At 36.3% G+C, this 72089-nt stretch overlaps 2 protein-coding genes across 3 annotated transcripts in view; both read right to left on the bottom strand.

Annotated features, from left to right (window-relative positions):
• LOC115228295 (alpha-crystallin A chain) overlaps positions 1–10119 on the bottom strand; it is a 31838-nt gene extending 21719 nt beyond the window's left edge. The window contains exon 1 of one of the 2 annotated variants that reach the window (XM_036498903.1): positions 9649–10119. In XM_036498903.1, coding sequence (XP_036354796.1) covers positions 9649–9870 — 222 coding nt within the window. In that variant the 5' untranslated portion in view covers positions 9871–10119. Of the gene's footprint in view, positions 1–2059; positions 2661–9648 lie in introns of those variants that run through there. The other variant, XM_029798911.2, reaches the window with a different exon arrangement.
• Positions 10120–18115: 7996 nt separating this feature from the next.
• On the bottom strand, positions 18116–51451 carry LOC118761179. The gene is made up of 6 exons (XM_036498904.1): positions 51360–51451; positions 48327–48362; positions 47511–47768; positions 35783–36013; positions 19117–19212; positions 18116–18446 (listed from the first exon to the last, which is right to left on the bottom strand). Exons 1-6 carry the CDS (start codon positions 51388–51390, stop codon positions 18256–18258), a joined length of 843 nt encoding a protein of 280 aa, XP_036354797.1. The 5' UTR covers positions 51391–51451; the 3' UTR covers positions 18116–18255.
• Between the last annotated feature and the right edge of the window lie 20638 nt (positions 51452–72089).

Below are 72089 nucleotides of genomic sequence, written 5' to 3'. Positions count from 1 at the left end.
CATGAAGAAAAAAATGCTTTCTAATTGATGTATCAATACCGGCTGATGACAACATGTCTCTAAAAGAAATGAAGAAACTCTCAAAATACAAAGACCTGGAAATAGAGGTAACCAGAATGTGGAATCTAAAACAGAACAATTCCTATCATAGTAGGTGCATTAGGCATGATAAAAAATATCAGACAATACATAACAAACACCAGGACTTACAATCACATATAACATACAAAAAATTGCACTACTAGGTACTGCACCATCCTACGCAGAACACTTTCCATACAATAACCATCAGAGCATCACAACAAATCAAAGCACATACCCAAGGCACACAGAGCTGCGCTCGGTAGTGAAGTGAAAGCACGCTATAAAAATAAAACTACTGAATAATAATAATAATAATAATAATAATAATAATAATAATAATAATAATAATAATGATAATAATAATAATCCTTTCTACTGAAGGCAGAAAACCATGAAATTTTCTGGGAGGAGACTAGTCCATTATATCGACTCCAGTGTTTCAATGGTACTTAATTTATCGACCCCGAAAGGATGAAAGGCAAAGTTGACCTCGGCGGAATTTGAATTCAGAACTTAGCGACGGACGAAATACCGCTGAGCTTTTTTCCTGACGTTCTAACGATTCTGCCAGCTCGACGCCTTAATAATAATAATATAATAATAATAATAATAATAATATAATAATATGATGATGATGATGATGATGATGATGATATATAATAATAATAAAATACTAAGATGATGATGATGATGATGATGATGATGATGATGATGATGATGATGATGATGATGATGATGATAGATGATGAGATGATGATGATGATGATGATGATGATGAATAATAATAATAATAATAATAATAATAATATAATAATGCCCTGATGCAGTACCAGGCAGTAGCTCTCATGGCTTCTGATCTTAACTGATTGGAAGTGTTATCATGTACTTGTTTTGTCTTGGTATAAAAGATAGGCTACAGCAAATATTCTGCTCAATACCACAGATTTGCTTGTCAGTTGTTTGACCTTAACCAGTTGAGCATGTCCCTTAGTGGCTGAAGATATGTGCATCTCTGATCACGAGCAGAAGTAGTGGGGGAGCATCATAGCCATGTGTTGAGAGGGATTCTTTGGGGTTTGAATAGTTCACCTCTGGAAACATGGGTGGTTCTTTCAACATCCTTAAACAAGCCTTATTCAGGGACCGTTTGAGCGGGATGGGCTACTCGACCTGAAGAAAATTCTAACTGGGCCCCACCTGTAAGGTCATGTGCTGTTTATCTTGATATGAGATCACCATGTCGCGCACATATGGTTGTGATGCATGTGCCTGGTGTACCTTTATCAGACGGGTAGTCATGATGGTTATATTGGGCTTCGTATATTTTACCCCAGTGTCACTTTGATGGCATGAACTGCTCTCTCACTCAATAATATAATAATAATAATAATAATAATATGATGATGATGATGATGATGAGATGATGATAATAAAATAATAATAATAATAATAATAATAATAATAATAATAATATGACGATGATGATGATGATAATAATAATAATAATAATAATAATAATAATAATATAATAATAATAGTATAGCACAAGGTTTCAAGGATTAGCTATAATCAGGTATATCAATCCTTGGACCATTTTGTCGATCAAATTTGGTGGAATTTAAACTCAGAATTTAAATTATTTACGTTATTTACATTATTTACATTTGACGGATATTTTTCCTCATCTTGTTTGCTGTTAACAGAACGTTTCAGCTGATATACTCTCCTGCCTTCATCAGGTGTCTTGGGGAAATATCGAACCTGGGTTCTCATTTTTAAGGTATTTTTCGATGTTATTATTATTATTATTATTATTATTATTATTATTATTATTATTATTATTATTATTATTATTATTATTCCTAAAATAGAGAAACATGTGATTAAGTTATATGACATTAGAACTTATAAACACGGAACATGGAAAAGAGAAATGTTAGAGTAAGAAAATTTGGGCGTTAAAATCTTGTCTTACTTCTGAAAATCCTGTAGACACAGCTGAATGTTGTTGGGCCACAGGCATAGAATGGTGGAATCCACTGTGCATATTCGATCGACGCCAGTTTTGCCAATGACTGAAGAAATCATCCATCATTGGAGATATTCCGAAATTTTGGTCAGAGAGTCGAGAAAATGGCGGCATATCAGTCCATGGGTCCTCCCAAATGCTCCACGAAGGCATTCTGTTATACAGCGGTGTCAGGGATCGTGAGTAGGGATAATGAGGACTTGCCATTCTTGTGATTTCGGATTTTCACTGTAACCAAACAAATATACTGCCAATAACTTGTAGAAAATTCTTCTCTCAGCGATGCCAATTCTGTGGCGGCTGCTTTAGTTGTTGTCTTAATATAAAGTGTGTTCTGTGACTCAAACAGAACTACAGGTGGCTCTCTTTGTAGAAGTTTCGGTTAGAAGCAATATTCCAATTTATAATAGCAGCAGTTAACAGAAACAAGGGAGAGAGAGAGAGAGAGAGAGAAGGGGAGAGAGAGAGAAGTAGGGAGAGAAAGAGGCAGACTGAATGTGTGTGAGTATAGGGCATGCGTCACTCAGTGCCTCCTCCCCGCTCCTTCCCCTCTCCATTCCTAACCTATACCTATTCCACTCTTAAAAACTTCTTCCTTCACTTGCATCATTCCCATTCCATCATCTTCGAGTTAACCTTTGTATATTTATTTTTAAAAAACGGGGTCAGCAAATGTTTCTATCTATTTACCTGTCTATTTATCTATCTACCTATCTACGAGTCAATCAACATGCCTGTCTGCCTACCTGGTTGTTTGTCAGTCTGTCTGTCTGTCAGTCTGTCTGTCTGTCTGTCTGTCTGTCTGTCTGTCTGTCTGTCTGTCTGTTTCTCTGCTTAACTAGCTAGTCAACACTAACTAGTGCTATAACTATGCATATAGATTCACTTGATAGAAATGCGCATGCGTGGTCGTATGTTACTGTGCATGTGTGTGTGTGTGTGTGTGTGTGTATAATATATATATAAACATACATGCAAGTTTATATTATTATACATACATACATACATACATACATACATACATACTACATACATACATACATACACACACACACACACACACACACACACACCACAACACACACACACACACACACACATATATATAAGATAAGAAAATGGAGAAATACATCTAAATCAAATATCAATTACCAGATAATACTCAATCACATACTTTATTAAACCACCACATAAGAGACTGCATTTACAACCCCTATCTCGATTGTATATATATATATGTATATATATATATATATATATATATATATATATATATATATAATATATATATATATAATATATTATATACATATATATTACATATATATATATATATATATAATATATATATATATATATATATATATATAACTTGCGTGTATGTTTATATATATACATATAGGCGCAGGAGTGGCTGTGTGGTAAGAAGCTTGCTTACCAACCACATGGTTCCGAGTTCAGTCCCACTGCGTGGCACCTGGGACATGTGTCTTCTACTATAGTCTCGGGCAGAATGAAGCTTTGTGAGTGGATTTGGGAGACGGAAACTGAAAGAAGCCCGTCGTATATATATATATACACACATATATATTATATGTTACTCTTTTTCTCTTTTACCCTTTTACTTGTTTCAGTCATTTGACTGCGGCCATGCTGGACCGCCGCCTTTAGTCGAGCAAATCGACCCAGAACTTATTCTTTATAAGCCTAGCACTTATTCTATCGGACTCTTTTGCCGAACCGCTAAGTTGCGGGGACGTAAACACCAGCATCGGTTGTCAAGCAATGTTGGGGGGACAAACACAGACACGCAAACATACATACATACATTCATACATACATACATACATACATACATACATACATACATACATACATACATACATACATATATATTTATATATGTGTGTATATATATATATATGACAGGCTTCTTTCAGTTTCCGACTACCAAATCCACTCACAAGGCTTTGGTCGGCTCGAGGCTATAGTAGAAGACACTTGCCCAAGGTACCACGCAGTTGGACTGAACTCGGAACCATGTGATTCGTAAGCAAGCTACTTACCACACAGCCACTCCTGCTATTTACTATTTATTAATTAATTGAACCCGACGCATTCATTTCCAAGTAATATATATATATATATATATAGATATATTGAGAGAGAGAGAGAGAGAGAGAGAGAGAGAGGGCGAGAGTGAGAGAGGGAGAGATAATTTTTTACATGTCCATATATTTTAAAACATTTTATTGGGGCTATTTGAACTGTTTTGTTTAATGTCCGGATTGCTCTTATTTTGATTTGCATCCTCCATCGATTATCGCTCCTTCCAGTCGTGACTAACTCAACCGGAAAGTCCTTTCTTTCCCGCCGCCTCTGATACGTCACGTGTCATTGATATAATGTTACTTTAAATCAATGTGTGAAAGAAACTTAATCTAGGAGTATTGTGCGGGTATTAGTGTGTGTGTGTGTATGTGCAAGTGTGTATGTGAGTGTGTCTATGTGTAGGTGTATATGCGTAGGTGTATTTGCGAGCGTATGTGTGTATGTGTATGTATGTGTGTGTATGAGTGTGTGAGCGTGTGTATGTGTGTGTATGTGTATGTGGATGTATGCGTGAGCGTGTGTGTGTATGTGTGAGCGTATGTGTGAGCGTGTCTATGTGTGTGTGTATGTGTGTAGGTGTATTTGTGAGCGTATGTGTGTGTGAGTGTGTATGGTATGTGTGAATGTGTGTGGATGTATGTGTGAGCGTGTGTATGCGTTTGATCATGTGTATATGTGTGTGTGTATACACATGCACATATGCTTACGTACACCCACCCACACGCACGCATATATATATATATATATATATATATATAACATGCATTTACGTAAAGTATGTTGTATTTGTCTGAACTATTTGTGACTTGGTGTGAATGTACGTATAACTGGGTAGATTGCGTGTACAATGTGTGTGCATGAGAGAGAGAAAGAGAGAGAGAGGGGAGTGAGAGAGTGAGTGTGTGTGCATGAGAGAGAGAAAGAGAGAGAGAGGGGAGTGAGAGAGAGAGTGTGTGTGCATGAGAGAGAGAAAGAGAGAGAGAGGGGAGTGAGAGAGAGAGTGTGTGTGCATGAGAGAGAGAAAGAGAGAGAGAGGGGAGTGAGAGAGTGAGTGTGTGTGTGAGAGAGAGAGAAGAGAGAGAGAGAGGGGAGTGAGAGAGTGAGTGTGTGTGTGAGAGGAGAAAGAGAGAGAGAGAGAGGGGAGTGAGAGAGTGAGTGTGTGTGTGAGAGAGAGAAAGAGAGAGAGAGAGGGGAGTGAGAGAGTGAGTGTGTGTGTGAGAGAGAGAAAGAGAGAGAGAGAGGAGTGAGAGAGTGAGTGTGTGTGTGAGAGAGAGAAAGAGAGAGAGAGAGGGGAGTGAGAGAGTGAGTGTGTGTGTGAGAGAGAGAAAGAGAGAGAGAGAGGGGAGTGAGAGAGTGAGTGTGTGTGTGAGAGAGAGAAAGAGAGAGAGAGAGGAGTGAGAGGTGAGTGTGTGTGGAGAGAGAGAAAGAGAGAGAGAGGGGAGTGAGAGAGTGAGTGTGTGTGTGTGAGAGAGAAAGAGAGAGAGAGAGGAGTGAGAGAGTGAGTGTGTGTGTGAGAGAGAGAAAGAGAGAGAGAGAGGGGAGTGAGAGAGTGAGTGTGTGTGTGAGAGAGAGAAAGAGAGAGAGAGGGGAGTGAGAGAGTGAGTGTGTGTGTGAGAGAGAGAAAGAGAGAGAGAGGGGAGTGAGAGAGAGTGTGTATGTGCATGAGAGAGAGAAAGAGAGAAAGAGGGGAGTGAGAGAGAGAAAGAGAGAGAGAGAGAGAGGGGAGTGAGAGAGGGTGTGTGTGTGAGAGAGAGAGAGAAAGAGAGAGAGAGAGTGTGTGTGTGTGAGAGAGAGAGAAAGAGAGAGAGAGGGGAGTGAGAGAGAGTGTGTGTGTGAGAGAGAGAAAGAGAGAAAGAGGGGAGTGAGAGAGAGTGTGTGTGTGAGAGAGAGAGAGAAAGAGAGAGAGAGTGTGTGTGTGTGTGAGAGAGAGAGAAAGAGAGAGAGAGAGGGGAGTGAGAGAGAGTGTGTGTGTGAGAGAGAGAAAGAGAGAGAGGGGAGTGAGAGAGAGTGTGTGTGTGAGAGAGAGAGAAAGAGAGAGAGAGAGGGGAGTGAGAGAGAGTGTGTGTGTGTGTGAGAGAGAGGGGAGTGAGAGAGAGTGTGTGAGTGTGTGAGAGAGAGAGAACTTACGCGTGTGAGAGCCTGTATGAATCATGCATGTTCTAGAATCACCTCTCAGCCTACCTAGAAAGGTATACGAAGAAGTTTTGCCCACGTAATCAAGACTTGGCTTGATGCCAAAGACATCCTGTCTTAAATATTTCCTTGTGAATGATAAACTAATGTTGAGATTTTGATAGAATCTCAGCACGGCGGAAATAGCGGAAATGAGTGAGAGTAAACTAAGTGAAAAATATCTGAGTCGTTGGAGAATATTTACAAAATATCAGGCAATTTATTCGAAAGAATAAAGACTCGCAAAAATAAAAATGGTACCTACCAAGTGACTACAGACTATTTTATCTGGTAGATCCACTGATCTACTACAAGATAGCATAAAAGACTTATGGGCCTATTAGACGCAATCCAATGTCAGGAAAGGAAAAAAAAAAATGTTTAGTGCATTAAAGCACATGAGAGGCTCAATTGCTCGGTTAGGAGCCGGGGTAATGTTTAGAGATTAAAAAAAAATTGCGTCTTATTTGCTAATAAGACGCAATAACTGAACAGATGAAGAACACTAGCGTAGCTAGAGTGTGTACCACCAGGGGCGGCCCTTCCGTTTGTCGCCCCCCCCCCAAAAAAAACACATATTACCTACAGCAGACCCAAAAGTGCCGCCCGGGGCGGACCGCACCTACCGCCCCAACCCTAGCTACGCTAATGATTCAGAAGCCAATTTTTGGTAAATATTTGAGCTGTGTAGTACCATCTTAAGGGATAGGCTTTCTATGTAGTTGCCCGGGATCCTCACAGCCTTAGGAACCCAGTTCTGATCTATGTATGTTGTTGTGGCTTTTGCTCTCAATAATTAAATACTATGAAGTTCAGTTCGCTGATTTGTTCGCGGGCCTCTGTGCTTCTAAGGCGGCCCTTGATGTCCTCATTACTGCCTCTTTTCTGTTTATACCATAATATTTAATTCTTCGAATAGTCTTGTTCTATGGTATTTAAGAAAAAAACACAACCCTTCCTCTATATTTCACTTGAAACCTGAACATAATTCTCTGTCACACGAAACTTAACCAAAGCTCTTAGATTGGCCTTTTATTCTTTGAATTCTTTCTCCTTAAATTTGCTGCCGGACTCGGTTCGGCAACAAATCTATATTCAAGTAATTCACCCAAACCCAGTTTCTTTCTTTGTTTGTTTGTTTGTTTGTTTGTTTGTTTGTTTGTTTGTTTGTTACTTTCTTTCTTTCTTTGTTTCCTTCTTTCTTTCTTTCTTTCTTTCTTTCTTTCTTTCTTTCTTTCTTTCTTTCTTTCTTCTTTCTTCTTCTTTCTTCTTTGTTAACTTTTGTTCTTTCTTCTTTCTTCTTTTCTTTCTTTCCTTTCTTTGTTTCTTGTTTCTTTGTTTGTTTTCTTCTGTTTTCTTTTCCTTCTTCTTTCGTTCTTTTCTTTCTTCTTTCTTTCTCTTTCTCTCCTCCTCCCTCCTTCTCCCTCTTTCCTTCCCCCCCTTCCTTCCTCCCTCCCTCCCTCCTATCCTTTCCTTCCTTCCTTCCTTCTTCTCTTCCTCCTCCTTCCTTCTTTCCTCTTGTTCCTTTCTTCTTTCTTTCTTCTTCTTTTCTTTCTTTCTTTCTTTCTTTCTTTTTCTTTCTTTCTTTTCCTTCTTTCTTCGTTCCCTCCTTCTTTTCTTTTTCCTTCCCTTCTTTTCTTCCTCTTTCTTCTTCTTCCTCTCCTTTCTTTCCTTTCCTTCTTCTTTCTTTTTTCATTCTTTCTTTCTCTTTCTTTATTTTTCCTTTCCTTTTTTCTTCTTTTATTCTTTCTTTCTTTCTTTTTCCTTCTTGTCTTCTTTGTTTCCCTCTTTTTCCTTCTTTCTTTCTTTCTTTCTTTCTTTCTTTCTTTCTCAATATCTGTTTATCCACTCAACATTCATTCACCTCCAGGTTTCAAGGTTTTATCTAACGCAGGTGCATATGTGTGTGTGTGTGTGTGTGTGTGAGAGAGAGAGAGAGAGAGAGAGAGAGAGAAATAGAGAAAGACAGATAGAAACAGAGAAAGAAGGAGAGTGTGTGAGAGTGAAGAGCGAGAAAGAATGAAGTACCCGTTAAGTACTTGGTTCAATACAATCAAACGTTTCCTTCCTCAGATTTGATTTTTCGTAACAATATCAGAAATCAATTATACCACGCAATCTTGTAATGTCTATATTGTGTGGAGGGAGTTGTAAGCCCGCGGCCGATAACTTCAGATGTTCTCAGATTAATCTTACAAGACCATTTTCGCTTTTATATGCTTTCAGTCGTTGACTATTAAAGAAATCTGCCACGGATAGAGTATACGATGCGAAGTGACAGAATTGTAAGAGCACCGGACGACATTGCAGAGTTCTGTGTTCATAGCCGCAGGCGTGGCTGTGTGGTTAAGACGCTCGCTTCGCAACCACGTGGCTTCAGGTTCAGTCCCACTGCCCGGTACCTTGGGCAAATATCCTCTACTATAGTCCCGGGGTCGATCAATGCCTTGTGAAGTGAATGGATTTGGTTGACGGGAACTATGTGGGTTAGCCCGTCGTGTATGTGTATGTTGTTGTGTGCGTCTTTGTGATGTATTCATTTCACTCACGCCACTTGACAACCGATGTTGGTTTGATTACGTCCCTGTAACTTAGCGGGGACGTAATCAAACGATAGCATAAGTACCAGGGTCCGATTTATCCAACAAAACCTTTCAATGCGATGTCTCAGCAAGTAAAAGATAAACGATAAAGGAGGTTAAAGACATTCAGTACTTGTTCTGGATTTCGATGCTCTGAGTTCGAACACGCCTGAGATCAACTTTAATATCCTCCTTCTATGGTAGGTACCAGCCAAGAACAGTGGACAAGTGGTTTCGTTTAAGCATTGGACAGGATACCTTGCGGTATTTAGTCCTCTCTTTACTTTCTAAGCTCAAATCCCACCGTGGCGTACATGATTGGTAGACTCAATCCCTCGCTCATGTGACCACCAACACCTAGTTCTGGAATATCTTTAGTGGAGTCCACTGTGAAAGTATTCAAATTGGGTCTCCGGTTTGAAGATATCTTCCTCTCTCCATACCATTGGTTTCAGAGGTCCTATAAATGGTTACAACCATCACCATCCCCCACATTTTTTTGATTAAGCGATATAAAAAGAGTCATCGTGGGAATACCATTGCTGAAATCTTAAAATGGCAGAACAGCATACGATAGATGTCAAAAAGTCACACAAATCAACCAAACCAATCTTTAAAATTACTTTAGAATCGAAGGCATATAAAGCCAATGAATAGTCGAAGACTTACCTCTGAAAATCCATTCTGTTCTGATTGATTATTTGATCTGCGCAAACTCCAAGAGTTTCTGCCGAATCCAAAAAGGTCATCAATAGGAACCACGCCAAAGTGTTGGTTGAACAACCTATTGAACGGTGGAAAGTCTGACCAAGGATTATTCCACATGTTGTAAAAAGGATAGCTGTTGCTGTAGAAGGGCTTGAATATCGGTATATTTCTTTGGGTAGACATGTTTCTTTCTATCTTATCTTTCTGGCTTTATAGCTTTCTTTTGTTTATTTTCCCTTTCTTTAGTTCTTTCTCGCGTGCGTTCCTCTTCTACCTCTCTTTACATTCCTTGATTTCGCCAAGCTCTTACTTTTGAATCAGATTAATTAATCCTAATCCTTAAATTAAAATATTATCTTGAGAATCTTAAGCTAATTATTGAGTAAACGATTACTGATTGGATGGAGAAAGTTGTGCATGAAGTGTTGCTCGGCTCCCAGGCTGTTTCCTATTTATACAGGAATGGACAAAAATGCGTCAGTGCGTATCTACAAGTGTGTGATTGCACCCGAATTCACACACACACGGACGAACATACATATGCATATATATGTGTGTGTGTGCGTGTGTATATGCACATATATATGTATATATGTTAATGTATATATATATATATACACACACACATACATACTTAGATACATACATAGATACATAAAAACATACATACATACGTATTATATATATATATATATAATACACACACACACACACATATATATATATATGTATATATACGCATACACACATAGATGCATATATAAAGACATATATATTTACATATTGTAATTTATTTATACATATGTATCTATGAATTAGAGTATCTCTCTCTCTCTCTCTCTCTCTCTCTATATATATATATATATATTATATATATATATATGTGTGTGTGTGTACGTGTGTGCGTTTACACATACACACATATACATTCACTGGCAGCCACATACATGTACACATGCATAAGCTCCTTTCTTTCTTTCTCTCTCTCTCTTTCTTTCTCTATCCCTTTCTATCTCTTCCTTTGCCTTTCTCTCATAAACACACTCCAACCTCCTGCTTTTGTTTTAGACGTGAAACATCTACCTTACATCTACATCTACATATGCGCACAAATTCTCATACACAGATGTGTGCAATCGCATTTACATAAGCGTGCACGCATACACACACACACACGCACGCACACACACACACACACACACACACACACACACACACCACACACACACACATAATTGAAGCGCCGTTGTGTTGAGTAAATTGAACTTGGTTTCGGAATCCTGCAGCCCGCCGCTACCTTTAATTTCTACCTAGCGTCGCTGTCCCAGACACCAAACATCTATTTTACACTGAACCTAGCCGGGTCATCAAAGTTTAATGACGTACAGCACAGTTAATTAGCTAGCACATATAGGGTGATGCTTGATGCCAACGGACATGAATCACAAGTCTGCTTAAAAGCAACTCATCACCAAAGAATTGGCTGACCTGACCTGATATGGCCTGAGAAGATCAGAGTAAGAAAGCAGACTAAACGAAACTGGCACTCCGTCGGTTACGACGGCGAGTGATCCATTTCCTCCGTTCAACGGGGCGGCCTGCTCGTGAAATTAACGTTCAAGTGGCTGAGTACTCCACAGGCATGTCTACCCTTACCGCAGTGCTCTGGGAGATTTAGAGTGACACAGAATGTAACAAGGCTGGCCCTTTTGAATTACAGGTACAACTTTCATTTTTGCCAGCTGAGTGAATTGGAGCAACGTGAAAATGAATTTACTTGCTCGTGGACACAAAGCGCCGCCGGATACCGAGCTCACGACTTTACAATCTAGAGCCGAATACTCTTGCCACACGCCTTCCCTACAGAGAGTAACCAGAACAAAGTAGAGTATAATCGCAGGGAGATGGTGGTGAGAAATACCAGAACAATCGTAGCAGACAGACATAATTTTAATGTAACATTTATTCCTTTCTACTCTAGGCACAAGGCCCAAAATATTTGGGGAAGGGGTCAGTCGATTAGATCGAGCCCAGTACGCAACTGGTATTCAATTTATCGACCCCAAAAGGATGACAGGCAAAGTCGATCTCGGCGGAATTTGAACTCAGAGCGTAAGACAGACGAAATACCTATTTCTTTATTACCCACAAAGGGCTAAACATAGAGGGGACAAACAAGGACAAACATAGGTATTAAGCCGATTACATCGACCTCAGTGCGTAACTGGTACTTAATTTATCGACCCCGGAAGAATGAAGGGCAAAGTCGACCTCAGCGGAATTTGAACTCATAACGTAACGGCAGACGAAATACGGCTACGCATTTCGCCCGGCCTGCTAACGTTTCTGCCAGCTCGCCGCCTTTAATGTTACATTTGTTACAACAAAACATTAATCACCTAACATGGCCACCCTTTTGGCCTATTACTGCTTTCACATGAGAACGAAATGTTTTCGCAGCTGCTGCAACCTCTGCCCTTTTGATTTTACGTGTCTCACGCACGATGCAGGTTTTCAAACTGCTGACATTCGAGAGTGGTAAAGCATTGGTCCTTGTTTGAAGTACGTCCAATAGAAAGTAATCTAGAAGTTTGAGCTCAGGGCTATTACTGGACCAGATGTTGGCTCTCACAAAAAAGGCACCTTCTCACCACGGAAGGCCTGTCTTTTCATCCATGGCATGGTGTAGAATTCTGGATAAGCACCACGTTATCAAGCCCAAACTTCTGCTCCATCCAAGGTAACAGAGAGTTCTTCAGGATGTCCAGATACTCCTTTGTGCCGATCTTCAAACCAGACTCAATGAAGTGTGGGTCCATGACACTTTCATCACTCACCACGGTCCCAAATACCACCATAGAGCCAGGGTTCTTAGTCTCAAACACAGGGAGGACGCCAGAAAGGTTGTATGCAATCACTCAGCGTCCACAGTGAACTTCATTTCGTCCACAAACACAAGAGTTTTTTCCTGCACATAAAAACATACATACATACGACAGCTTTGGGCATCTCTCGGCTCTGATTGCTTTGGCCTTGGCTGTTAGGTGGAAGATAGTTATGTCAAGGTTCCTGCTCACAACCCTGGACACCGTGGAAAGGGACACATTGCGATTCTTTGAAAGAGTTGTCATGGATGTGGATAGGTTAGCTTCAATCGAGCGTTTGAGGCCAGCGAGGAACTTTCGTTTGCGCTTGGAATCACTTCGAGTTTTGTGTTCATTTCTATTAATCTTTACCACTTCTTAAAATTCTCTATACACACAATAAACTGTTGCCTTTGGAAGTTTCGTCAACTTAACAATTCTATTGACAGTGTGCCCGGCGCATGCCAAAACAATAATGGAGGAATGATTCTGTTGTTCCATGACTTTCTTTTATTGAATCAGTTCGCTATTTACCTTTTCAAGTAAGCAAGTTTTTGTTAAATAATGAAACATTAAACCCACTAAGTCAACTGCTTAAAATTGGTCTCAATTTATTTGCAATACTGCAATATGAATATACATGTATGTATGTATGTATGTATGTATGTATGTATGTATGTATGTATGTATGTATGTATGTATGTATGTATGTATGTCTGTGTATGTATGTATTTATATCAATATGTATATATATATATATATATATATATATATATATATATTATATATATATATATCAATATATAAATAGATGAGTGTATTTTTACCTTGTTAACAATTAACACGGAAAAATAAATAAATAGGTACCAGGGCAGCAAAAATCTCACGAGTAAAGGTGTTGTAACTACTTGTTTATAAAGGTAGAAACTTTGTGTTTACGTTGAATATTTTGAATAATATGAATAAAAAAATTAACGCAGGTGTTATCAAATATTTTTACTCTCGACACATGTTTCGAAAATTCCACTGATACTATTCAAAAGAATAAATGGTATAAACAATGCAATCCTCTCCTCAGGAAAGTGAAAAAAACGAAACTCGTCAATAAGACATTTTAGCAAAAAATGATGGATTTGTATAGCGATAGACAGAACGCTATTAATATTGTTTAAAAAACGTTATATGATATAACGTCATAAGTAGCTAACAGAAAGAGTAGGGATATTAATAGTGAATGTTAAATATAAGGAAATTAAAGTTTAAATTATATATATGATAGAGACTACTTATATGCACTAAATGTATGTTTTTGTCAATGCTTACATCTGTATGCTCGCTCTATAACCGTGTTTACTAGAGTATTTTTAGAAAAAATAATGAAAAATAGCTCAGAATTGCAGAGAAGACAGAATTTCTTGCCTTTGTCATATGGTATCGAAATTGAGAGGATCAACCATTCTAAATGAAATTGTTCATTGTGGTCTTTTAAATCCCAAATCAGTTTGCTGAGACCGGTACTATTCCGTTTATTTCTATCCCTAAATGTTGAGTAATGGATAGAAATTCTTTTAGATAACTCTAACGATGTGCTTCCAATGTAAAATCGTACTTTATTACGAGTACTAAATATACACTGGTATATAGAATTTTTAATCTTAGAGTTACTTGACATAAACTTAATTCTATTGGAATTGACTTCAGATACAATAACCTTGTTATTAATATTTCTAGAGGGTTGGATGGTATTAGCTAAATTAATGTTAGTATTAGTAAATGTATTAATATTTAACAGTTTGTTATTATGAGAAGAGATAATTTGCAAGAGATGTTTTGTGTTTGTAAAACCTATCCTAACCTTATGTGAATTGATTATAGAGTAATATCTAGAATTGTTTGGAAAATTCCTAGCAATAGCTTGACGAAACAGCAGTGGGAGATTAGATTTAATTTGTCTCCCGTAAGGAATTATTAACCAAATATTTTTACTAGTATTCATAGCGTAATTACTTTTGAAGGTTTTATATTTACTTTTAGATCGATAATAGGGGATTAAATAAGGGTTATCTGCCTTCATTCGTTTTGTATCGGTGCGTAAGTTATGTTTGTTATCAATAATTCTTTTACGACTAGAAATCTGATCTACATTATTGAACGGAGGAAATGGATCACTCGCCGTCGTAACCGACGGAGTGCCAGTTTCGTTTAGTCTGCTTTCTTACTCTGATCTTCTCAGGCCATATCAGGTCAGGTCAGCCAATTCTTTGGTGATGAGTTGCTTTTAAGCAGACTTGTGATTCATGTAAATTTCATGTAAAAGACCACAATGAACAATTTCATTTAGAATGGTTGATTCTCTCAATTTCGATACCATATGACAAAGGCAAGAAATTCTGTCTTCTCTGCAATTCTGAGCTATTTTTCATTATTTTTTCTAAAAATACTCTAGTAAACACGGTTATAGAGCGAGCATACAGATGTAAGCATTGGCAAAAACATACATTTAGTGCATATAAGTAGTCTCTATCATTATATATAATTTAAGCTTTAATTTCCTTTATATTTAACATTCACTATTAATATCCCTACTCTTTCTGTTAGCTACTTATGACGTTATATCATATAACGTTTTTTTAAACAATATTAATAGCGTTCTGTCTATCGCTATACAAATCCATCATTTTTTAAATTCATATATCATATATATATATATTATATATATATATATATATATATATATATATATATTATATATATATATATATATATATATATATCAATCAATATATATATATATATATAGATATATATATCACTCCAGAGTGTAATATCTCTTACGCTTAGGGTTTAATTCCAATATTTCCGTTCTTTTCCTTTTTCTGTTATTTAAATATCTAGTTTCCATTTGTTTGGGTGTTAGTACCTCAAACGTGTCGTACAATACTTCCTTGGGAATTTCATCTCTCGTGACTGTTCTGTACATCTTTTTAAAAGTTAGTTTATATGTCTTTTATGTTCGAAATTTTTTTTCTTTTACCAGGAATAATATTTTTCCAATTTCTTTAATAATTATTCCGTTCTCCCAGATTTCTTTACCATATCTATAGTTCTTAGAGTATACTTGTTGTTCACCATTCTTCTTTTTTAACTCGGTATCAACTTATCAGAGACGGATCTGATTTTTCTAGCAAACATTAATTCCACAAGTGACATTCCAGACGGGGGATTGGGACTAGGTGTTACTCGGTATACTCTTAGAAACTAGGACCATGGAATATCTGCTTTTGGCCATGGTTGCCATTTAGTGGTAGTAGCTTTTGAAGCTAAAGCACAACCTCTGCATACTTTCACCAATTCTTCAATATACAAAGTCTGATCAATAAGTATCTGGACTGTTGCCATAGTAACGAAGCTAAAGCACGCAGAATGTAGCTGCTAAGCAAAGATTGACCTTGGACTCTACTGCGCATGCGCACTAAGTTTAAACGTCCTAGTTCACTTTCGCTGTTTACAGCAGTGTTTGGAAGGAACGTGTGTAGCGTATGATCATCGCACTGATCACGACAGAGGAAGTAGTCATGACGATACCTATTCAGAGGCCAATGCAAAGTTGCAGAAAGTATATGGAGAAGAGTGTATGAGCCGCACACAAGTGTACTACTTGTTCAGACATTTCCAAGATGGCCGAAAAAGGTCGCTATTGACGAAAGTTCTGGGAGACCTGCAACGAAGAAATCTGAGTAAAACACCACAGATGTGCGTGCAGCTGTGAGGGGAAATCGTCGAATCACCATCCGTGAGTTATCAGAGGGTGTGCAGATTAGTTTCGGTCCAGTTCATTCAATTATCACTGAAGATTTGGGTATGAGACGCGTGTCCGCCAAATTTGCGACGAAATTGCTTTCAGATGACCAAAAAGACACTCGGGTTTCAGTTGCACGAGTTCTCTTTGATTGTGTGGAGAACGATGAAAATTTTTTGAAAACTTTGCGTAGGCCTCTGAGCAGGTATCGCCAAGGTTTTGGCAAAATTTGATGCAGATTCTATGCTCGACTTTCTCTGTAATGGTCAACGCGACAACCACACGCTACACACATTCCTTCCAAGTATTGCTGTAAACAGCGAAAGTGAGCTAGAATGTTAAAACTTAGTGCGCATGCACAACAGGTATTCGATCGTGAAGTCACACTCTGCAAGCATCGTACTCATCACTTGTTGGAATATAGCCGGAGCAACTTTTATGCCAAACGGAGGTCGGTTAAACTTGTATAGACCTTTAAGTGTATTGATTGTCTTCCACATTCATCTTCCACTTGTATCTGTAAGTAGGCCTCAGACAGATCTAATTTTGAGAACAATTTACCACCATTTAGTTTCAAGATTTCCTCTGGGCTAAGTAAATGGTAGTTATACTGTTTTAAATAGTCGTTTGGTTTCGTCGAGAAATCTGCACAAATACGTATTTTATTGTTCTTCTTTTTAACATATACAGTTGAACTCGCCCAGTTTGAGTAATCGAGCTTTTTAATCACTCCCATTTTTTCCCACTCTGTTTTATTCCTTATTTACCTATTCCAGTGTTGCAAACGGTACATTAGGTTTAGGTTTGAAATCTGGTTATGTATTTTCTTTCACCTGAAATCTGGTGAAATTTATTGCATGGAAAACATCAGAGAACAACCGTTTCACTTATTTTTTAAAAAATTTTCTAACTCTGTAGTAGAACTGGTGCACGACCCCATTACATTTTTGCAAAAATTATTTTTTCAGAGCTGAAACCCAAATTAAAACTCGTGGTACCTCAGGGTTTTGGTGCTTTCTTACGTTGGAATGGACGTACAATAATTCTCGTAAACTGTTTGTCATATTCTTCAGAAAAGTTTTCGATGTTACCTAGATTATTTGTTTAGTTTGAATTCCAAATTCTTTCACTTCTCAAAAGAAATCAGTCAAACGCAGTTTTATTTGAAATATTATTTAGATGCGGGAGCGTTAAAGATTCGATTTAATTGCTTACAGTATTTAGATCAGACCCGTTATGTTATGAGACCAAATGTTGTCCAGGTCAACTTTCTGTTTCATCTGCAGCAGGAGTATATTGAAATCTCATTAACGATTTCGTCTTTGGCACCTTTTCTTTATAGACATTAGCTATATATGGATGTTGTACCTAGCTAGTCTCAGTGGTTGTGAAAGTCCTTAAGCCAGCCTTCGGTTGGAATTTACGCCATTCAACTTCAACTGTAGAATGTGACCACTTCAATCCATTCAACGAAGGCTGTTACTGACACATCTAGTATGGCCTAGTATGGTCTGCTTCACTTGGTGTAAATATCTTCTGTCTTCGATCGTCACAATGACAACTTCACTTTTTCTTTTTTATAAATGATAATATTTCGTATTTGGACTTTTCTTTCATCTATGAACCAAACAAAAAATTGTTTGATTGGTATTGGAGTAAATTAAATATTCTAATTAATTTTCCTACGTGTGAATGGGTTTATAACAGGAAATTAATTTAAAATGAAAAACGTCAGCAACAAAAATAAATTAACAAAAGAATTATCTGAATTAAATTGATTTTATTCATAAAGAAACATACACATTTTATCTTATATAATTGCGATGTATTAGTAAATATGATCCGTTGAATTCTTGCTCATATTTCATTGATAAGTAGATCATTTTGGGGTGAATTCCATTAAAGTTAATTTTGTTTCTTTAGTTGGCACCAATTACTACTATATGAAAAGGCGATACATGGAGAAGATATCAAGCATTTACGTGAACAATCAAAAACTGAGTGAGCTTTCGTGTCGGTCTTGGTTACAAGGTTGTTAAATGTATTTCGCTTAAAAGTAAAAGTTGAAAAAGCTGTCAAATCATTAATTTCTTTTTCTGTAACAGACAAAAAGAAGAAGCAAAGTGAAAAGAAGAATTATAAGAAAATAAAGTAAATTATTGCTCTAGACTGATAAGGTAAAAGGTGAATGAATATAGTCGACCTGCTAATTATCGACATCACTATCTCCTTTTATCAGGCTGATAAGATTGATGTTATTAATGTTCTGTTTGGACATCTTTAAGTTAGTGTGAGCAGGGAGTGAGTTCCTGAGTGTTGCATAATCTAGAAAGGAAGGATTGGGGATAATAATTGATGTGGGATCTGGCTGGTGAAATAGCATGTATGACGGGAGAATGAGAAGTGGTATGTAGTTGGTTATCTCGGAGGTAGAGTGGTTCTCGTATTACCAGCGAGATGTATTGAGGTATTTCTGAGCAAGTTAGTAATGAAGGTGTTGAGATTTTTAATGACAACGGAGATTAATATTAACCCATCTGCCAGATTTTGAATGTATTTGTGGCTATTAATTATTAATTCACCACCAATCTATTTAACTAAGAATTAAAACTCCAAGTAGCAGGAATCATGCGATGAGGAAGAAAGAGATATTTATTAATTTCTTATTTTTTCGACAAGAACTTGAGATCAATGAATTAAAGATGAAGAACAAAAAAAAAACAGAAATAAAGAACACAATAAATAAACAATAAAAAACGGTCTTACTGTTAACGAAATAATAAGAGTCGAAAACTCTTACACCACAACCGACAGAGTTGAGCTCCTCCAGTGTATGTGACTGTCTGAAATCATTCCAAAGTTCTGAAATGGAATTAAAATAAAATACAAGGGGCGTTCATTAAAGATTTCCTCTCACCCGCTTCCAGTTATGGCAGTCACATAGAATCATGTCACTTTGTAAATTTCAGCTTTCCACGAGTATCCGTTTGTCTTTTACAGCTGCGTAAAGCGATTGGAGAATTATGACACAATTGGTGATGGCCATGTAGAGAAGGAGTAAATAATTATGCCAAGTTTCGTTTATTTCAGTCTTTGGGAAGTGGGTCAGGGGAAATCTTTAACGAACACCCTTCGTGGTTTCCTATTTCTCTGGTGGATTTAATATCTTTCGTGATTTCTTTAATATCAATCAAGAAATCTTAATCCCTTTAATACAATCGACTTCCCTATTTATATAAGATGATTTTATATAAGAAATCATTACTTCTTTAATATATGTTGAGTTTTATTTACTATCATTTATTTCTAGTATTAACACAAGGCCTCAGATATGAAGGGAGGGGACTGACGTTTAGAAATATTCTTGCTACTTTCGAAATGTACTTCAAACATGACTTTATATGTATAACGGTATAATTGTAACGGGAAAGGCGTAACAGACACGATGTAGCAAGTTGTTTGTAACACATAGAGATGTGACAAGTTGGCGATAGACTGTGCATTGCTTAGATGATATTTCTGGATGCACCGCAAAGAACTGCTGAAAGGTAATTCACACTGACTGTAGATTTTACTTACGCGGTTATGGAACCGCAACGAGTTGGAAGTAAACACAAAATTTAGTTAGTTTTGATGGATAATCTATTACCATGGTAGTTGTTAATAGTGAACCCTAACTGCGTGCAAGGAGGAGGACAAATGGCGCAAAGCTCGCGAGAAGGTGCCATAGTTAACTGTTTGGAAGTTGCAGAGGAAAGAGAACATTTTTCTCTTGGCATCTCGAATTTATTGCAGAGCTAAAGTCAAGTTAGACCATTGACAATAGATTGGAATGGATTAACAAGATTAAACTCTGTCTTATCTAAAATGGTGGCGAATAAAATAGGTAAAACGAATGAATTCTAAACACAAATTGCGAGAACAATAAAAACAAGCGGGAAGACCGAGGTTTCGATTCTTGGTAAGGGGTCTGATGAATATGTCTTACAAATATAATTAGTCCGCATTGGAGTAGGAAAAATGATTTTTCTTCTGGAATAGCTCGGAGAAGCGTGTAGAATAGATCGGAATTAATTTTAATATGTTGTCTGTAATGTTAAAGCGGCGAAGTGGCCGAATCGTTAGCACGCCGGACAAAATGCTTAGCAGAATTTTGACCGTCTTTACGTTCCGAGTTCAAATTCCGTCGAGGTCGACTTTGTCTTTCATTCTTTCGGGGTCGATAAACCAGGTAACAGTTGAACACTGAGGCCGATGTAATGTGTTAACCCCACCCCTGAAATTGCTGGCCTTGTGCCAAAGTTTGAAACCAATGCGTTGCATGTAATGTATATCATAGAAAAAACCGCCAGAGGATTCATTTTAATGATTTTTATTAACAGAGGGTGGGGAGGGGGAGAGAGAGAGTGTAGATTGTGTTATTAGTTATGTCTATGTTAATTTCTTTTTTAAAACTTAATTAAATGAGAAGGATTAATAATCATGAAAGATCGCAGGACTTTCGATAAAAGGAAGAAAATATGTCACACTGGTTACCGTTAATGGCACATGAGATTTCCCTTCTAACTTCCTGTTGGACTGGAAGTTTGTGGCTTCAGATGACTACTCGAGTTCTTGTGCTTGCTGGTGCATCAGCCGCAAACTATGTATGTGTATATGTGAGAGCTATGTGTGTGTGTGTGTGTGTGTGTGTGTGTGTGTGTGTGTGTGTGCGTGCGGTATGTGTGTGTGTATGGATTAAGTCTTCTATGGTGAATCCCTTCTGTTGGCATCACCTAAGAAACAACGAAATTTTGGAAGGGAATTTGCAGTAAGAAGCAGCGTATCAACTTATTCTTCGAGAATAAGTTAATTCAAGAGATCTCTATTATCCTAGAAATAGCAACCAAATCACCCTCAAATCCACAACTTTATAGAACTCAAAATGTTCACGTTGGATAATGTGCTCCTGGAATCCTTGTACAAAGAGGAAAATGACAGGATGGTCACGACTGGAATATACCGTGGCTATTTAGCCTTTTCATCATTTCATCATAGGTCTGCTCAATTAAGTCTGAAGCTTTATAACAAGAACATGAACAGTATCAAACACTGCAATCTCCCCTCCGCTACACACACACACACACACACCACACACACACACACACACACACACGCACACACATACACACACACACCGCATTATAAATACTCAAGAACATCAGAATCTAGTCTGTACCTGAATCTAATATCAAATAAGGGATATTGATTGTTTTTATTTAGCAACAATAGAATAAATTTGTTCAAGCTGTTGTAGCTGTGCACTTTGAATAGACATACAAACATGTAGTTACACGTAAGTTTTTATCGAACAACATAGCATTTCCATTATCAAATTCAATCTTTCCTTTTGTTTCCGTTCGTGTACGTGTGGTGTGTGCATATTCACTTTTCTCACCACAATGATGATAAAAACAATAACAACAACAATAATAAGTGCTAGAGCGTAACAGACTGGATCTTGTGGTGGTGGACAAGGTGCACCACATATGCTATATAGTTGACGTTGGATGCCCCTTTGACCCACAAATAGTCAAGAAGGAAGGCGAAAAGATAGATACAGCCCTCTTATATACGAAGTAGCCCGGCTATGGAAAATGAAGAAGGTGAAGAGAGTGTCAATTATTTTTGGGTCCTTGGGAACAGTATTAGAAGGCATCAAGAGGAATATCAAGGAAATCGGAATAGAGTGCCCAGTAGAACTGTTACAAAAGGTTTGATTCCTTGACACGGCCAGAATAATCAGGAAAGTATTAGATACCTGAAAAGAACGTATAGCATGGCACTGTAGGCTGCAATAGTAAGCCCGCTACGCATGCAAGACTCTAGAAGCTCCAACAAAACCTGTGTTAACTGGATAATAATAATAATAATAATAATAATAATAATAATAATAATAATAATAATAGTAATAATAATGATAATTTAAAGATTTCCCTTAAAATAAGTTAAGAAGCTTGCATATCTACAGTTTTCGAACAAACAAACGATCAGCTTTAAAAACTTTAATATCTACAACACCTGTGAATATCCACCCTTTCCTTTCTCCCTGAGCATTCGAAAAAGTAAACATCCTTTTTATTCTAAGAACACTACAGTTTTCTCTGTTAGGACAAACAAAAGATCATCTATAGTAAATTTTAAAACTTTATATCTACAACACCTGTGAATATCCACCCTTTCCTTTCTCCCTGAGCATTCGAAAAAGTAAACATCCTTTTTATTCTAAGAACACTACAGTTTTCTCTGTTAGGACAAACAAAAGATCATCTATAGTAAATTTTAAAACTTTAATATCTACAATTTTCTGTGAAAATTTTACCCTCCTTTTCTTTCCTTTCCTTTCTCTCCGAGTATTCGAAAATGTAAACTTCTTTTTTATTGCAAAACACTAGTCTTTTCTGATTGGACATACAAACGAACATCTCTAAAAAATCTAAAAACTTTAAGATTTACAATTTGGTGTCAAAATTTTATCTTTCTTTTTTCCCTGACTACCCGAATATGTAAACATGCCTTTTATTGCAACAACACAATTAAATGCACGATAAAAAGAAATTAAGGGGGAAAGCACTGCCAATATATACAAACTGAACAATTACAAAAACTGTAAACCACAGCAAACCTTATAAAAAAAAAAGAAAAATTTCAAAGGAAAAAAATTCAGGAAATCAAAAATTCAACGATTTGAACATCAGTATATATATATATATATATATATATATATATATATATATATATATATATATTATATATATATATATATATATATATATATATATATATATATATATATATATATATTATATATATATATATATATATATATATAATATATTATATATATATATATAATATATATATATATATATATGTATGTATAATTATTTTTTCTATCAATAATTAAAAACAGAACAAGGTGAATAGAACAAGGTCAGCGCTCTCATTGATCGCTAGTAGTAGTAAACACATTTAAACTATGCTGACCCCAAGGGTATGAGGCCTGTTTTGTCTCCTTATCGCATAAGAATGCCCATTGCTGATCTCTTGACCATCTGCCGAATCTATTTACAGACAGTGTAATTTAATCTGTTTATCAAGCTGTTTTCCTTGCTCCCACTATTCCCTTAAATCCTCACATATTTGTGATTATCCCAAGTACAAGTTGAAACTAAACAACATTTAATAATACCTTTTAATAATAAATGGAAATAATAATAATGACGGTAATAATAGTGATAATAATGATAATGATAATAATAATAATTTAGCCAAAACTCATGTCGGATCAGAGGAAATATTAACAATAACAAACAGTAAAAAAATGAAAATAATAATATCAGTGATGATAATAATAATAATGAAAGGAAGCGGTTGGAATCATCCTATTCTCTGATTTATGATACATCTAGTGATGGTGTCACAATGAAAACACTGGTAACTGATAATTGCTACCTCATATGAGTGATGATGAAAAATCAAAATATTGTGAATAACGGTGGTAATGAAACTGAAGCCCTTGATGGAGACAGTGTTGCACCCGACAGGCTCAAGATATACTGGCCCGAATCCAGCCTATCATTATCCAGCAAGGGATCCGCGCACACGGCGTAGATGGAACAAACAAGTCAATTCTCTGGTCATGGAGTGTTACTACCTGAGCAAACCTGTAGACAAAAATGGTGTTCATCTTAGGGGATACCGACAACGTATGTATGATCAATGGAGAGAAGGAAGATTGTTTCAACTCACGGAACAGAGATTATGTGATCAAGCTTGAGCTATAAAAAAATCGTTGGTTCATAGAAGTAGAGCTCGAAGCTATCAAAAGACAGATACTGGAAAACAGCAGCAGAGGAAACGATGAAAATACAGTTCCTACTGATAAAAGAAATCTCATAGCAGAAAACAGATGTGAAATCTTTAAAACACCACAGTAAAGGAACAGTGACAGCTTGCTCGATGAGAGACATGTAGATGTTTTGAAAGAAGACAAGAAAATTAATGGTGACATGGCAGATGGGCAAAAGGCAATCTACGACAGAATAAATGCAAGGCTACGCGTGAACTATAGTGACGTTATTTGTAACCTTAAAAAGGTTGATCGATTGAAATTGAATCAAGAAACGAAAAATGTGAATGAAATTCTGAAATACATCAGAACAAAAAACATCACAGAAATAAATAATTTGATCAAAGCAGCAAATGTTGTAGCAGAAGAAAATGTGGGTGTTGATGTCAATAAAAATAAAAATAATGGGAGTGACAAAAGAAAAGACCCATGGTGGAAAAGAAGAATACAAGGGGAGTTAGATATGCTCTCAAAGGACATTTCTGTGTTAGACAGAAAAGAGAAGGGGAGCTTTAAAGTGACCAAAAATATAGTGCACTGAACAGGAAGTATGATATTGAAAGAAAAGGCCTGAAAGTGGTAATGGGGTTACTGAAACAGCGCCTAGTTGCAAAGATGGTAAGATACGACCAAAGAATGAAGGGATACCAGCAGAAGAGGTTATTCAGAGTAGATCAGAAGAGATTCTATAAAGAAATAAATGGAGGGTGTACAGATGAAAAGTTGATATCAAATAACAATGAAAGTCAACGGTTCTGGAGTGACATCTGGAGCAAAGACAAAGAGCACAAAAAGTAGTCTGTCCAAAACAGGCAGAACTACTCATTTCAGTTAGGGAAGTGAAGAAAATCAGCAAAAAATGAGCAACTGGAAGGCCCCTGGACCAGAAGGAGTTCAAGGCTACTGGATCAAAATATTTGGTGAATGTCACGCACGGATAGCTGCACTGTTCAACACCTTGTTAAATGCCGGCCAAGTAACACGTGAGTGTTTTGCAATGGGTAGGCCAGTGCTGTGCCTGAAAAACATCGAAAAAGGCAATACGGTAGACAATTACAGGCCGATATCCTGCTTGCCACTTATGTGGAAGTTATTGACTGGAATAGTTGCACAGTCAATGTACGGACATCTGGTAAAAATGGAGTCCTGCCATATTAGAAAAAGGGTTGCAAGCGTAAATGCAGAGGTACCAAGGATCAACTCCTGATAGACAAAACTGTACTTAGAGATTGCAAGAGGCGGAAAACATACTTAGCCAAGTCATGGATCGATTTTCGTAAGGTGTACGATATGATGCTACAATATTGGATTATGGAATGTATTAACCTATTTGGCATCGAATGTTGAGCGATTGCTTGGAAAAAGTATGGCGAAGTGGAGGACGGAACTGATAGCACATGGAAGAAATTTAGGGACAATAGAAATCATGAGAGGCATCTTCCAAGGGGACTGTCTGTCTCTACTGATCTTTGTACTGTGCATGATAACACTAACACTGATTCTGGGGAAAGCAAAGGCTGGGTATGTTTTCAAGAGCTGCTAACAAAAATTCAACCACTTGTTATTCACGGATGACCTCAAACTTTATGATAAAGATGAATCCCAAGTCAGTTCCCTCGTTGATACGGTGTATACTTTCAGTGCTGATATCAGAATGGAGTTCGGACTGAAAAAGTGTGGTATGTCAGTCTTGAAGAGAGGCAAAATCAAATGTATGGACGGGCTAGCGATACCGTGGGGGAGATTATGAAGCAGATAGAAGAGACGGGCTCTAAGTACTTGGGGATTTTGGAAATGGATACATTGATGGTGAACGAAACGACAGAAAAATTTAAGGTGGAGTACTTGGCACACAAAGAACTTGCTGATTAGATATGGGATACTCCACTCAAAACGTTACACAGACGGGCTGTATGTACCAAAAAAAAGAGGGGGAAGAGGACTGATTGGATGCGAACACAACATTAGAGCAGAAGAAAACAACATAAAGTAGTATGTAATAATTGCCACAGGAGCTATTGTTGGAAGTAAGAAGGTCAGGCTTGTGTAGAATGGAAGATTGCAAAGATAAAGCACTGTACATGGACTTGAGAAGAATGAAACTGAAAATAGGTGGATAAAGAAAATAAGGTATAGACAATAATGTATAGGGATGTTGCAGATAAGACAGACAGAAAAAAAGATGGGTATGGATGACTAAAAGTGATTTAAAACCAGAAACAGGGGCTCTAATCTGTGCTGCTCAAGAGCAAGTATTAAGAACCAATTACATCAAATTCAGAATCGACAACACATCAGAAAGTGATAAGTGCAGAATTTGTGGACAAAATAGCGAAATCGTATAGCACATTACTAGTCAATGTACGCCACTAGCCCAGAAAGAATATGAGACGTCATGTCAATATAGCAAGGATTGTCCATTGGACACTTAGCAACAAGTACGGACTTGATAGAGTAAAAAAGCGGTACGAGCATAAATCCGAAGGCATCATCGAAAATGATAACGTAAAGATCCTATGGAATTTTGTGATTCAGTGCGACCAGGAGATAGAGAATAGGAAACCAGACATAGTGTTAATTGTGAAAGAAAGCAAACTATGCTGGATCATAGACATAGCATGCCCAGCTGACAACAAAGTATACGATAAAGAAAAAAGAAAATTCGAAAGATATTAAAGGTTAGCTTGGGAGGTTAAGCAGCTGTGGTCGCTGAAAAAGGTGGTAGCAGTACCAATAATTGTTGGAGCCCTGGGGACAGTGAGTAAAAATCTTGAAAAGGACACAGAACAAATAGGGGCTGCAATAAGGGTGGAGTACTTGCAGAAAACAACACTGCTTGGAACCACTCAAATACTCCGGATGGTGCTCGAAAAATAAGCTTGTTACCATAGTTCACTCGTAGTGGATAGCTGGCATCGTAGTACATCTCCAGCGTTAGAAGCTGTTGAGGATAAATAATAATAATAATAATAATAATAATAATAATAATAATAATAATAATAATAAACAATATAAATAATAATAATAATAATAATAATAATAATAATAATAATAATAATAGATAGAGAAATTAAGGCCAACAGACCAGATATAGTTGTCAGAGACCATGAAGAAAAAAAAATGCTTTCTAATTGATGTATCAATACCGGCTGATGACAACGTGTCTCTAAAAGAAATGGAGAAACTCTCAAAATACAAAGACCTGGAAATAGAGGTAACTAGAATGTGGAATCTGAAAACAGAAACAATTCCTATCATAGTAGGTGCATTAGGCATGATAAAAAATATTCAGACAAATACATAACAAAAACACCAGGACTTACAAACACATATAACATACAGAAAATTGCACTACTAGGCACTGCACACATCCTACGCAGAACACTTTCCATACAATAACCATCAGAGCATCACAACAAATCACAGCACATACCCAAGGCACACAGAGCTGCGCTCGGTAGTGAAGTGAAAGCACGCTATAAAAATAAAACTACTGAATAATAATAATAATAATAATTATAAACGTGGATCCTATGGTTGTAAAGATCAGCTACTCATCAATAAGATGATCTTAGAAGATTGTCACAAACGACATAAAAACTTATCAATAGCCTGAATAGACTATAAAAAAGCTTTTGGTAGCCTACCACATACCTGGATTAAGAAATGTCTGGAATTGTATAAAATAGCGCCTAATCTGCGAAACTTTTTGTCTGTAAGTATGAGATCATGGAGAACCACACTAACTTTGAACAGTGACAATGAATCTCTAAATGCTGGTGATGTAAAAATTTCATGTGACATTTTCCAGGGTGACTTACTATCACCACTCCTCTTTTGTTTAGCCTTAATACCTCTCTCAAAATTGCTCAATGACGCACAGTACGGACATAAAATGTTTGATAAAAATATAAATCATCTCATTTACATGGATGATTTAAAGCTCTTTACAAAAAATGACCAACAACTCAAGGGCTTACTAGCGATTGTTAAACAATTCAGTGATGACATTAGAATGCAATTTGGCCTAGATAAATATGCAAAAGCTACCTTTATCAAAGGAAAAATGACAGAAACATCTAACGTTAACCTTGACCAGCAGAATGTCATAAAAGAGTTAGACCCAGCGGAGAGCTACAAGTACCAAGAGGTAATTGAAGAGGACGGAATAAGGCATTCAGTGATGAAGGAAAGGATCAGGAGAGAATGTTATCGCAGAGTAAGAGCAATACTCAAGACAGAGCTGAATGCGAGAAACAGGATCGAAGCGATCAATGCTTTAGCCATACCAGTCGTGTCTTAAAGTTTCAATATCGTTAACTGGTCAGTTACTGAAATGTGTAATCTTTACAGAAAAATACGAAAACTGTTGACAATGCATAGAATGCACCACCCTAAGGCAGATATAGAACGACCTTATCTGCCAAGAAAAGAGGGAGGCCGTTGACTTTTACAACTGGCAATAACAATGAAGATTGCTACAATTGGCCTAGACACCTACCTGAAAAACTCTGAGGGTTGGATGTTAAAACTTGTCTCAAAACATGAAAACAAGAAAGCATCATACTCAGTAACAAAACAGGCAAAGCAATATCTAAGTGAATTCCGAATACAACAAACTTTGGAATTAGACATACAAGAAACAAGCACAGAAAAAGTTAAGCGCACGAAAACCCGTGCTAAAACTGCTGCCTTAGATATTCTGATTGATAAATGGCAAGAAAAACCTCTCAATGGCAAATACCCAAAGAGAGCGAATAATGCCGATGTTGACAAAGCCCTGACCCATCAATGGCTAATGGCCTCTGGCTTAAAATCTGAAACAAGGGTTTATCATAGCAGCTCAAGATCAATGCCTACCTACAAGGAACTACCAGACCAACATATTAAAGAACGGCAGTATCTCAACATGTTGTGTATGTCAACAACAAAATGAAACGATTGATCATGTTGTCTCCAAGTGCAGTCTTCTTGCACCTACAGAGTATCTCAACAGGCATGATAGAGCTGCACAATATATTCACTGGGTAATTTGCAAAAGCCTGACTTGCCCCATGATAAAAACTGGTGGGGACACAAACCACCTTCAGTGCTTGAAAATGATCACATCTCACTCCTCTGGAACTTCACCATTCAAACTGACAGGAAGATAGATGCAAATAGGCCAGACATCATATTGAAAGACTTCAGACAAAGAACATGCCTCCTCATTGATATGACTGTCCCAATCGATATAAACATATTTGTCAAGACCTACCAAAAACTGAGCAAATATAAAGATCCTGAAATATAAATCAGCAAAATGTGGAACCTAAAGACTAAAACAATACCTGTTGTCATTGGTGCCCTGGGAATGATAGCAAAAGGGGCTGATAGCTACCTAACTCAGATACTAGGAAACCCCCAAATGGCAGAAATTCAAAAGATAGTGCTCATAGGAACTGCTCATATCCTACGCAAAATACTTTGTATGTAATCTCAAGTTTTAAAACAAACATAATTTTCGTATGGTTTTTTTAGACATTCACTAGTACAACGCTAAGTACAAAACCAAATATATGGCACCCTAGGCATAACACCAACATGAACTTCCAACTTGTCTCTTGAGGTCTCTGGGTGAGACGTGGAGCCAACTTGTACAAATGTAAAGCAAAAGTCAAACATATAATAATAATAATAATAATAATAATAATAATAATAATAATAATAATAATAATAATAATAATAATAATAATAATAATAATAATAATAATTTAAAAAGGATTGACATAACTCTTCACAAAGGTAAACAGTCAAGACGAAAGCACGATTCGATTGTAATAGCTATTTTGGTGGTTGAATGATATTTAGGCAGTAAGCCTGTCTGTTAAGTTCAAAATAAGAAGTGATAAAAATTCAATATTATAGAAATTTAAATTTAAAATATGAACGAGAGCAACCTCTACGACGTTGACTTGCGAACAGATAACGTGGTCCTTGGTGCCATTGGGTCCTTTTCGGCATCCAGGTTAATAGATCAGACATAATTATTGAAAACAGGGAAGAAAATACTTGTAGACTAATATATGTAAGTGTTCCCACCGATAAAAATATATCTGTCAAGGAATTTGACAAACTAAGTAAATATAAGGACCTGGAAATTGAAATACAAAAGATGTGGCATCTTAAAGCGAGAACTGTTCCTGTTATTGTAGGTACCCTAGGTATGATATAAAAAGGGAGGTCAGAAGCATCTTGATAAGATCCCAAGAGAACCATGTCTCAGAGAAATCGAAAAGATTGTGCTAACAGATACTGCCTCCAACCTTAGAAAAAGCTTATCAATTTAAATGTCTGTGTTGTATTACATGAAGATACTTCGCTAATGCCCCTGCCACTACCCCTCCCCAAGCTTCCAGTCATGTCTTATCCTTCACTCGCTCTAGGACGCTGGGCGTATCTCGGCAAGTGATTGCAACAAACATGTATATTAAAAGTTTAAAAAAATAATGCTTTCAAATTTTTCCGCAAGGGCAGTATTTTGGGGGAGGGTGAGTCGATTATACCGACCCCAGTGTTTAACTAGTACTCATTGTATCGACCCCGAAAGAATGAGACATAAAGTTGACCTCGACAGAATTTGAACTTGGAACGTAGCGACGGGCGAAATACTGCTAAGCATTTCGTCCAGCGCGCTAATGATTCTGCCAGCTTGCCGCCTTGATAATAATAATAATAATAATAATAATAATAATAATAATAATAATAATAATAATAATAATAATAATAATAATAATATAATGATAAAGGTAAAATAACACCAGGTGCATAATGAAGCTGCCAAGATAAAAAAAAAAACCGCACGAACAGTGTTAAGCAAAGAGAAGAGTGTAGTGATACAATGCTACTTTGAAAATGAAGCCGAAGTAAGGGGTTACAGAAAATGCATGTTAACACTTTGAGAAAAAAAAGATGTTCGATGTAATAGAACAGAGACTAGTGGACCAAGCTAATGCCATTAGGAGGAAACGTGGATGACACTGTTGGAGGTAGAAGAGATCACAAGAGAAATAAAGAAGAGAAATGAAATAGAACCGCCAAACAACAAGTGATACAATACAAAGAAGAGCCTACAAGAAAAAAAAATGATATCACCACCGACCAGGAAGAAAAAGACTGACACCAGAGAATTAAGTGAGGAAGATCAGAAGATTTTGGATGACTTGAAGGAAGCTATGAGTAAAGAAGAAAGAAAAAAGATTACGAGCATTAAAAGATATTAATAGAAAGAAGTTGCCAGATATTATTAGGATAGTAGATTAGGACAAATACTAAAAATATAGGTGACACTAACTTATTGATCTATGCAAGAGGGATAGTAATTCTGCTAGTAGCAGAATAGATATTCTTCAAGAAAAGAATAGGAAGGAGCAAATGTGGAAAAGGGGATTAGAGAATAAAGTGAAGACTTTAAGATATCATCTAAGAATAGAAGTCTGGAAACTGTACAGGTTAGGAAACACAAGAATTAAATATTTTCTTGAGAAAAATACTTAGTCAAAGAAAAAAGATTTGGGATTGTCATAGAAGGCTGAAACAGCGTATCATAACAATAGCAGGTAAGTTTTCCAGATATCAGAAAAGAATAGATCAGTATCAACAGAACAAATTGTATGAGACAGACCAAAATTTTTTATCGCTGAATAATTGTGTAGCAGATGAGAAGCCTAATGTAGAGGAAGCTAGAATGATATTTAGGATAAGCCAGTTAATCGTAATGGAGATGCAGTATACTTAAAGAGAGAGAAGATGTAGTTAGTGAGAAGCAGTAAAACTAACTAGAGCATTAATGAGTAAAGTGTTCGGAAAAATGTCGAATTGGAAGGGCTCGAGGCCAGACTTAGTTCAAGAGTACTGGTTAAAGAAAATTAGTAGCTTACATGGGAGGCAGAGGGAACAACTTCAGGATTGCATGAATGGAGGAATAGTACCAGATTGGAAGACTAGAGGGAGAACAGCACACCTTATGAAAGACAAAAGCAAGAGTAATACAGTTAGCAATTATAGACCTATCACTTGCTTACCATTAGTGTGGAAGCTTTTAACAGAAATGCTCTCAGAAAGCGTTTATGACAAGCCAAAATTCATTATCAGAACTGAAAGGCCACAGGAAGAAGACTATAGGAACATATAATCTATTATGCATAGAGAAAGTAGTCCTAAAAGAAGTGAAATCTAGAAAGAATAACATGGATAAATTATAAGAGAGCCTACGACATGATTCTACACTCATGGATAAGTGAATGATTAAGAATGTTTAGTATGGCAGACAACATAAGAGCTATAGCATAAAGAATTGGAAAGTAGATCTTTACTCATGTGATACGGCCTTAGGGAAAGTTAATATCAAGAGAGGAATTTTCCTAGGAGACTTGTTATCACCCTTAATGTTTGTGTTATGCTTAATCCCACCTCAGTTTAGTATTAAGGAAGATAAATACAGGTTATTAGTTTAGAGATAGTAAGGGAAGAATTAACCATTTGCTCTACATGGATGATCTGAAGCTTTTTAGTAAGAATAAGAAAGAGATTTGGAAAGGAAAGAGTAAAGGGAAGAGAAGGAATTCCAAATCATCACTTCTCTTTATCATATATGTATGTGTGTATGTGTCTTTGTGTGCATGTAAGTATGTGTGAGAGCATGTGTGTGTGTGTTTGTGTCTGTATTTGTCCTTCACTTACGCTTGACAACTGGTGTTGGTGTATTTACATCCCTGTGATCTAGCGGTTCGGCAAAATAGAACGATAGAATAAGTACCAGGCTTAAAACAAAAAGGAGTGGAATCGATTCTTTCGACTAAAAATTCTTCAAGGCGGTGCCCCAGAATGGCCGCAGTCTATTGACTGAAATAAGTAAACGATAAGAGTGAAAAGATAAAAGGTGAAAAAGAAATCCCAGCTACGACGTAACAAATTGATATTCTATTTTCTTTTTGATCACTACGAGATCGGTCGTCTGCACTTCCCATTTATTCGCAAGATGTAATGTGTCGTCTGCTCAGCTTATCACTCACTGTAACTGTGTTTTCCCACCACCTTCCCACGACCCTTTCTCCCTATCTCTCGTTTGTTTCGTACTTGACCGTTTCTGTCGTAAATAGTATGCAATTTAGTAGGTGACTAGCGACACGCTAATTAAATTTATAAATAGGAATAATGATAGATGAGAGATAGGCAAGCATATAGCAAGCAAAGATTAACTGTAGGACAAAAATAAGAGATAAATAAAAGAAGTGAGGCAGAGGTGAAGATAGTGAGAGTGAATATATTCTTTTCTACTCTAGGCACAAGGTGCGAAATTTTTGGAGAGGGGTCAGTCAATTAGATCGACCCCAGTATGCAGTTGGTACTTAATTTATCGACCTCGAAAGATAAAAGTCTAAGTCGACCTCGGCTGAATTTGAACTCAGAACGTAAAGACAGACGAAATACAGCCAATTATTTCGGGCGGCGTGCTAACGATTCTGCCAACTCGCCGCTGTCAAGTTTACGAATATATTGATAGGTTAGGGTTAGATATATATTCCCCTCTCCCCCCCTCTCTCTCTCTCTCTCTACACACACACACACGCACACACACACACACACACACACACACACACCACACACACACACACATATATACACTCATTTGTTTCGCCACTTCCGCCTCATTTCAGACTTTTTATATTTTACATCTCCCATTTCTCATTCTCTTTAATTTCTGCCATGCTCTCTCTCTTTCTGTTTCTTTTACATAGTCTCTCTCTCCCTTTCTCTTTCTCTCTCTCTCTCTCTCTCTCTCTCTCTTTCTCTCTCTATATATATCTATATTGCTCTGATCAATTTGGATCAATGTAAAGCTTTCGATAGGGTAGACAATCGATATTGGAGGCTGATCTCATAGCGGCTGGTTTCGGTCCCGTATTCCGCGGCTGGATAGCTGTGTTGTACAGAGGTATCCGTTCGGTAATTCGCGTGAATGGACATCTATCGAGACCTTTCGACATTGTACGTTCGGTCCGTCAGGGATGCCCCCTCTCGTCGCTTCTATACGTATTGACTCTCGATCCACTACTGCGGAAGCTGGCGACTCTGAAGGGCATCTCGCGAGAATTGGGATGCGGGAGGAGTGTGTCTGCATACGCGGACTACGTCACCGTAATAGTGTCTAGCCACGACCACATCGGGCTGGTCGGCGAGACACTGAAAGACTACGAAGCAGTAACGGGAGTAAAAATCAACCAGGAAAAGTCAGTGGGCTTGCGGCCCGGCATCTGGAGAAGCAAGCCCATGCTGTCCAGCAGCGCCTCCGTCGTGGGACACTGGACCGACCTGCTCGAAATACGATCAGAGCGACGAAACCATTCTGCACGCTCTCGTACAATGTCCAGCCATTTCCGGTTTATGTCGAACGACTGCTATCGCGTGTGGGACGAGTTAGTTTATCAACCGAGTCCGTCGTGAATATTGTCGCGCCTCCTTCCTTCAAAGCGTATTCAACTACTTGCACTTTAATTTCATGAGCAGGATATTCCATTGAACGGATCAAATGGAAGACGGAATACCAGTTTTATGTGCGTCGTCATTCACTTTCATTTCGAGCCACTTTCTAACCTATTCAAGGTTCTTTCATTGGAATTTAATCAACATCAACAGAGTATTTTTGCATGTATGCATGCATATGTGCAGTATTTGGAGTCAGCGCATGTGCAGATTTGTATGTTTTGTTTTATGTGTGTATTCTCATGCATATACTTGCATAACTAGACATTCGCTTTATGCTTAAATGGTAAACTTCTGAAAAGTTGGCTTGGATCTGTAGTCTCCGAATCAGCTTTCTCCTTTCTGGTTTTGAGAAGCCTAATTTCTCAAGGTTGATGCTTAGGCAGTTTGTTACATATCCCAGTGCCCCAATAATTACATGTATAACCTTGAACTTGTAATCCGGATAGAGTAACTGCAAATTTCTCAGTTCAGCGTAAGTATTTTCTTTTTTACTGCTCTTCAGCTTTATGTTAACATCCGTCGGGCAGCTGCTTTCCTCTACTGTTCACAGTTTCTGTTGTGCTTACATTTTACTGAGGTTTTCACTGGGACATTCTACTTGTATTCTTTCTTCTTATGAGTGACTGAGGCTTCTACGATACTGTGGGTTCTTATATCTTTGTATGTATGTATGTATGTATGTATGTATGTATGTATGTATGTATGTATGTATGTATGTATGCATGTATGTATGTATGTATATATTTATGTATGTATGTATGTATGTATGTATTCTTTTATTTCTTTTACTTGTTTCAGCCATTTGACTGCGGCCATGCTGGAACACCACCTTTAGTCGAACGAGTCGATCCTAGGAATTATTCTTTGTAAGACTAGTACTTATTCTATCGGTCTCTTTATATATATATATACAGACTAACACATTTTTGAAGGTGGTGCCTAAGTCTTGTCCAACTGGCAGCGTATAATTCCAACAAAATAAATAAATAAAAGAACAAAAAATTACGCCCTTACCTCTGTTTATTTCGGTGTAAGTCCACTCCGTGTTAAAACTCAATTTAACAGTTGTATGATCTTTAGTTGACAACTGGCATCTTTTGGAATTAGAGTTATAGTCAAACGACCGGCAATTTGGTATTGCTTCGCAATCAAGCAGACATTGCGTGTAATTAATACCATCAATGATATTCAGATCATTGTTATAATATAGAGCAGTATTGTAAATCAAATCTAAAGGGCATCTTCCTGTAAGAAGAAAATAGATAAATCAATGTTGTCTTTTGTAGTTTTCCGTGGTGGTGGTGGTGGTGGGGGGGACTATTTTACGGTGAATAGTTTCATTTTAGATTAGTGAGAAATAATCAATAGATATATTGGGTAAAGTGAAGCTAATGATGATGATAATAATAATAATAATAATATAATAATAATAATAATAATAATAATAATAATAATAATAATAAGAGAACACCGGGGGACATTCACTAGTACAACACCAAAAAAAACCCAAATATATGGCACAGAACTTCAACCTGTTGTCTCTTGAGGTCTCTGGTGAGACTTGAGCCAACTTGTACAGACATAAAGCAAAAGTCAAACATAGAATAATAATAATAATAATATAATAATAATATAATAATAATAATTAATAATAATAATAACACCGGGGACGGAAGAGAACACCGGGAACGGAAAAGAACACCGGAACGGAAGAGAGAACACCGGGGACGTTTAAGATGTAAGTAGGAAAATACAGAGCTCCGAAATCTATCCACAAACATCGAAAACAAGGACATCCTATGGAGCCAAAGTTTTACTAACAAAGAATTGGACTGTATCCGAGTAAGTAATACTAATTGAAATTTATTACTATTTTCGAAACGAAATGATGTATTTTGACTCGATATCATCTCCGCCTCTAACGCAACACATGTAAACATGGGTGGAACATCACGATCATCCCCGACCCCAAACACCATGTACAAAGGAACTACGAAGAAATTAAATGCCACCGATACTATTCAACCCAATAATAACAATCGAGCGGTACGTACATTAAACTTACAACAAAAAATGTACGAAAAACTACACGTGCGAAATAATGTGACAACAGAAATAAACGGACCGGAACCCTACGAAAATGACGACCGTCAAAATAATGGGCCGGACGTTGTACCTCATGTCCCGCAAATAAAACCCAAAAGACGTAAATGGACACGTGAGGAATACATTTCTATCTTACACGCATACTTCACAGCAGTACTCTACCCAAAAAATAAAAATACAACAACACATATAAAATATGGAAGGAAAATAATAGAGATATAGACTTGGATACAGCAATGAACCCTAATAAATTAGCTAACGTACGAAAATACACTCTCAACACACAAAAAATATCAGAAATAGAAATAGAACACCTAAAAGAAAACATACACCAGGAAAATGTAGATAGAAGCCACACAACAATGCCCAATAATATAAACACTGAAACTGTAAAACACGAAGACAAATGCAACATTCCCAACAAACACGATGTAAACAACGCAGGGGAGCCTAATGATTATGATAATACAAAAAATAAAATAATCAAAGAACTGACAACCACAGAGCTCAAAATGGACCACCGACCATACCTCCCAAGAATCAAAATAAACGAAATAACAACACCTATTATAAACAGCATAAACCTAGCCGTCACTGAACTGATAGCCACTGAATAAAAAAAAAGTGATATCACTGAGCTAAATGACTTAATATACGCAGCAGCCACTGCAGCCACAAAAGAAGCTGGATACTCACCCAAACCCGCTCAAACAGGAGTACCACCACCCAAACAAACCCTGTGGATAAATAACATCCAAAACAAAATTAAAAAAATTAGAAAAACCTGTCGATTCTTAATGAAATCAGCAAACAATCAACGCTACTGAGCAACAAAAAGAGAACAAAAATACTCCGCAAATATAACATCACACAGAAAGATTTGCCTGAAATAAAAGAAAAGCTGAAGCAAGATATCCTTGCCAAAGCACAAAGGATCCGCCGGTACGAGAAACGCCAACGCTTCTTTGAAGAAAACAAAAAGTTCAACTCCAACCCCCAAAAGTTCTACCAAGAACTGGGCAAAAATAAAATAGAAGTCACTGCAGCACCAACGGCAGAAGAATTGGAAGAATTCTGGAGAGAGAATATGGTCGGCGAACGAACCACCAAAAAAAAGGAGTATCAAAATAACAAACTCGGCATCTGAACAACTTTGGACCCCCATAACAACTGAATAGGTCACCCAGGCACTGCAAAGACTAAGCAACTGGAAGGCACCTGGGCATGACAAGATCCCCAACTTCTGGTTGAAATATCTAACAGGAATGCACAAAAAGCTGGCTGAAAACTTTAACAACATACTGGCAGAGCCAGAGACAATGCATGAATGGCTCACGAAGGGGAAAACCATCTTAATTCCCAAATCAAATGAAACAGAAAAACCAGAAAACTACAGACCAATAACCTGCCTCCCTACTATGTTCAAGGCATTTACTGCAGTGATATCACAAAAGCTGAACAAGCACCTGGACGAAAACAAACTGTTCCCAGAAGAGCAGAAAGGATGCCGCAAAGGCTCATATGGCTGTAAAGATCAACTAATGATTAATAAAGCCATAACTGAAGACAGCCACAGAAAGAGAAAGGCCTCAGTATGGCCTGGATTGACTACAAAAAGGCGTTTGATAGCATCCCCCACACATGGATCCTCGAAACACTAGCCATTAACAAAGTAGCACCAGCAATCATAAAATTCATAGAGCACTCTATGAATAAATGGCAAACAGTCCTACACCTCCAAACAAAAGAGGGACTCATGAAAACCAAAGACATCCCCATTAGAAGAGGAATATTCCAGGGAGACACGCTCTCTCCACTCCTTTTCTGCTTGGCACTGTCACCTCTATCTGATATGCTAAATAGAACTGGATGCGGATATAAATGTTACGGCAAAACGATCAGCCACCTTTTATATATGGATGACCTAAAACTATACGCTGCAAATGACAAACAGCTGGAAACACTATTAAAGACAGTTCATGGATTTACCAAAGAAATAGATATGAAATTTGGATTAGAAAAATGCGCCAAAGTAACCATGAAAAGAGGAAAACTAGTTAACAGTAACAACATCACACTAGATAAAACCAATGAAATAAAAGAATTAGACCAAAGCCAAACTTACAATACTTAGGAATCCATGAACTAGATAAGACACAACACACACAAATGAAAGAGAAAATAAAAAAAGAATATTATAGACGAGTTAGATCAATACTAAAAACAGAGCTCAATGCTAAAAACAAGATAATAGGTATCAACACTTTAGCTGTCCCAGTTATAAGTTACAGCTACAATATCCTTAACTGGACACGAAATGAACTGACCAAAATAGATAGGAAAACAAGAAAAATAATGACAGGATCTACGATGCATCACCCAAAATCTGACATAGAAAGACTATATATACAACGTATAGAAGGTGGTAGAGGCCTTATACACCTGGAAAACTACTATAAAATAACCACCATAGGACTGCAAAAATATCTACTTCAGAAGGAAGGAAAACTGATCCAGATAGCGGCAAAACACGAGCAAAACAAAAAACTGTTCTCAGTATTTTAGGAAGCTGACAAATACAAACAAGAAATCATACCACCTAATAAACATGAAGAAGAAGAAGAAGATGAAGAAAAACAACAAAAGCTATAAAACAAATGAAATCCAAACTAAAAATAGAACAGCAACGAACCATGATAAAACGATGGCAAGAAAAGCCCCTTCATGGTAAATACTGGACTAAACTAAACGCAAAAGAAATAGACAAAGAAAAATCCCAGCAATGGTTGAGAAGCTCAGGACTCAAAGCAGCAGAAACAGAGGGATTTTTAATTGCAGCACAAGACCAAAGCCTCCCCACCAGAAATTACCAAAAACATGTAATGAAAAGAAAATTACAAGTAACTGCAGAATATGTGGAGATGAACAAGAAACAATAAATCATATTATCTCTAGCTGCCCAGTCCTGGCTAAGAAGGAATATATTCACAACATGACAGAGTTGGAACCTACATACATTGGAAGCTATGCCAACATTATGGAATAACAACAGAAAAAAGATGGTATAGGCACACACCAGAAAAGGTCACAGAAAACGAGAAAGCAACCATACTCTGGGATATGCCGATACACACAGATAGAGAAATTAAGGCCAACAGACTAGATATAGTTGTCAGAGATCATGAAGAAAAAAAATACTTTCTAATTGATGTATCAATACCGGCTGATGACAACGTGTCTCTAAAAGAAATGGAGAAACTCTCAAAATACAAAGACCTGGAAATAGAGGTAACTAGAATGTGGAATCTGAAAACAGAAACAATTCCTATCATAGTAGGTGCATTAGGCATGATAAAAAAATATTCAGACAAATACATAACAAAAACACCAGGACTTACAAACACATATAACATACAGAAAATTGCACTACTAGGCACTGCACACATCCTACGCAGAACACTTTCATACAATAACCATCAGAGCATCACAACAAATCACAGTACATACCCAAGGCACACAGAGCTGCGCTCGGTAGTAGTGAAGTGAAAGCACGCTATAAAAATAAAACTACTGATAATAATAATAATAATATTAAGGATAATGATAATAATAATAATAATATGCAGTAACAGGCAGTGGCTCTCGTGGCTTCTGATCTTAACTGATTGGAAGTGTTATCATGTATATTGTCTTGGTATAAAAGATGGGCTACAGCAAATATTCTGCTCAATACCACAGTTTTGCTTGTCAGTTGTTTGACGTTAACCAGTTGAGCATGTTCCTTAGTGGCTGACGATATGTGCATCTCTGATCACGAGCAGAAGTAGTGGGGGAGCATCATAGCCATGTGTTGAGAGGGATTCTTTGGGGTTTGAATAATTCACTTCTGGAAACATGGGTGTTTCTTCAACATCCTTAAACAACCCTTATTCAGGGACCTTTTGAGTGGGATGGGTTACTCGACCAGAAGAAAATTCTACCTGGGCCCCACCTACAAGATCCTGTGCTGTTTATCTTGATATAAGATCACCATGTCGTGCACATATGGTTGTGATGCATGTGCCTAGTGTACCCTTATCAGACGGGTAGTGATGATGGGTATACTGGGCTTCGTATATTTTACCCCAGTGTCACTTTGATGGCATGCACTGCTCTCTCACTCAATAATAATAATAATAATAATAATAATAATAATAATAATAATAATAATAATAATGAAAGGAAACGTGTGGCGCCTCCTCCTCCTCCTCCTCCTCCTCCTTCTCCTTCTCATGAGCTGATTAATGATACATCTAGTGATGGTGTCACAATAAAAACACTGGTAACTGCGCAACCTGCTAATCGCTACCTCATATGAGTGACAATGAAAAAACAAAATATTGTGAATAACGGTGGTAATGAAACTGAAGCCAATGATGGTGATTGTGTTACACCCGGTAGGCTCGGAGATTCTGCTCCGGCTCCAACCTGTCGATATCTGGAAAGGGACCACCACGCACGGCGTAGATGGAGCAAGCAAATTAGTGCTGTGGTCATGGCGTGTTACTACCTGAGCAACCCGGTAGATGAAAATGGTGCTCAAATTAGGGGTTACCGACAACGTATGTATGATCATTGGAGGGAAAAGGGATCGTTTCAACTCACGGAACAGGGCAATAAGGAAAAATTGTTGGTTCACAGAAGTAGAGCTCGATGCTATCAAAAGACGGGTCATGGAAAATAGCAGCAGAGATAACAATGAAAATACAGTTCTTGCTAATAAGACTAATCCCACAGCACAGGAAAGGAGCAGTGGTAGTTTATTTGATGAGACACATGGATGATCTAAAAGATGACAATAAAACTAAAACTAAAACTAATGGCGACATGACTGATGAACAAAAGGCAATCTATGACAGAATAAGGACCCAAAAATAATTGGAACTATCTTCACCTTCTTCATTTTCCATAGCCGAACTATTTCGTAATTAAGAGGGTTTTCGCCTGCCTTATTGACTATTCGTAGGTCAAGGGAGCATACAACATCAACTATATAGCACATATGCTGCACCCTGTCGGCCACCACGAGGTCCGGTCTGTTATTCTCTAGCACCTGATCTGTTTGGATTGGGAAATCCCAGAGAATTTTGCTAATCATCGACTCCACCACTCTCTCTGGTTTGTACTTACAGCACGTTTTGCCTTTCTCTGGCCCCAACTTTTCACACAGTTTCCAATGTAGCACCATCGCTACCTCATTGTGTCACCACAACTCGTAGTGGTTTTGGGCAAGTCTAAGGCATTCGTTCGTGATATGAGCAATGGTTTCGTCCACTCTATTACAGATTCGACACAGCGGAGACACTTGCTCTTTCCTAAGATTAACCCTCCAATTCGTGACCAAAATTATACTTGCGCTGCCAGTATAATTGCTCTTGGTCTCTTTTTTTCAGTGTTCCTTTTTTCAGCCAATCCCACCAATATTTTCCAGCAACTTCAGTTGTGGTTACATGGAATTGATTGTGCAGGCCCTTGTTTCATAACGCTTCATGCCCTTGTTGTATTTCTTCCTTTGTTTTCCAATTATTATCATTATTATTATTATTATTATTATTATTATTATTATTATTATTATATTATTATTATTATTATTATTATTATTATTATTATCATCATTGCCTTTGCACAGCTTCTAACGCTGGAGATGTACTACAGTGTCAGCTGTTCACTACCAGTGAACTAAGGTAACACCTCTTATTTTTCGAGCACCATCTGGAGTATCCGAGCGGTTCCAAGCAGTGCTGTTTTCTGCAAGTACTCCACCCTTATTGCAGCCCCTATTTTTTCCACATACTTCTCGACATTATTGCTCAGTTCCCAGGGCTCCGACAATTATTCGTACTACTGCTACCTTTTTCATCGACCACAACTGCTTAACTTCTCAAGCTAACCTGTCATATCACTCAACTTTTCTTTCTTCCTTATCGCATACCTTGTTGTCAGCTGGGCATGCTATATCTATGATCCAGCACAGTTTGTTTTCTTTCTCAATTATCACTATGTCTAGTTTCCTATTCTCTATCTCCTTGTCGCATTGAATCATAAAATCCCATAGGATCTTTGCATTTCGACAATGCCTTCAGGTTTGTGGTCGTACCAATTTTTTGCTCTGTCAAGTCCATACTTGTTGTTAAGTGTCCAATGGACAAGCTTGGCTATATTGTCGTGGCGTCTCTTATATTCCTTCTTGGCTAGCGGCGTACATTGGCTGGTAATATGTCATACGGTTTCACCGTTTTGTCCACAGATTCTGCACTTATCACTTTCTGCTGTGTTGTCTAAGCTGTATTTTATGTAGTTTCTTCTTAGTGCTTGCTCTTGGACAGCACAGATTAGAATCTCCGTTTCCGGTTTTAAATCACTTTTAGTCACCCACAGCCATCTTTTTTCTCTGTCTGATCTTCAACATCCCTATGAAATTGACCATGCATTCTTTTCTTTACCCACCTATTTTCAGTTTCATTCGTTTTCAATTTCTTGTATAGTGCTTTATCTTTGCAATCTTTCATTCTACGAAAGCCTGACCTTCCTACTTCTAATAATAGCGGTTCTGTGGCATTTTTTACATACCATGCTAAGTTGTTTTATTCTTCTCTAATGCTGTGTTCACATCCAATAAGTCCGCTTCCCCCTGTTTTTCTTGGTACATACAGTCTATCTGTGACACGTTCTGGGTGGAGTGGCCCATATCTAGTTAGCAATTTCCTTGCCTTTCTGTCTAAGCTGTTTAGGTCGTCTACTGTCCATGGGATTACCCCTGCTCCATATCTAAGGAGTGAAACTGCCCAGGTGTTGATAGCTTCGATCTTATTCTGTACGTTTAATTACTACTTAAGGATCAGTCTCAGTCTGCGTAAGTACTCCACCTTAAATTTTTCTGTCATTTCTTTCACTACCAATTTATCCATTTCCAAAATTCTCAAGTACTTATAGCCAGTCTCTTCTATCTGCTTCATAACCTCCCCCGACGGTATCGTTAACCCGTCCATACATTTGATTTTGCTTTTCTTCAAGACTAACACACCACACTTTTTCAGTCCGAACTCCATTCTCATATCAGCACTGAAAGTATACACCGTATCAACGAGGGAACTGACTTGGGCTTCATCTTTACCATAAAGTTTGAGGTCATCCATGAGTAACAAGTGGTTGACTTTTTGTTGGTAGCTTTTGAATAAGTACCAGTTGAGTACAGGGGTCAATGTAATCGACATACCTCTCCCCCAAAATTGTTTGCCGAATGCCTCCATTATTTTTGTTGAAAAGGGGTCACTTTAATTTACTTTACTTTATCACCGTCATGATCATCATCATGATGATGATCATCATTATTATTATTATTATTATTATTATTATTATTATTATTATTATTATTATTATTGAGTGAAAGAGCATGCCATCAAAGTGACACTGTGGTAAAATATACCCATCATCACTACCCGTCTGATATGGGTACACTAGGCACATGCATCACAACCATACGTGTGTGACGTGGTGATCTCATATCAAGGTAAACAGCGCATGACCTTGCAGGTGGGACCCAGTTAGAATTTTCTTCTGGTTGAGTAACCCATCCCGCTCAAAAGGTCCCTGAATAATAATAATAATAATAATAATAATAATAATAATAATAATAATAATAATAATAATAATGATGACGATGATGATGATGATGATGATGATGATGATGATAATGATGATGATGATGATAATGATGATGATGATGATGATGATGATGATGATAATAATAATAATAATAATAATAATATAATAATAATAATGATGACGATGATGATGATGATAATGATGATGATGATGATGAGATGATGATGATGATGATGATGATGATGATGATGATGATAATAATAATAATAATAATAATAATAATATAATAATAATAATAATAATAATTATTATTATTATTATTAAGGCGGCAGAATCGTTAGCACACCGGGTGAAATGCTTAGCGGAATTTCACCCGTCTTTACGTTGTGAGTTCAAATTCCGCCGAGGTCGACTTTGCCTTTCGTCCTTTGTGGGTCGTCAAAATAAGTATCAGTTGAGTACTGGGGTCGATGTAATCAAATTATCCTCTCCCCCAAAACTGCTGCCCTTGTGGCAGAGTTTGAAATCATTATTATTTTTATTATTGTCGTCGTCGTCATCATTATTATCATCATCATGATCATCACTGGCAGAGTCATTAACACGACAGGCAAAATGCTTAGCAGCATTTCGTCCGTCTTTACGTTCTGAGTTCAAATTCCGCTGAGGTCAACTATGCCGTCCATTCTTTCGGGTTTCAGGAAATAAGTACCAGTTGCGTACTGGGTTCGATGTAATCGAATTACCCACTTTTCTGAAATTTCAGGCCTTATACCTATAGTAGTAACAGCAGCTCATCCGTCTCTAAGTTCTGTATTCAAATGCCACCGGGATCGAATTTGCGATAAAATAAGTAGCAGTTGAATACTGGGGTCGATATAATCGACTTATCTCTTCTCTCGTGATTGTTGACCTTGTGCCTATTGTAGAAAGATCATCATCGTCGTCGTTGTCGTCATCATCATCAAAGGGGAGAGCTAGCAGAATCGTTAGAGCATCGGAAAAAAGTTCTTTGCAGCACATGTTCCGAGTCTTTGTGTACTGAGTTAAAATCCAACCGAGGTGACCTTTCATCCTTTCCATCCTTTTGGAATCAATGCAATCGACTAGCCCAGGCTCCGCCCCACTAAAACTGCTGACCCCCTTATGTCAAAATTGGAAATCATCACCATCACCACCACCGCCGCCGCCGCCCCCCCCCCACCACCCCACCACCACCACATCCACCACCATCCTCATCATCATCAGTAGTGCTGCTGTTACTTGGAGGACGAAGTCAGAGTAAATGAATTGTTTTGTTTTTGTTGACTGCATCGTTAGTGCGGTTAACTGTTCTTTCTAACCGTGTCTTGTTTTGTTGGTAAATATTTCACTTCATTTAATTCACCAATATTAGTGGAAAGAGAGATAACCATCTCATGACTTCGTTTACCGTCCTCTGTAATTAGAAGACACTTCATCACTTCACCCCACTTAAACACTTTTAGCCTCCCCTATAATTAGGTGACACTTCATTGTATATATGTAAGCATACACACTCGTTTGCTATCCTCTATAATTAAGTGACACTTCACCTATGTAAGAACTACATTTTTTGTTTTGTTTCGAAGTGAGCCTCAGACACAGGATTAACGATTGTTCAATTGAAATCAAACATATACTAGCTTAATATACGTTTATCGTGTTACATATATAACCTAATGAATGCTGTTGGCTGTTGTTGTTTAACCCCAGGTCAGTGGCCCATGCAGTGTCGCAAGTGACTAATCTAACATTTTGCGTTGTGCAAGATTCCCACTCCATCATTATATTACTACCACCAATTTTATTTTTCTTATTTATCGGCAACCTTCTCAGAGTTTTGTTTAATTTTCTCCTATATTTATTATGACCAGGTAGAAGGAAGGAACGTGTTGATTCAACCAAGAAGACAACATTTTCGAAACTGTTTTCATTAAATATTGTTTCTTTTCTACGTTTTTTCCTCCTCTGATAACTGAATTGTTCAATTAAACCCAAATGAAATTTTGTTATTTATTTGGAAAGAATTTAACGGTGCGCCTGAATTTTATTATTCTGTTTTTTTTTTTTTTTTTTTTTGGTAGGGAATTCTTTTTGGAGAATAGCTATTCTTTGTAAAATCGTCCACTAGAATTCTGAGCACTGAGCGAATTCTTTCTGTTTTCCTCAGCTGTCCCTAATAAAAATACTTCTCACGGCCACATCTTGTCATATTCTCCTTCGGCACTTATCATACATTCTTATAACATGTGTACACCAATATAGATATCTTTACTGCCAAAATTAAGGGTTGAGAATTTTAATTGCCCGGCACTCTTTCTCTGCTTATCATCATCATTCTATATTATTCAAGCTAACATTACACACGCACCCAACAGAATAACCAAGCTGAGGTAATTATCTGTTTCAGTTGATTTTCAATAACTTTATACATGCAATTACCATACAAAAGAAAAACAACTTATATGTATATGTCTTTCGAATATCGTACACACTTCGGTCGTTCTTTTACTAATCTCCCGCCAATGTCATGTGATTCAATAAGCAAGGCGTTGTGCAGGATTATTTCAGAAAGAGATTCCATTAAATTTCAATATATACACTAAAAAATATGATTATTTTGCAGCAAAATTATCTCTGACAGTCACATGACAAAACGTTTTCTTTCACTAAATCTTAACACACCTACAACATTTTTCATAGAAATACAAAACGCTGCGTATCTCTTCTGTCTTCGATGATCTTGTGTCTCAATCCGTGTCTCAATTCTGTGCCAAAAACATCAGTCAAACTTTTATTAGATCTCTGGAATGAAAATTCTATAAACATTTTTTCTACAGACACCATTTTACATTGATCACGGAAATCGTAGAGACTTTTCAAATGCCGACAGTATTGTCTCTCTTTGGACTAAAACACAGAATACAAGTCAAGGAATGAAATAAACACAAAAAGATTCAAATTTGTTTACCGTCTCTATACTTGGTCGGCACAGATCTTCTCAACTGATATAAATTAGTCTCACTGACTTTCATTAGTGTCTTGTCTTTTGAGTCTCGTCGGTATAAAGCACAACTTGGACTTTTCTTGCTGGTCACGAAGGATTTACATGCAGAAGTTTCAAAACACTTCTTCGAACAGTTGAAGGCATCCACGTCAAGTGTCATGAATGCTTTACATCCCTTCAAACTACAGTTTTCTATTTTGAAAAAATACTTTAGATATTCAACTGTAACAAAGCCAGACAAATTAAACAACCAAATTAGGAAGACGAAAGTAAAATATTATGAAAATAGATAATAATAAAGAAATAGAATATTAAATGTTTGAGGATCAATATTGATATTTTTACCAGGAAGAAGTGATAAAGTTGTTACTACCATAGTGTAGGTACAAAGCATTTTGGAATATATTATTGTTTAATCAAAATGACTGCAAATGAGTTTTTAATTAATTAATTCTCATATTTAAATGACTCATATGCTATGTTCTATAATGTTTAACTGTTGTGTGTTGTAAAGTTTGCCCCCAATGTCAGCACTTTGTTATATTTAACAAAATGCTTACAAACTGACGAAAGACTGAATTATAACGAATGAAAATTATGTTAAGAAGTGAATTCGCCATCATGGGGCTGTTTTGTATTGAACTCAGAATTTAAAATTTCCTTTCCAACTAATTTACTTTGAGAAAGAAAATATTTTCCTGCACTGAATTGATAAGTTAGTGTAGTGATTTTCATAATTTTCGTACATATAGGTCTATATATTGATATAAATCTACTCACGTCCATTTCCAAATTTCAATGAGATATAGAAGAGAACTGCAACGAAAATTTATTTTGTAAAATATTTCATATTTCATATTCACGTTTAACATTCATTTACAAAGAATTAAGATGACATGAATAGGAAAGAGAAGTGCTACAAGCATAATTCGATAACAAATACGACCATGACCACCACTACATCACCATAAAATTATCCATTGAAATAATGAGGGAGAGCGATAAATATGAGAGGGATAGAAAGATAGAGACGAGAAGAGAGAGGGAGAGGAGGAGTGAGGGTGAGATAAAGAGAGAGGAACAGAAAAAGAAAGAGGAGAAGATGAAGAAAAAGAAATGTTATTTGTTTCAAACGAGATAAGAAGCATCAGTATTTCTTGGAAGAGAAAATTCTAGACACTTCTACGTATATTAAGAGCGGGATTAAACGTGAATGTAGTGAAGCAAAAAGAATTTTTAATTATTTGAAATTACGCATGTAATGTAGAGAGGGAAAATTATCTGATTAAATGATGAACGTTGTGAAGAGGTTCAAGGGAGAGAATTCGGAAATTGAAATTGATTGAAAATGATATTGAGGTGGGGAACGAATCTAATTTTTCGTAGATTTGGGGCTAATTCCAGAGATGTTTTAGTCTTATCAAACACACGGTAGAGAAATATAGCCGAATCCGTACTTAGAAAATCATAGAATATAATTTTGGCGTGAAAATTTTGGCTGATTAGGCATTGATTTCAAAGAAGACGATGGAAAGTCTTGTAGGCTTTCCTTCTGTATGCGGAACCCAAACTGTACAACCAAAAATATAACGAGAGAGTTGACCACATCTTTTCCGGTGGTCCATTCCTTGCCAAGGGAAATAATGTTCCCAGACAGAAGTATATGTCCATTGAATCATATATCGCATTTGGAGACAGCAACGGATAGGAAGTGATAAAACATAAAACACGAAACATAATAACGACCTGACTACAATCAGCAGGAAAAGGATAGACAAAGACTTCAAGGAAAACTGTACGAATATAATTTGCCAAAGAACGAAACAACAATACTTGTACACTGATTGATATTTCAAATTCTTTTTGCCAAAACATTTCCCGGTAAGAGGGCTAGAGACTGTCAATATTGAAGGTCCACGAAGGAATGCATTTGTAAACGATATCATTAATAACTGAAACACAAGATATGATAAAATAGATAAGCAAAATCGTAAAAGCCATATCAACGTTGTTCTCAGGCCCAATGATAATCCAGGTAAACTCGGCCCACGCAGGACGCTTTCAATTTAATCGTACATCTCAAACAATTCCATTGTCTGCATGTAAAACATTCCCTGTATAATCACCGGCCAATAACATATTTACAACTTACACAACGCATAATACAAAGAATCAATGTGACACAACAGGTGCTTTAAACTTCAACTATCCAACAAATTAGATAAAATATATCCATATATAGGCGTAGGAGTGGCTGTGTGGTAAGTAACTTGCTTGCCAACCACATGTTTCCGGGTTCAGTCCTACTGCGTGGCATCTTGGGCAAGTGTCTTCTACTATAGCTTCGGGCCGACCAAAGCCTTGTGAGTGGATTTGGTAGACGGAAACTGAAAAAAGCCCGTCGCATATATGTATATATATATGTGTGTGTGTGTATGTTTGTGTGTCTGTGTTTGTCCCCCAACATCGTTTGACAACAGATGCTGGTGTGTTTACGCCCCCATAACTTAGCGGTTCGGCAAAAGAAACCGATAGAATAAGTACTAGGCTTACAAAGAATAAGTTCTGGGGTCGATTTGCTCGACTAAAGGCGGTGCTCCAGCATGGCCACATTCACATGACTGAAACAAGTAAAAGAGTAAAAGCATAAAGAGTATATCAAGTGCATTCAACGATATATTTATTTATTTGTAAATGTAAACGATTACACACGCGCACACACACAGACACAAACACACATTTGTATATTTGTATATAAATGCACATATAAGCGTGTGTATATATATATATTGTATAAAGGATCGTGAGTAAGACCAAAACAATGCAAAGTAAACACAAGGTAAATCACAATGTAGACTTATCTTGTATTCAAAATTTTGGGGTTATGACCCCATTTTCAAAAATATTTTTCCTTTATCAATATACTCGACACAATACTTCATAGTAATTATTCCATTATAATATATATATATATATATAATATATATATATATATATATATATATATATATATATATATATATATACATATAGTCTGTATCTATCTATCTATCTATCTATCTATCTATCTATCTATCTATCTATCTATCTATCTATCTATCAATCTATCTATCTATCTATCTATCTATCTATCTATCCATCTATCTATCAATCTATCTATCTATCTACTTATAAACATATGCATATACAGGAAAGTAAAGTACATCAACACATATATACACATTTTTCTGCATAAATGCAATTTTGTACGTGCATTTCTCTGTGTATGTGGAAGTTTTGTATGTAAATAGAGATATTGATGTTTTGTGTGTGTGTATGTGTATATATATATATATCAATATTTATATATATATATACGTATATATATATGTATATATATATGTATATATATATTATATATATATATATATATATATATAATATATATATATATATATATATATTATATATATATATATATATATATATATATATATATATATATATATTATATATATATACTTTGATACTTTGATAGGTTTCGGCCATTATTGGCCCAGGCCATGTCTAACTTAATAGCACCACCTATATATGTATATATATATAATCAATAATAATAGAGGGTATGTGGTGAAGCAAATTATATTGCTGAACCCGAATTATAATTATACTCATAATCATATAATATATATATATATATATATATATATATTATATATATATATATATATATATATGATATGAATTATGTGTGTCTTTGCGTAGTTTCTATTCTAATGGTGTAACATTAATTAACAAAAAAGCATATAAATATATCATAAGATGTTTACATACAAATAATTTGAAGAAGATTAATCCGCAGCATCCTCTCTGCCTTCTAACTGGAAATGGCCGTCAAAGACAGAATATAACTAGGTGTTTAAAATTTTCCCCTTGATTAAATGCAATCACCATATGAACATCATATCGATTTATTAATATTAGCTGGCATTGTAATCCTAAAGCGAAGTATATTTTTTCTTTGTTTCTTTTGTGGTTTTTTTTAATGTTTCAGGATAAAACGGTATTGACTTACAACTAAGTGTAGTATTCTGATATCAGAACACTAAATAATAAATAACTGTATAGGTACCCACATAATACATACATACATACATACATACATACGTACATATATATAATATATATGCGCATATATATATCATATACGTACACACACAGAAACACACACACACACATTATATTCGTGCACACACGTCTCTCTCCGTCTATCTATCTATCTATCTATCTGTCTGTCTATTTGTCTGTCTGTCTGTCTGTCCGTCCGTCCGTCCATCCGTCCGTCTGTCCGTCTGTCCGTCCGTCCGTCCGTCCGTCCGTCCGTCCGTCCGTCCGTCTGATGGACGGTCTGTAGTTAAACCGGCTGCACGTAAGTTGGTTATTTTGTGGTTTAAAAAGTTTTTATTGTTAAATATTTTTTGTGCAAAAGTTGTCTAACAACTTACACATTCAAGCTTGTTGAATATTTTCATAGGAAATTCGCTCTCTGTGGGCGAAATTTCCCCTTGGAAACAAGGGTACCTCTTAAATGACATAAAGTCGCATGATTTGGGAATCATAGCCATAAGTGAGACCAGATTCCATAATCCACAGACCCTAAAGTCCATGTTCAGTGGACAGTTTAACATTTATTTTTCTTCCTGTCTGCGAGAATAGGCGGTAGTGGCACGGCGGTACTTTTTCGCAAGAGTCTGGATCTCGAAGTAAAGACAATATTCGTAGACCCGGTGGGTAGACTGGTTGTCCTGGATGTCGATGGCAGCAATGGGTGTGCATTTCGACTCATATCAGTCTATGCACCGCCTTTAACAGGTCGGCCGGATTTCTTCCGACGTCTAGAAATATTTCTAGGAACGTCTCGTCCTTTACTTTTACTGGAGGATTGGAATGCTACCTTGGACACGCATCTAGACTATGTGGGAACCAACAGGAATAGACAGGAATGCAAAAGCCTCAAGGATCTGCTCAGACGCTTTCACTGTCTGACAGATATCGACTGAACCACCTGAATGCGCCAACGTGAACATGGAGCAACTGCACTGGGTCATCGAAATCGTATCTAGATAGAATACTGTGTAGGACAGTAGAGATAGCGTAGGGTGTCCACAATTCCACAGTCAGCTACACGGATCACGAACTTGTGACGTGTACGCTAGACTTAGATAAGGCACATACGCAGGGTCCCGGTTACTGGAAACTGAACGCGTCTTTCCAGTCAAAACAGGAATACAGAGACCGGATTAGTACACTGGTGAAGAGGGCTTTTACGAGAGCTATCAACAACAAATGGTGGTCTGTCCTCAAGAAATCAATAAAAGCTGAATCGATTAGATATAGCAAAGCGCTAGCAATAGATAGAAACAAAATAGAGGGAGACCTAGTTAAGAAACTAGAAGAGGCGATTAGAAGTAGCATCGCATCTGACATATCGGCGGTGAGATTGGTCCTCGACCAACACTTCAACGCCAAACACGAAGGGCGTTGTCTGGGCTAGGATGCGTGTTCTAAGAAACGAAGGTGTTGGAGCCGCGCGAGAGGCCCGGGTGGCAGAGGCGCAACAGGGCAACAAAGCTACCATTCGGTCTCTGATGGATGTACAGGGGCGCGAATTACTCGAGCCTAGTAAAATGTGTGAGGCCTTTCAGCAGCACTTTGCCCAACTGTACGGGACAAGTGGCGAATCAGAACGCAGGGTGGACTTCAGTGCTTACCTGTATAGCCTGCCCCGACTCTCGGCAAGAGAGGCAGAGTGTTGCAAAGGTACTATCACAGCGGCGGACGTGCGGGACGCGATGGCAGAATGCTCGAGGGACAAATCACCGGGTTTGGATGATCTGCCCTACGAGCTTTACAGTTGTATGCCAGACTTGTTTGGAGGCGTCTTGGCAGCAGTATACTACAACTGGCAGCAAAACGAGAACATCTCCAGTTTTGTGAGCCGAGGAGCCGTAATGCTGTTGAAGAAAGATCCAAACAATGGGGACGTAATAGATAACTTTAGGCCTAACCCGCCGCTCAATGCAGATTTGAAAATTTTGGCCAAGGTGTTAGCCATGAGGCTGGCGCTTGTCATCGAGAAACTGGTCGACAAGGTGCAAACGTGGACCGTGCCGGGCTGGAGCAACCATGACAACCCCCATCTGATGCGCTACATCATAGATGGAATAGTTAAGGAACCTAGCATGGTTGGGTCCCTGATCAATTTGGATCAATTCAAAGCTTTCGATAGAGTAGACAATTGATACTTGGAGGCTGTCCTCTTAGCGGCTGGTTTCGGTCCCATCTTCAGCGGTTGGATCGCTGCCTTATACAGAGGTATCCGTTCGGTAATTCGCATGAATGAGCATCTGTCCAGACCATTCGACATTGCACGTTCGGTCCGTCAGGGATGCCCCCTCTCGTAGCTTCTGTACGTATTGACTCTCGATCCACTACTGCGGAAGCTGGCGACGCTGAGGAGCATCCCGCGAGAACTGGGATGCAGGACGAGCGTGTCTGTATACGCGGACTACATCACAGTAATAGTGTCTAGCCACGACCACATCGAGACACTGAAAGACTACGAAGCGGTAACGGGAGCGAAAATCAACCAGGAAAAGTCAGTGGACTTGCGGTTCGGCACCTGGAGAAGCAAGCCCATGCTGTTCAGCAGCGCCTCCGTCGTGGGACACTGGACTGACGGTCCGGTCAATAACTCAGGCTCTGGTTTGGTCCGAACTCCCAAACGGAAAAGAACTGGGACGAGATAACGAGTAGGGTGGCAACTCTCGCCCGGCAATGGGCCGAGAGGAAGCTATCCCTAAAAGGTCGGGCGGAGTTGGCGAACGCGTATATTGCGTCCGTCATCTACTAGTGCCTGACCATCGTGCCTTGTCCCGACCCTACCATCACCAAACTAGAACGTATTCTCTTCCGCTTCTTGTGGAAAGGATGCGTCAGGCGAGCCATTTGCTGTCAACACCCGTTAAAAGGAGGACTGGGCATGCCGTGGTTGATGATGCGCAGACACACGCTGAGACTGCGACATTTCCGGCTCTACGTAGACGACGGCGAACAGGTGTGGTCGCTGTTTGTGAAGCACGCTTTCCCGCAACTCGTCTCCATGGCCGAACTACTGTCGTGGATCAAAAAGAGGTTGAGGAAGGGCGAATGGCACCGCGTGTGTCGCGTTGCTCTCAAGCAACTATGCCGTCCCGGGTCGCACCTTGAGCGACTTTAACACAACCAAAGCATTCTATAGGGGATTAGTGGAGGGGAAGTACGACGACGAGCTCGGGGCGAACCTGGAAATCGACGAGAAATACCTGACCCGCCTGTTCAGGACGACTTTCGGGCCAGGACCTATGGACAAATTCCAGAGATCCCTGGCGTGGCAGTGTTACCGAGAAGCGCTACCCGTTCGGGATAAGCTCTACAGACACGGCTCGAGAAACATGGGGCCGACCTGTCCGAGATGCGGTCAGAACGACGAAAGCGTTCTGCACGAACTCGTGCAGTGTCCAACCATTTCCGACCTGTGGGCTTATGTCGAACGAATGCTGTCGCGTGTGGAACGAGTCGGTTTATCAGCCGAGTCTATCGTCAATATCTTCACGCCTTCTTCCTTCAAACGGGAAGGAAGAGATATTTTCATCATCCTTGTGGTTATGGCGAAAGAATGTATCTGGTGGACGCGTCTGAAAGGCCTAGAGACAAACACTTTCCTCTCTGGTCAATCTCTCATCAACTTCTTCAAGTATCACTTGAAAAGGAAAGTAAGGGTAGAGAGGGAAGTTTTGTCTAGCGAATGTTGCAAAAAAGATGGGTGAATGTAGCAAGGATAGCACGTATGACGAAGCCACCTTGAGCATAATCTTATGAACCAGGAAAAATTTAAAACAGAGAGTTACTTACTTGCAAATAAATGTGTTAACATGTGACATTATCGACCGAGGTTACAGTGGTCTTTTCTGTAGGCTTTTCTTTCCACGAATAAACCTTATCTGTTTTCTCCTTTAAACCTTACATCATGACATTTCTGTGATACACGATCCCTATTGATCATTTTTTTCCTTTCCTTTTTACGATCCCTTTTGATCGAAAACCTACCCCTCTTTTTCTTTTTTTTCTCCCCCCCCAAACTCTACTTTGTAATTTGTCCCGTCTGTGTGCAGCCCTGTGTGGTTAATAAAGAGACATATCTATCTATCTATCTATCTATCTATCTATCTATCTATCTATCTATCTATCTATCTATCTATCTATCTATCTATCTGTCTGTCTGTCTGTCTATCTATCTATCTATCTATCTATCTATCTATCTATCTATCTATCTGTCTGTCTGTCTGTCTGTCTGTCTGTCTGTCTGTCTGTCTGTCTCTTTCTCTGTCCATGTCTCTCTCTATCTCTCTCTCTATCTGCCTGTCTCTCTGCCTGTCTGTCTGTCTGTTTGTCTCTTTCTCTCTCTCTCTCTCTCCATCTATCCAGCCAGCCAACCAGCCACCTACCTACCTACCTACCTACCTACCCACCTCTCTCTCTCTCTATCTATCCGTTTGTCTGTCTGTTTATCTCTCTCTCTCTCTCTCTCTCTCTCTCTCTCTATCTGTCTGTCTACCTGTCTCACTTTCTCTGTCTGTCTATGTATGTATGTATGTAAGTATGTATGTACGTACGTATGTATGTATGTATGTATGTATGTATGTATGTATGTATGTATCTATCTATCCAGCCAGCCAGACAGACAGTCAGCTACCTACCTACCTACCTACCTACCTATCTCTCAATCCATATTTCATACAGGGTGACCGAAAACATGAGAAGTTTTGAAAAATTCAAAGAAAAATGTTACTGACCGAAATTAAACAACTTTAGAATCTTAAGAATCTGTAATCCAAAAGATTAATGTCCTATATTACTTGTTTGTATACAAACACACACACACACACACACGCACACACACACACACACACGCACGCACACACACACATACACACACACGCACGCACACACACTTACATTTCGTCGACCCACGTGTAGAACAGCTAAAAAACAGGCCTCAACATCGTTGGATGTAGAAGATTGAATCTATTAAATGACATCGTACACTTATATTCACAACAATGAGTCTCTTGACAGTGTCTTATTCGATATTATGTATAGGTTTGATAGCTATTGCTGGTGTGTTTAACCCATTAACTGCCAAATTTTTTATTCCTATTTTGTGGCTTTGTCAGGTGTGTTAGAAATTAAAATATTATATAGTATTTAAATTTTTGTCATATGGGAATTATTTTGGAAATTATGATAAATTTTTCGAAAAGCCCCAAATGGGGATCGCCGAAAAAAAAGCATATTTATCCTTTTCTAATTAATTGCAACAATAAACATTTTAGTTTTTTTGAAACTATAGTATCAAATGCGAATGTGAATGAAACATCAATGATCGATAAAAATGGGAAATGCAAAAAAAAAAGAAAAGAAAAAAAGAAAACGTTTTCAAAACAGTCAATATTTTTGTAATTCAAAAATTGCGATTTATGACATAAAATGTCCTCTAGAATTAGCCAAAGCTAATAATGACAAACTTTAACTACTAAATATTGTTAAACACACCTCTGCAAAGGCAGTGTACATAAGCAATTCACTTTAAATACAATGAACAACTGGCAGTGACTGCTTTTAGCAGATCCCTAAATGGGGCTCATGGCAGGCAATGGGTTAATATCGTCGGTTTCACCTGAAAGCTGTCACCAGTTTTTTGACCATTTGACACTTGATTATGAAACTTTGGTAAAAGAAAATCGTATATGGCGCACGAGTGGCTGTGTGGTAAGTAGCTTGTTTACCAACCACATGGTTCCGGGTTCATTCCCACTGCATGGCACCTTGGGCAAGTGTCTTCTACTATAGCCTCGGGCCCACCAAAGCCTTGTGAGTGGATTTGGTAGACGGAAACTGAAAGAAGCCCGTCGTATATATGTATATATATGCGTGTGTGTGTTTGTGTGTCTGTGTTTGTCCCCCTAGCATTGCTTGACAACCGATGCTGGTGTGTTTATGTCCCCGTTACTTAGCGGTTTCAGCAAAAGAGACCGATAGAATAAGTACTGGGCTTACAAAAGAATAAGTCCCGGGGTCGAGTTGCTCGATTAAAGGCGGTGCTCCAGCATGGCCGCAGTCAAATGACTGAAACAAGAAAAAGAGTAAAAGAGAGTATAAAGAGTATATGGTTGAGATTAAAATAAAACAAAGCAAAGTATATTTGAAAAGTAACATACGATGAAAAAAATATTAAAAAGTAAATATTAGAATAAAAAAATTTTAAAAGGTCAAAAATGAAATATTGAGAAATGAAATTTAAAAAAATTGAAAATGAATATAATTTCAATCCCGGAAATGAAACAGATTTAAAATGATTTTTAAAAAATTCTGAAAAATTAATTATTTAAAATTATAAATCAAATGTTAAAATTTTCAAAAGTGAATATTAAAAATTAAACCTTAAATTATAGCTTTGAAAAAAAAATTTTAATTTAAACTTAAAATTCTAAAATTAAGAAAATCAAAAAAAGAAGAAAAAATTTAGACTAAAAATTATAAAAAATCATAATCAAGAATGAAAGAATTAAAAACTTTAAAATTTAAAGCTTAAAATAAAAAAAATTAAAAGTTCAAAGATTGTATTAAAATTTAAAATTAGAAAATTCAGAAAGTTAAAATCTAGTGTTATAAGTAAACATGAAATAATATTTACTATTAAAGATGAAAATGAAAATAGAGCTGAAGCTACAGAAAAAATATAAATAAAAGATAACATTAAATGACAAGATTTGGGAAAAGTTAAAAATATTGGAAAATTAGTAAAGGTGAACAAGAAAAATAGAAATAATAAAAGAATAATAAAATATAACGTGTCTTGAATGGTGCAACAATGCAGAGTGGACTATAATAACTGTTATAATTTAATTACCCTATAAGGGCGGCGAGCTGGCAGAGTCGTTAGCACGCCGGGCAAAATGCGTAGCGGTATTTCGTCTGCCGCTACGTTCTGAGGTCAAATTCCGCCGGTGTCGACTTTGCCTTTCATCTTTTCTTGGTCGATAAATTAAGTACCAGTTACACACTGGAGTCGATATAATCGACTTAACCCGTTTGTCTGTCCTTGTTTGTCCCCTCTATGTTTAGCCCCTTATGGGCAATAAAGAAATAAGAAACGTTAGAACGTCGGGCGAAATGCTTAGCAGTATTTCGATTATTTTTACTTCTGAGTTCAAATTCCGCCAAGGTCGACTTTGGTCGATAATTTAAGTACCAGTTGCGTACTGGGTTCGATCTAATCGACTGGGCCCCCTCCCCCAAAATTTCGGGCCGTGTGCCTAGAGTAGAAAAGTGATATGGGTTTACTGGAGGGCAATAGAAAATATTTGCTTAACAGTGAAATCGAAACCGAAATTGTGAGTTTGGAAAGTGAACTTCTTATTCATTCCTTCATACAACGTATGTATCTCTACGTGCGTGCGTGCATGTATGTATGTGTGTGTGTGTGTGTGTGAGCTATGGGCCCATAACTCATTGATAGACTCATGAGGGCGCTGTCGTTATATGGTGTATAGGGAGCATTTTAGAGCTGGCGGATTTCATCCCCATTCCAAGAAATAACGAGGCAGAGAGGAAAATGATTCTGTCAATCTATATATCACTGGATGTGGAATGAATCGCTGCTACATCTAGGGGTCGAGTGTTCATCATTGACAAGACCAAACAAGGTCGAAATCGCGTGAACTGGTGATCTCGGCACTGGAGATAGCGGGAATCTATCTTCCAGCTAGCGATATAAACAAGATTTACATCAGAAAGCCAGTATGAGAGTTTCTCTCATGGTAACTATCACAGTAAAGTTTGTTCTAATAGAACATCCACGTTTAAGTGGGTATATATATATATATATGTGTGTGTCTGTGTCTGTGGGTGCGCGCATATATCTATCTATCTATCTATCTATCTATCTATCTATCATCTATCTATCTATCTATCTATCTATCTATCTATCTATCTATCTATTTATCTATCTATTATCTATCTATCTATCTATATATATATATATAATATATATATATATATATATATATATATATATATATTATATATATATATGTACAGTAGTATATAACAATTACAGCCGATCTTACCAATCGGTTTCGCACTGAGAGTACAACGGAGTCTTAAGTAATAGTCCGATTATGTAACCCTGCGCTCTTCAGAGATAACCATCATGGAATAAAATACGGCGATGCTTTCTATTGTTGGAGGTGAACAAATACATCCGGTTAGTAGTTGCTGTAAAAAAAATGATGAAAGGAACCGACAAGGGTTGTTATTTTTTAATTTTTACTCTTATTTACTAAGTATTTCACCCGGTGTACTAACGTTTCTGCCAGCTCTTCGCCTTAGTAAATACATATCACGTGAATGAAATTAGGTTGACCGAAACAGTACAAAATCTCCTCAGACAAGTCACATCGAAAGCGCCCGGTTTGGCTTCTCAGGAGAAGATGCACTCCAGAGTAACAGCATTGAATGAAGCTGGACAAGGATAAAGTTTGTTCTGGGTATTTTCTCTCTTGAATATTACTCAACAACGTGTGTGTGTGTGTGTGGTGTGTGTGTGTGTGTGAATGTGTGTGTTTGTCTGTGAATGTGCGTGTGGGTGTGTTTGCATGTATGTATGTATGTATGTATGTATGTATTATGTATGTATGTATGTATGTGTGCATATATGTATGTTGTATGTATGCATATTGCCTGCCTGCCTGTCTGTCTGTATGTTTGTATGCAGGGATTGCACAAAATAACGGAAACACCACTTTTAATTAAGTAATTTCTTTCTATCGGCAGTATGATAAATTCAAAACTTTTCTAGTTTGTATGTGTATGCATGCTTCGTACTTCATGATGTGGCCTTTTGCTTTGCTATTTTTTGCAGATATATATATACATTAAAATGTGTAACCTACCTGATTTCCAAACAGGTGGTTAAAGCTTCAAATTTCGAGAGGTACAGTCACTAAAATCACATTGGCATTCCAAAACTAAAGTGAAGCCAGTTCTGGCAAGCATAATTCTGGAAGGAAGGCAAACCTCACAGAGACAGACATCACAATAATATAACATATTGTCTAAAACTCACCGAACTACAGTTGCAAAAATGAGAACAGAACTAATCCACCGCCTTGCTAACTTCATGTCAACGAGACTCTTCGTCGTGAATTCTATAAATCTGGATAATACTGGTATACTGCGTTTGTTAAAACTTCCCCGTCCCCCTTCAACATTGATGAGGAAGAAAAAAACAGTGTCAATGGCTTAGTAGAATAATGTCGTCTCTGACCAATCACCATTCAGCCTTTTCCTCAGGGGCGTGTTCATGTCTGAAGACGAACCAAAGAAGCCACCTACCTTGAGTGTTTGGCCGCTGAAAATGAACATGGAGGTAGCTCTGTGATGACTTGAGCAGCCAGAACACGGAATTCTCTTGAACATTTAAATGTTCTATATGGCAGAGTTAACACCAAAGATTGTCTGAGTAATGTTGCTGATTATGTCTGTTATATAGATAAAACAAGTAACTAAATCGAGAAGATGAAAATATGAACGCAACAACAGAAGGCTTCATAATGATGAAAGAACGAAAGCCACTCGAAACCAAGACCATATTACAGAAAGAGCTTTTAATTCAACATACAACGAGGGAAACGTTGAACAACGTTATTGTAGAGATATGACTATCCTGTGGCAAATTTGCATAGTCAAATATTTTGTATTGTTTTTAAACAAATTTCAGACGGCTACTTCAATAACTGCTGGCATTAAGGAAAACTGCATCCTTCTGATCAAAGACACTATCCAGAATATTTGAAATCTCTAATGTGAGATCCCAATATTTTCAATAATGGTAATTTCAAAGAAAATATTAGGTCGTTTAACTCCTATATTGTCCTGTGCATCGATGGATGCACACTTGGTTGGACATTCTAGAAGGGGCCCATATGCTGTTTCAGAGTTCATGGACATATGTACTACAGAACATCACACATGCGTCCATCTGAAGGGCAACAAAGACAGTTGGTTCAGCTATATGTCGTTGATTCTGTACAAGCTCATAGTGTATGAAAAGTGGATGATTCAAATAAAAGTTGTATACCTGAAATTCTGGCAACATGGAGTATAATTAAAGGTAAGATCAATGTCTACGCAGAAACTTTCAAAACTATTAAACAAGTTGAAACCGAGGAGGAAAAACGTGCACACCAACATATTTCTTTGTCCGTTTTGTTACCCAGTATGACGTTTTCTTGTTTTCGTGCTTTAAGACAAGTTGTAACATTCAGTCATCAGAGTTTTTCAGGTAAGTGTTCAGGACAATCGAGGCAATCTTCATTGTTAAATCCAGTTGTAAAAGTCCACGGCCACCCTCTTTTTCTTGGCAAGTAAAGTCGTTCTACGTCTGCCTTAGGGAAAGTGGGGTGTGCATTCTATTCATTGTCAATTTTGTCATTCTATTCAATTTTCGTATTTTTCTGTTACAGTAATTGACCAATTAATAATATTGAAACTGAGCCACGGTCCGTATGGCTAAAGAATTTATCACTTCGATCCTGTTTCTTGCGTTAATCTCTGTCTTGAGTATTACACTTACCCTGCGATAACATTCTTTTCTGATTTTTCCCCTCATCATTTGAATGTTTGATTCCATCACCTTCAAATATCCCTAGATATTTGTAGCTCTCCGATGGTCCTAACTCCTTTATAACATTAGTTGGCATTCTGGACGAATTAATAACACGCACTGAGTATGGGTTCATGACATCCGTATACCGCAAGCCAACCTTCACTGGACAATACTTCAACTTCAATTCCCACCATCCATACAGTACAAAGAGAGGGATTGCTCAGTACCTAAAGCATCGAGCAAAGACTATAAGTAGCGATCCTGAGACACATCACGAAGAAATGATCAGGCTAAGAAACAATCTGCTATGAAACAACTAACCAAAGAATATACTACCCACTCCAATTAGGTAGAAGAGAGAGGATGAAACCCATAAACTGAGCACAGTCTGCCTACACTATGTCAAAGGCATCTCGGAAAAGATACAACATATATGCGTTCCATATGGCATCAGGACAGTATTCAGAAGTAATACAATACTTCGCAAATATGTTCTCCGAGTAAAACCACCCATAGAAGAGAATATGACCAAAAACTGCGTGTACTCTATCCCATGCTGTTGTGGTAGGTTATACAGAGACGAAACATGCCGCCCCCTTAAAGTAAGGGTAGAGGGGATGTTGAAAAATCGGGTATAGCCGATCATGTATGGAAAAACGAAGACCACAACCTGCTGTGGGATGAAGTTAAAATAGTCGACAAAGAACACCACTGGAAAATACGAAAATTAAAAGAGGCTAGGACACAATAATTTGCTAAGCAGACCTAGTGCAGATATGAATGTAATATGGGAACCAATATTAAAAAAAGATAAAATACTAGGTTTATAAGCCCTAAAATTCACTACCCACGAGTACATAGCTTAGTGGTAAGAGCGCGGGCCACTAAGCTTGAGATTATAAGTTCAATACCAGGCAGGGACTTGAAAAATAACATCAAGAGAAAAATAACATCAGCAACATATTCTCATATCTTAGGAATGATAACAGTGTACATCATTAGTCAAATAAAGGGCTAGGTTCAATTCGGAATACTTGGTGATTCTTTCACCCTCTTAACTCATAACATTCATGTCATTTAGTATTGCTACATCAATGATCTGACAGTATTTGTTTGAAAATCATAGTCCCAGAGTATCGTTACTTTTCCATCCTCCTGTATAACTTTATTTGGTACATGCTCATACCAGTTCTCTGTTACTTCATATTGGTATTTACGGCATAAGAGCCGATGAAACTACACACACATTTAATCGTTGTGGCACTTGTATTTTTTTGTGCAAGGCTCTCACATCCACTTACCAAGTGGGTCACATTTTCTACACTCTTTCCACAGAGTCTGCATTTCTGGGTGTCAGAAGTTTTATAGATGCTATACTTCACAGAATTGGTATCAAGAGCCTGGTCTTGTGCAGCAATGATCAGGCTTTCGTTGGTACGCTTCAAATTACCTCGCTCAAGCCATGCCTACGATGCTGTATTATCCTTTACGTTCTGTGTATTCCTTTGAAACTGGTCATGTATTCTCATTTCAAGAAAGTCTTCTTTTCTCTTCTTCTCAGCGTGGTTAAACTCTTCATTGCCCATAATTTCATCTGCATTTACACCCATATATTTCGCGGCATATTACAGCAGGTCTTCATCATTATTTTTCAAATTTCTGTGTCACATCTGGGTGAGTACAAAAAAATCTCTTAAGTTATGTTATAATATTTATGTGAATTTTGAACCCTGCATTTGTGGCAGGATGCGTAGTAATTTTGCTAGCTATTTTCTGTTAAGTGGAGGCGCGTGACTTAGTGGTTAGGGTGTCAGCGTCATGATCGTAAGATTGTGGTTTCGATTCCTGGACCGGGCGACGCGTTGTGTTCTTGAGCAAAACATTTCATTTCACGTTGCTCCAGTCCACTCAGCTGGCAAAAATGAGTAACGCTGTGATGGACTGGCGTCCCGTCCAGCTGGGGAACACATACACCATTGAAACCAGGAAACCGGGCCCATGAGCTTGGCTAGGCTTTAAAAGGGTGCATTTATTATTTTTTTTTTACTTTATGTTAAGATAAATGTTAAAATTTGCATAAATAGCTAAAGGGTGTATGAATTTAATTTTTTCATTTAGTCAATGTTTTGTATTAGACAACTAAGTGTAAATCTTGTCTAATGGTTACTCAGCTGCTTGTATGAAGCAGTTTTGTGTGAATTTAAAGGAAACTAGCTTTTTGTTCGACGATTTAATTTTTTTAACTAAAATTATTGATGCAGTCTGGCAGCCGTTTTGTGTCATGAACTTTGAGTTTAAATGGTTGCTTTGACATTAGATTTATTTATGTTTAGGTCCAAGGTTCGAAAACCGAATTTGTACTAAAATGGAAATCCAGATTTTATGAGATCCACATTTTTGGAATCCATATTTCTGAAAACCAAATTTGTAAGGTCAGTTTTTGTGTGAGGCCAATTTTGGTGAAACCAAAAATTATGAATCCAGAATTACGGATCCAAGTTTGTGAAATCAAGTTGGTGAAGCTGGAATTCCGAGTCTGAATTTGTGAACACTGTATATATATATATATATATATATATATATATATATATATATATATAATATATATATATATATATATATATATATATAAATATTCTATTATATAAAATCCGTTCTGCCTGTCAGTCTGTCTGTGTGTCTTCTAGAATCTCGGGCATCCTCCATTCGATTGCGCCCAAATTTGATATGTAGATACGGACGGTATCAGGGCGTGTATAAGTCTTGAAAAAAATACAAAAATCGATTCCAGGTGAGAATGCGATCGATAAAGCCGTGGGAACGTACATTTGTACGCGCAAGTACATCAGTCGAAATCCGTCTTTTGCTGGTGTCTCAAATTTAGGTTAAATCAGTGTTTCTCAAAGGGGAGGCCTATGGGATGGTCAGACAAGTTGTTTTGAGAAAATTTGGTTTAAATGTTTGACAACTCAGCACCATCCATTGGACGGGGGGGGGGCATTTTCCTCGTATATATATATATATATATATATATATATATATATAAAAATTATTAGAGACAAAACCACTATTTGCAAAACAAACAAGGAAAGACTTAATCAATACATAAAATTTTAATAAAAAGTCAAAAAACCGCCACTACAATCGTTTCTTGTCTTGATCGACAATCTTCAGGTGGACTTCAATCTAAAATATCAATATTTTAAAATATACAAATAATAATTTTAAAATAATTAAAGTATGAATGAAAAAATAAATATATAATCCATATATAACCCATAAATAATCCATATATAATCAATATATAACAATATATAAACTAAAATAAACCTATCAACAATTAAATATAAAATATAAAATATAAAATATAAAATATAAAATATAAAATATAAAATATAAAATATAAAATATAAAACAAAACAAAAAAATAATAATAATATAATAATAAACTATATATACACCCATACACATATACCTAATTATATATAACCATATCTAACTACATACACTAAATCACACACCTATATATATATCCCTATACATACACATAAAAACGTCTAGGCAACTATAAATAAATTAAATAGCTAAATTCAACACAATACTTATTCATACTCCCACACACACACACATACAACACACATTCACGCTAGAAAACGGACATCACTCAAAATTATGAACGGAGAAATGGAATAAATGGAATTAAAAATTATATTCACTTGGAAAACGAACACTACTTAAAAATTATGAATGAAACAATGCAATAAAACAACAGACATCGCAAATATACAAATTACTACGAATTCTTTAACAAACCTACCATGATAAACCAAAACTCACAAAAACATATAATGATAAAATCTCCCTATACTAAACTCTATAACATACCTATATAGCAATGCCCCTAACTAAACATTCACACACAAATACACACACGTAAACCACACACCCACGACATATACAAATACCCACACCACTTACACATACCAATACATACATATAAACCTCACATATACTCCAAAAACCCACTCAACCCCACACAGACAAATAAACACAAAAATTATGAATGGATTCTTTTATAAAACTACCATGATAAGCTAAAACTCACAAAACAGAAATGATAAAACCCCCTTTACTAAACACTATAACATACTTATATAGCAATCCCTTTAACCTATACATTCACACACAAAAACACACACGTAAACCACACACCCATAACAAATACAAACACCCACCCCACTCACACACACCCACAAGTACATATAAGCCTCAACATATACACCAAACAAAATTACTTTACCAAGGAACTTAACATATGTATAAATAGTATAACCGCTCTGGAAACGAACATCTCTAAATTAATAAATGGAGAAATGGAATAAATGGAATTAAAAATAATATTCACGTGGCAAAACGAACACCACTCAAAAATTATGAATGAAACAATGTAATAAAACAACCAACATCGAAAATAGACAAATTACTACGAATTCCCTAAAAAAAACCATGATAAACCAAAACTCTTAAAAACATATAACGATAAAATCTCCCTTTGCTAAACTCTATAACAAACCTATATAGCAATCCCCCTAACCTAAACATTCACACACAAATACACACACGTAAACCACAGACCCACGACTTATACACATACCTATACTAACTTATAAACCTCAATATACACCAAAACCCACTCCCTCCCCACACAGACAAATTAACACATACATCCCAAAACCTAAATAACAAACCCATATACACATTCACACACAACACACACACACGCAAAACACACACACACAACAGATACATATACTCCCTCACATATACGCATATACATACTCACTAAACTCGATATATACAACATATTTACACACCACACTCATACAGATAAATAAATTATACAACTAAAAACTCACACACAATCTCATATACATAAACACTCCTATGAAAACAACATTAAATATATCGTAATTAACCAGAATATCAAAAATAACAATATGACATAAGGATAAATAAAATACGTACTTACATTTCAGTTTCAAATTATAAAGTGAAATTCAATTCTTAGCCGTTAAAAAAATCAAACCAAAATTACGTTACCATAGAAATAACTTATGTAAAAAAAGAATACGCAAGAATTTAATTTCACTTTATAATTTGAAACTGAAATGTAAGTACGTATTTTATTTATCCTTATGTCATATTGTTATTTTTGATATTCTGGTTAATTACGATATATTTAATGTTGTTTTCATAGGAGTGTTTATGTATATGAGATTGTGTGTGAGTTTTTAGTTGTATAATTTATTTATCTGTATGAGTGTGGGTGTGTAAATATTGTTGTATATATCGAGTTTAGTGAGTATGTATATGCGTATATGTGAGGGAGTATATGTATCTGTTGTGTGTGTGTGTTTTGCGTGTGTGTGTGTTTGTGTGTGAATGTGTATATGGGTTTGTTATTTAGGTTTTGGGATGTATGTGTTAATTTGTCTGTGTGGGGAGGGAGTGGGTTTTGGTGTATATTGAGGTTTATAAGTTAGTATAGGTATGTGTATAAGTCGTGGGTCTGTGGTTTACGTGTGTGTATTTGTGTGTGAATGTTTAGGTTAGGGGGATTGCTATATAGGTTTGTTATAGAGTTTAGCAAAGGGAGATTTTATCGTTATGTTTTTTAAGAGTTTTGGTTTATCATGGTTTTTTTTAGGGAATTCGTAGTAATTTGTCTATTTTCGATGTTGGTTGTTTTATACATTGTTTCATTCATAATTTTGAGTGGTGTTCGTTTTGCCACGTGAATATTATTTTTAATTCCATTTATTCCATTTCTCCATTTATTAATTTAGAGATGTTCGTTTCCAGAGCGGTTATACTATTTATACATATGTTAAGTTCCTTGTAAAGTAAAGTAATTTTGTTTGGTGTATATGTTGAGGCTTATATGTACTTGTGGGTGTGTGTGAGTGGGGTGGGTGTTTGTATTTGTTATGGGGGTGTGGTTTACGTGTGTGTTTTGTGTGTGAATGTATAGGTTAAGGGATTGCTATATAAGTATGTTATAGTGTTTAGTAAAGGGAGGTTTTATCATTTCTGTTTTGTGAGTTTTAGCTTATCATGGTAGTTTTATAAAAGAATCCATTCATAATTTTTGTGTTTATTTGTCTGTGTGGGGTTGAGTGGGTTTTTGGAGTATATGTTGAGGTTTATATGTATGTATGGTATGTGTAAGTGGTGTGGGTATTTGTATATGTCGTGGGTGTGTGGTTTACGTGTGTGTATTTGTGTGTGAATGTTTAGGTTAGGGGGATTGCTATATAAGTATGTTATAGAGTTTAGTATAGGGAGATTTTATCATTATATGTTTTTGTGAGTTTTGGTTTATCATGGTAGGTTTGTTAAGAATTCGTAGTAATTTGTGTATTTGCGATGTCTGTTGTTTTATTGCATTGTTTCATTCATAATTTTTAGTAGTGTTCGTTTTTCCAAGTGAATATAATTTTTAATTCCATTTATTCCATTTCTCCGTTCATAATTTTGAGTGATGTCCGTTTTCTAGAGCGTGAATGTGTGTTGTATGTGTGTGTGTGTGGGAGTATGAATAAGTATTGTGTTGAAGTATTTAGCTATTTAATTATTTATAGTTGCCTAGACGTTTTTATGTGTATAGGGATATATATATAGGTGTGTGATTTAGTGTATGTAGTTAGATATGGTTATATATAATTAGGTATATGTGTATGGGTGTATATATAGTTTATTATTATATTATTATTATTTTTTTGTTTTGTTTTATATTTTATATTTTATATTTTATATTTAATTGTTGATAGGTTTATTTTAGTTTATATATTGTTTATATATTGATTATATATGGATTATTTATGGGTTATATATGGATTATATATTTATATTTTTTCATTCATACTTTAATTATTTTAAAATTATTATTTGTATATTTTAAAATATTGATATTTTAGATTGAAGTCCACCTGAAGATTGTCGATCAAGACAAGAAACGATTGTAGTGGCGGTTTTTTTTTTTTATTTATTAAAATTTTATGTATTGATTAAGTCTTTCCTTGTTTGTTTTGCAAAATAGTGGTTTTGTCTCTAATAATATTTTATAATATTTTACTATAAAATTGGATTTAATCCTAAATCTGATTTTTTTCCCTGTAAATTTGGATTTATTCCCTAATATTTATATTTATATAATATTGATAATTTTGTATATTGAGTGTAATACCTCAATTTCGTAAATTATGGATTTTACAGGTAAGATAGAACCGCTGTTTTGGGATTCATCTTTGAAAGATATCCTATTCCTTCTAGAAAGGAATTTATCTTGAAACTTGTTAATAATGTTAAAGATTTTATTTCTAGAATTAAATGGAAAGCTTTTTACTATAATTTTTATTATTTAATGATATTGATAGTAGGAATGATAATTTTACCTCTAAATTTAAATCTAGAAAGGAACCTCCATTTAATAAAGAATTACAATTACTTGAAGATAGTATTTGGAAGGTGGTAAAAAATATTGAATTCCATAAATACCCAAATAGAAATAATGAATATTTAAGGAATTTAGCAATTAAAATTAAAGATATGAGAAATATGGATGGTATTATAGTACAATCTGATAAAACAAGGAACTTATATAAATTAGATGTTAAATTATATGATAAACTATTAGGGAAAGAAATAATTAAAAAATATAAAATTGTTCCAGATGATATTCTTTATAATATTAATAAGGCCTCTAAAGTAGTAATGTTAAAATATGAGTTGGATAATAAAACTGAACCTTATGTACCTTTGCACCCCAGAATTACTCTTAAAGACCATAAAATAATTTTTATTCAGACCCTAAAGTTAGATTAATTTGCCCATGTAAATCGGACCTAGGTAAATTAAGTAAATTTATTTTAGATAAATATATTGATAAGTTAAATAAACTTAATTATTTAAAATTATGGTTTAGTAATAATAATACATTGAAATGGTTTAATAATATTAAAGATAAAATCGTTATAAATTTATTCAAATAGATATAGATAATTATTATTCTTCTATTAATGAAATTGTGTTTAATAAAGCGCTTATTTTCGCAATGAATAAAGTGGGTATGTCACGGGAAGAAGTTAATGTAATTAAAATGGCTAGGAAATCGCTAATTAAATATAAAAATAAATTATGGGCTAGGAATGATACTAGAGATTGTTTTGATATACCTATGGGAGCACCAGATTCTGCACAGGCTACTGATTTAGTAGGTATTTTTCTTTTATCTGAACTCCAATTAGAAAATCTTAAGATAGAGGGTGGTTTATATAGAGACGATCTTCTACTAGTTACAAAGAATTGTACTAATAGGAATCTAGAAGTATATAAGAAAAAACTATATAGTTTCTTTAAAAGATATGGTTTAAGTATTACTATATATAAGGAGAATTATAATGTTAATTATTTAGATGTTAATTTTAATCTTATTACAGGTAAAACACAACCATATCATAAACTTAATGAGAACCTTAGATATATAAATGTTAATAGTAATCACCCATTTTCTATTAAAAAATCGTTGATTAATAATATAAGTAAACGTATTTCATTACTCTCTTATGATATAGAGATTTTTAATAAACATGCTAAATATTATAATGAGGCCCTTAGAGGGGCAGGTTATAATAGGAATATTAAATTTTATAATATTAGTGATAAAGATTTAATTGTTAATTTTCGAGATACTTCTAATAATAATTATAATTTTGTTAGGTTTAGTGGTAAAAATAATAGATATTATAAAAAAAAATAATAAAAATGATAAAATATAAATAATAATAATAATAATAATAATAATATAATAATAATAATATAAATAAGAATAATAAAAATAAAAATAAATTTAATAATTATTATAATAATTATATTGATAAATTTAATAATATTAATAATTCCTTAAATGCTGTACATAGATATAATTCTGATAATAATTTTAATAAAATAAAGAATTATAAATATATTTATAATAATGATAATAATAATAAGGTTAATAAGAATAAAATTTGGTTAATAGTTCCTTATGGAGATCAAGTAAAAACGAATATTATTAAAGAGATTTTAGATGTTATAGAACTATTTATTAGAGATAATCGTAAATATAGAAACATTTTCTCTTTTAATAATTTTGGAGTTGGTTACTCTACCACTAATAATGTTGGTAACATTATTTCTTCATTTAATAAATATAAACTGAATAATTTTTATAAAAGAAATTATTTGATAATAATATTAATAATGATAAGACTTATATTAATTGTACATGTAGAGATAAATCTAATTGTATATTAAATAATAATTGTGATATTAACGATGTAGTGTATAAATGTATAGTTACATTACATGATAATAACTTTAAGAATAATAATTACAAAAAAGCGGTTTATATAGGTTCTACTTCCTCAAAAATAAAACTAAGAATCGCACAACATATGAATTCTTTTAAAAATAAAAACTTAATCAACTCAACCGGACTTAGTAAGTACATTTGGAGTCTTAAATCACTAAATATTAATTATAGTTTAATTTGGGAAATAATTTTGTAAAACTAAATCATATACTATAGGAGCTAATTGTTGTTATTTATGCTCTAATGAGTTTAAAGAAATTTTATTTTATAAGTATGATAATTACTTAATACTGGTGAAGAGCGCAAAATAAAATGCAGACATAAGTTACTTTACCTATATAATAAGTTCATGATAAATAGCAATAATAGTCCCCTTTAGGTT

This window comes from Octopus sinensis, unplaced genomic scaffold (assembly GCF_006345805.1).
Source record: "Octopus sinensis unplaced genomic scaffold, ASM634580v1 Contig10214_ERROPOS200000, whole genome shotgun sequence".
NCBI classification, from domain to species: domain Eukaryota; kingdom Metazoa; phylum Mollusca; class Cephalopoda; order Octopoda; family Octopodidae; genus Octopus; species Octopus sinensis.
Note: the sequence above shows the minus strand (reverse complement) of the source record. Positions and strands in the feature narration are given on the sequence as shown.

Bases quoted from the DNA above. Each gene is read 5' to 3' on its own strand.
- LOC118761179 (XM_036498904.1), bottom strand. From the start codon at position 51,390: ATGCTGCGGATTAATCTTCTTCAAATTATTT. The intron at 47,769-48,326 runs GTGAGTAGATTT...GCTTTGTTACAG, and splicing joins ATTGAAATTTGGAAATGGAC to TTGAATATCTAAAGTATTTT. The intron at 36,014-47,510 runs GTAAACAAATTT...TTCTTCTTACAG, and splicing joins GCCGACCAAGTATAGAGACG to GAAGATGCCCTTTAGATTTG.